This window comes from Nicotiana sylvestris, chromosome 1 (assembly GCF_000393655.2).
Source record: "Nicotiana sylvestris chromosome 1, ASM39365v2, whole genome shotgun sequence".
Lineage (NCBI taxonomy): Eukaryota > Viridiplantae > Streptophyta > Magnoliopsida > Solanales > Solanaceae > Nicotiana > Nicotiana sylvestris.
Genome location: NC_091057.1, coordinates 121,367,829 through 121,429,355, shown reverse-complemented (window position 1 = coordinate 121,429,355; position 61,527 = coordinate 121,367,829). Strand labels below are relative to the sequence as shown.

Sequence of the window (61,527 nt, the reverse complement as noted above, 5' to 3'; positions counted from 1 at the left end):
TTGGGCCTTCATTAGTTGACAAAACAGCTGTAGCATTAGAAAAAGCCAAATTGTCGTATGCTTTCACAATTGGATTCACAGCATTGAAAATCCTTGCCAATGCTGTTTTAGCAGGGACATCACGTGGAGGCTTAGGAGGACCTTTATCAATCATTGAGGCATCAACTACAGTTTGCATTACATTATCATTGTTTTCAGTAACAATGTGTTTTCCTCCTTCAATTTGCAACACCTACTGACCAACTACTGCTTCTTTTGCTGCTTCAACTCCTTGCTTTCCATCTTTTTCTGGTACATCTTTCGTTATTTGCAACACCTGCATTGTTCAAGTGTATTCCATCTCACATTTTATGCCTTTATTTATACTATTACATATGAAGGTTACAAAATGATTGTCTTAAATATGACATAAGCAATTGAGATCATGGGGAGAGGTTATGAAGGTGTGAGAGTTACAATCATAATAGTGATGAGTAGCGGGAGGTTATTCACATCATGTGTGAAAATAGCGAGAATAGTTGACATCCACATTAACTATAGGTTTTACGAGAAAGATTAATTTTTAGAAGCACAAGCATCTTTGCGAGAAAACCTTGGAATTTTGGAAATTTAGACGACCAATTAGCATAATTTAAAAAGTACATGGGGCTCATTGTAATTAATTGGAATATAAATCAACAAAAGGAAGTTTTGGAAATCGTAAAAGCAAAATGCAGGTGGTGTTTCCCCCTTACGTACAGGCGCATATTAGTCGGTTGATATTTAATTTGTAGTAACTGCCGAGATGACAGTCCAACGATCCAATTCTCAGAAAACAAAAATTTCTTTTCACAAAATAAAATAAAATATAAAAAACCGAATATCAAATCATAAAAGCATTCCCATTTTCGCCATTTTCGGTATCTGTTAAATCTCCAACAACTGTCCCCTTCATCGCCGTGAACTTCATGGCAAATTACATCAACCAGCTCTAGTTCAACAAATTTTCGCATTCGCGAATCTTGAGACGATTCTTTGCATTAATTCTTCGCAATTCGCAACTGCATTGTTCTGTACGCTTCGGTGATAATAAATTTTCATAAACGTATTTATGCATGTAATGTGTGATTTCTTTGGCGTACGAATGATCTGATTGTTATTGGTGAAAAAAACGGTGTAGTTTTGGTATTGTTTTTGTATCCGAGATTGTTTGATTTGGTGGTGAAGCGGATCAATGGAAGCGATCGAGGAATTGGAACAGCTCGGCGATGCGATGAGGCAAGCGGCTGCGCTTTTAGCCGACGAGGATGTCGACGACGTTGGGGCGTCGTCTAAACGGCCTTCAACGTTCCTCAACGCAGTGGCGCTTGGCATTACCGTAAGTTTTCCGTGCAATTACCACGTGATTTTTTATTCTTCTGTATGTTCTGTGATATGTGTTATGTTATTCTTCCCTAGATACAATGCAACATATTTTGGAAGTACTACATACCTAATTTTTCTAGAAAGGATAAGTATTTGTCAACTTGATGTGCAAATGCACTTGTTTTGCATACTTGAGAATGGCGACATCCTATAGTTTGGATTTAAGTTATACACACTGACATCATAAATATATACTATCAATGAATTTTAACTGTGACATGGTCGGTTACCATTTTTACCAGATTACCAATTAATGCTTATCAAGTAAGTGACCTGATTGTGTAAATTTTTATGGCGTCAGTGTATAGAACTTAATCTCTTATTGTATTTGCACTCACCTGCTCATGGAACAAGCAGTTACATAATTATCTGACAATGACAAGCTATAATTGTCCAATAAATGTGCGAGCATTTGTCCTTTGGAGCTGGTACCTGTTTAACAGAGATAAACAGACACGCAGAGATTTTTTTCATGATAAGGTGACAGTTAACTTACCTTAAACAAGCAGTTACATAATTAAACAATTGGCTTTAATTGTTTTCATTTTTTTCACTCTATTTAGGTTCCAGACAGAGTTAGAATTTTGTATAAGAACCAAACATTGCAGCATGACTGTTGAATCATTCCCAATATTGTGAAATGAATCTTCAGCTTAATTCTTCATTCACTTCTGGTTCCTGTGTGGATAATACATCTAATCTTTGACTATTTCTCAGGGTGCTGGTAAATCAGCTGTATTGAATAGTCTTATAGGACATCCTGCTTTGGTGAGTTTCTTCTGCTTAAATTTTTCATTTTAGTTTCAGAGAGTACAAATTAGATTCATATGTAAGATATTGCTGCAACTCTTTGTTCATGTTTCCATTTCTTTTATCTTGATTTGGCCAGCCAACTGGGGAAGGAGGTGCTACTCGTGCTCCTATATGCATTGACCTTAAAAAGGATAGCTCCTTAAGCAGCAAGTCAATTATATTGCAAATTGACAGTAAATTCCAACAAGTCTCTGCAAGTGAGGCCTTTCCCCAGTTATTATAGTACAGTTCTCTATGATTCTATTTTCACGAAAAGCTTATAAATAGGGCATACTCTGATCATACTTGTTCACTCTTTGGCCCAACAAAAGGTGCTCTTCGCCATTCTTTACAGGATAGACTAAGCAAAATCTCAGGCAAGAGCCGAGACGAGATATATTTGAAGCTTCGAACTAGTACAGGTGTGTCTTGGGATTGATGTTTACAGCTACTTTTGAAGTGGTATGGATGTTCACTTTGTTGCCGTGTTAACCTAGTAATAATATTTCACACTTTAGTAGGATATTAACCCCAATATTGGTTGACATTATTTTCCTATTTGAGTTTTTCAATCCTAGGATACTTCCGCTGATATTTGTTGTTGGATTTAGTTGAACTTCGCTATAGTACCTGGTCTATATACTAGTTTCTCTCTGCACTTTAATTGTACTGGAGAAAATCTTTTTCTATTTTTTATTTTTTCCTATGTTGTTTATTTATTTGATGTTGGGTCTCTGAAATTTGGATTGTCTTTTACTGATGCTTCTCTGTCCATATTGCATGAGCAGACTGGTTTTCTGCTTTTCATTGTTGTTTCTGTGGGAAAAATTGTCTGTTTCAACTTCTTCTTTTTTCTTTTTTCTTGCCGTACAGCTCCTCCATTGAAGTTGGTTGATCTACCCGGAGTGGATAAGGGACATCTTGATGATCCATTGGTTAGTGCAAAATTAAACATCATGGATTCCAATTATGAAATTCACTTTCTTATAGGAGTTTAAAGGCTGTTCCTTTTTCCTTAGAGTACATATGTTGCACGCAGTGATGCCATATTACTTGTTGTGATTCCTGCTGCCCTAGCACCAGAAATTTCCTCGTATAAAGCACTTAGAATTGCAAAGGAGCATGATGGAGAATGTGAGTTGCACTATCAAATTTTGTTCTTCAATTATTAGTTTCACTTCTCCCTATCTCAAAATCGCTGAAAGCATATTTCACTAATGTTTCAGGGACAAGAACTGTAGGTGTTATTAGCAAGGTAGATCAAGCAGCTTCAGATCCAAAAGTTCTTGCAGCTATCCAGGCCCTTTTGTTAAACCAGGGACCACCAAGCACATCCGATATACCATGGGTTGCTTTGATTGGTCAATCTGTTTCTATAGCCTCAGCACAGTCAGGAAATGTAGGCAATGATAATTCGCTAGAAACAGCTTGGCGTGCTGAGAGTGAAAGTCTTAAATCCATTTTAACAAAGGCTCCTCAAAGCAAGCTTGGTAGGCTAGCACTAGTGGAGACCCTTGCTCAACAGATCCGTAATCGAATGAAAGTCAGACTTCCGAATCTCCTCTCAGGGTGATGTCCTATTCCATTGTTTTAATTTCCCTTTCTTGATTTACATTTGGTCAATTAGTTCCAAAAGCAAATGTTTCTGTTTTGTACCAATTTAGTTTACATTTAAAGCAACACATTTAGATGATTTCTTTTTTTTTACATACTTTAGGCACCACAAATTATGTAAAAGTTGCAGCAAGTTGCTCACTGTTGTATAGGACACGAGTTTCTAGTCACCATCTCCTCCCTTTTAATTAATTTTTTCATCGTCTACTTGTAAAGACTTACATCATTTAATCCTTCCTTTATAACTCCTGCAGGCTCCAGGGAAAATCTCAAGCAGTAAAGGACGAGCTAGTAAAGTATGGCGAACAAATGGTTAATAGTGCTGAAGGTACAAAAGCTTTAGCCCTTGAGCTTTGCCGTGAGTTCGAGGATAAGTTTCTCGAACATCTTACAACTGGAGAGGTGAGTTTTGGAGTAGGAAAGAGAATGAAAGCTAATGACACTCTTATAGTTTATAATCATGATAATGCTAGAGTGTTGCTTGAAGTGTTTCTGTAAAACAATTTGGCCGATTTCAAAGTCAATTATCCTTCAAGAAACAAGTGCTACTATATGTTATTGGAAGTGAATTCCACTATCTTTATTATTCCCTTCCTTCCAATTTATGTTTCGACTGACTATCGAGTTTAAGTAAGAAAGAAAGACTTTTGAAGCTTGTGGTCTAAAACAAGTCATAGACATCTGTGTGGCTACAAGCCATCTCTTTAAGGGTAAAATGAGAAGTTCAAAGTTAAATAGTTTCTTAGGACAGGCTAAATAAGGAAGTATGATACTCTTCTTAGGACAGACTAAAAAAAAAGAAAGTATACCACATAAATTGGGACAGAAGGAGTAATTTTTCCCCTTCTTCTTAGTATATGTTTATCAACAAGCCGGTGGGAAACCTTTCCTTTTCGTTTCTTTGATAAGTCAAAATTATTTTATTGATGGAATACCAAGAGGGTGTCAAAATATGTCCAGATTGAGTGCGGTGCATCCATTTTCATCTGTCAAGTTTGCTCAACTACGTATACAAAGGAGAATTCCTACAGTGCACAGCAACTGAAAAACCTTCTCTCTTGGGTGATTAGCTTTCTAAATATTCTCCTATACACCCCCTCATCTTATTCCCTTTAATAGCTCCAGGTAGTATGACTACATCGTGAATGATTTCCTCCCCCACCCTCCATATATCACCTTGTTTGCCCTCTCCCCCTACTGGGCTGTCATATCTTTTCTAGGAGCTTTTCAACCTCATCCTATTCCTAATACTATATGGTCTAGCCGAAACTTAACATTAACATGGTTTCCTGGTCATCCTCTCTTAAAGAATGCTAACATAGCTATCTAACATTTACCAGAGTGGGGGGTACACACCTCAATATAGTCTCATTGCATCATATACCCTTCTAGAAGCTTATCATGCCTCCACCTCCAGATACCCTTAGTGGATCTGTCCCTCCCGTTCTTATCTCCTTCTACAGGCTCATCACAATAGAGAACTATTAACGGTTTGAAATTCCTTTAACCCTTCTTCATAGAGCCTTTCTCTTGAGCATCTAGAACCATTTCCCCTTTAGCTCCATGCTTGAGGTGGACAAGCTCTGAATCCCAGCCTCCTTTCTGCAATAAGGATCTTTATCCTCTCCACTCTACCAATTGAATTTTCTTTTTCTCCTCCTTAACTTTCCACAAAATTGTCTCTCATCCTCTTTTACAATCCGGGCATACTTAGGGGCATATTAACCAAGGACATGTAATAATGTTAGAGAGGGTAGACTTCATAATGTTATATCCCCTCCCATAGACAAAGACGACCTCCTTTATCCACCTGGTTTTTGCTAAATTTCTTGATTACTGGTTGCCACAGCATTCTATTTTTATCTCCCCAAGAGGCATCCTCGACTGTGAAATCGGAAAATTAGCCACCTTGCAGCCATGAATTCATACGCCAGGCTATGGCTTGAAATCTTAACTTTGTTTAGTTTTTCCAAAGTCTCCGTCCTGTAGTTAACCAGGTCTAAAATTTGGAACAAGTTGTTTTCTGGCTCATGAAGCATACCGTGAATTTCATTATGACATGAGTGCAACTTTCTGTTTCATTCGAGTTTTAAGGTGAAAAAAAGGTAAATGGTTGGTTGGGGTAGGAGATTCACACTCGAACTATTATAGAAATTTCTTAGTTAGAACTTACAAAAAAGGGGATTTCCTTGTTCTATATCTACGAATTGAAAATAATGAATTTTTTGCGATTGAGTCATTACAGGGATGTTTAATGTAATTTACCCTAAAATAAACTTGAAAGGAGGATTCTGAGATTCTGAGGTTCTTTAGTCGGTATTGTAATGGTACGTTTTATGATAATGCATGTGCATTTAGTTGATGTTCATTTCAGGAATTATCTACATTGAACTCGCACAATTCCCCATCTTAGAATTTTGAAGTTCCATCTTTCCTTTCTCAAATTCCCCTACTAAAATTGGACTCCACGCTATATTTCAGTATATTGTTGAAGTCTCAATGAAAGATAGTAGTCCAATAAAAGTATCTACTTCAATTTGTAGTGGCTGACAATTATTAACAAAAGAGGATGTGAATGAGGAAGAAAGTCTTGTTTCTTATCGTTTTCTTACCAAAGAGGGAGCAAAGGCAGTACAGCATCCCATGAAAGAATAACAGCTAATTTAAGCTAGACAGAAATTAAGAGATAGGCAAATACTAAAGAAAAAGCACCTCTATGGGGAACAAACAATTTTGTTTACCCTTGCTTGAAACCGATGAGTGAGCAAGACCGCTTCACTGCTAAAATGTGCCGTACTCCTTTCTTGAGTTTGAGGTGCGTTTATCACTTTAAGCATGTACATTTTTGGTTGCTGGAGAAAATTCATTTTCTGTTTCAGTTCATGTTTTTAGCAAATAAATTCTTCCACCCTATAATTTAAGAACTCATTTTCGTGGATTCTCCCTTACAAAAATCAAAAGCTTCTTTCTGCTTGCTTTTAAGTCCCCCAAACCCTTCACTCAGATTTTGAATATAGCAAAAGGCGTATGTTTAACTCGTAAAATCATTTGGTATAATTCCTAGCTGTTTTGGTATAGGGTTAGTATGTGTAAAAGAGTTTGTCTCTATTTCATTTAAGTGATTTCGTACCTTTGTAGATTCTTTTCACTTTGTTGTTCATCAGAACCTCTTGGGTTTTTATGCCAATATGAGATAATCATGACTAGATCTTTGTGCACAACAGAATTTAGCCACTTCACCTTTTCCCGTTTCATTTTTTCCTTTATCATGTTAACCTAGAGGCCCCTCTGGCAAGTGGGATCTGTGATTGGTATACAGAACTATGTGCTACTTAGTTGTTATTTTGGTTAAAAGTGTATTTTCTTTGGATACATAGTTACTGCTTGTGCACTAATTCTGTAGGGTGGTGGTTGGAAAGTAATTGCAAGTTTTGAAGGCAAATTCCCTGATAGGATTAAGCAGCTTCCTTTGGATAGACACTTTGAGTTAAAAAATGTGAAGAGGGTATATTTCTTACTCCATCATGGCTTCAGTCAAGTGCATATTACCTCTTCAATGAATACATCCTTACTCTTCATCTTTTCAAGTGACCCTTTCATGTTAATTGAAGGTTGTGCTAGAAGCAGATGGCTATCAACCTTACCTTATATCTCCTGAAAAAGGGTTAAGGTCTTTAATAAAGGGTGTATTGGAGCTGGCTAAAGAACCTTCAACACTTTGTGTCGAAGAGGTGATCCCTATCCAATATTTTATGCTTTAATCAAGGGAGTTATTTGTTTTTGCTTGACCTATTCGGTAGTTTTCATTGTATCTCACTTCCCCTCTTCTCCAACTAGTTTCTTATTGAGTCATAGTGGTTGTTATCACTTTCCCCACTTATTGACAATCACCAAAAGGGAAAACATGTAGAAAATCTTTTTGCAACTTTTAAGTCTTTTTCCTGGCTGCATGCAACACCTCAAGTATTTTCCCCTTCCCTTTATGGTCCTTTAGCTTCTTTGCTCGTGGATCTCAATAATTTGGTTAACTGGAAAAAATGAAATTTTTTAATATCATGATGGCACATCATAGCTCCTGTAAACATGATACTATTTAAGGAACAGTTGTGGTTAGTCGGACCTGCTGACAGTCACTGCCTGCAGCTCATTATATCCTTCCATTGTTTCATTAGGTGATTTTTTGGTAATATTAATTTACTCCTGTCAACTTGTTAATCAGAATATATGCAATTTTGGCCCTATACAATTGTCTTACAGAAGCATTTTGATTTTTTTCTTCTCCTTCAAATAGCCTGGCTGGCCTTTGGTAATACACTCGTGCAAAATGAACCCAAGTTAATTGCTACATTATCTGTGACTGAGACAGTTATGTTAATCAGAAATTATGCAATGGCACTATACAATTGTCTTGCAGAAGTATTTTGTTTTTGTTCTTCTCCTTTCAATAGCTTGGCTGGCCTTTGGCAATACTCTCATGCAAAATGAACCCAAGTTAATTGCAACATTTATCTACCACCCGAGACAATTAATGAGAATTATGCTTCCTTGAACTTCCTCTTTCTACATTCTAAGCCGCTTTAAACTTTTGGTAGGTGCACCGAGTACTTGTTGATATTGTCTCAAAAGCTGCTAATTCAACACCAGGTCTTGGAAAGTATCCTCCTTTTAAGCAAGAGGTGACCATCAAGTGGATCTGTTGTTTTACAAGTTGAATCTTGTGATTTTCTTGGCTTCTTATGGAAATAATTCATTTTAGGTAATTGCAATTGCAACTACTGCTTTGGATAATTTTAGAACTGAAGCGAAGAATATGGTTATTGCCCTTGTTGACATGGAGCGGGTGTATGTTCCCCCACAGCACTTTATCCGTTTGGTGCAAAGGCGGTATGCTCATAATCTAGCTCCTTTCATTGGTCTCCTTCCAATGTATTGTTATCACATTTTGGTTTGTATTTTCTTCTGTTAGCCCTGTATGTAAAGTTTGCCAGCAATAATCTGGTTTATGTCAAAATATTTAATAATTGTATTTCCAAAATATTGTATTGTGAAACAAATCAAGCATAGCCTTATCTACAGGTTTTACTAATTGCAACCTGTTATTGTCTGTCAATTTTGTTCTAGTTTATTTGTAAAGGAAGTGGACATTGAGCTTAACTCAACCTCAAAAGGCTCACGAGATGAGAATAGTCCAAGATCATATAAGGAGATAACCACCTATGCTCAATTAATATGAGACTAAACCTATCCCAATTAATATGAGACTCCAACACACTCCCGCACTTCCTGGCTGGACATTTGGAGCGGGAACATAATACGGGATCTAACATCACAACAATAGGGATGTGTCTGACTTTGATACCATGTAAAGAAAATAGATCTAAGGCCTAACTCAACCTCAAAAACTAGCCTATGAGGTGAGTATTGTCCAAGACCATATAAGGAAATAACATATATCCTCAACTAAAGTTGGACTGCAACAATATCTTCGCTGCGAATCTTCCAAGAAAATGATTATTTCAAAGATAATTGTTTTCCTTCTATTTTCCTCAGGTAATTCTTTTTTCCTCTAGGCTGATAACCAAAATACATAGTTGGGCTAGCTTGGTAGATGACTATGGGCGAGCCACACCTTTTATAGATACTTTTGACGCTGTCTTGGTGTGCTATGAAAGAAACAGTTTTTCGATTAGTCCAACAGAAAAAAAAAAATCCAATTGTGAACCATTATTAAATTCATCCCGCGGATTAGGGAACCCTTACCATGCAGTTGAGACAAGGCTACCATAATCTCCTTGTATCATTGATTTTTGGATTCTTATTCATTTTGCTTCTCTTTTTGGTGGATATGGTTGGGGTTCCTTAATCCATGAGATGATACTACTTATTCATGAGATAAGATGACCCAAACCTGCACAGATTTAAGACTTTAAGTTACTTGCTGAGAAGAGAAAAGCAAAATAGTTTATGCAGACCACATAAAGTGGTTAAATAGAACAGCTTGAACAGGAGTTCTCTTGTGCTTCCAAGAGTATTTAATCTCAAGTGCAGTTGACCTTTTTATGTTTATTATCATCATGAGGATACCATCACTTTATCTAATAAAAATAAAACAAAACATCATTGATGTGCCGTTTCACATTGATGTTATCTCATCTTTAAAAATTGCTTTGAGACACAAACTGAATATGAAAGAAAAAGAAATGTGAACCCTCATACTTTCACTGGGAGCTCCCTGTGAATAAACAAAAGAGGAACAAAAATGAGAAATCAAGGACTACTTTTTTGGAAAATACTGGGAGTGAGATGTATGTTCTTTTTATGATGCATTTTCATTTTTCTCTAACGTTTCTGTCCTTTACTTCCTTGTTCTCAATTATTTGCTGTTTGGTGAATGGTACATTTTTGGTTTCTCCAGGATGGATAGGCAGCGGCGAGAGGACGACCTGAAGACCCGACCCTCCAAGAAGGCAGCAGAGGCAGAGCAATCCATATCGAATAAGGTAGGCCAATCTTTCCAATGAATACAGTGTACTGATTGCTCGAGTTCTTTACCTTCTGCTATCCTGAAGCTTTGGAACTTCTTGGATTTTCTCCTTTATTTTTCTTTTTCCTTCCATGGCTATTTTAGTTGAAAACCTCTCCTAATTGCAACTAGTTTCCTATATAGGCATCCAGTTCCCAAACTGGAGGTGAACAAAGTGGTGGAAAGTCAGCGAAGGATAAATCTGTTCAGCAAGATAAGGATTCACAAGAAGGACCAGTCCTGAAGACTGCAGGACCCGATGGGGAAATCACAGCAGGTTTAACTTACTGAGTTTGTCTCCAATTTTTGTTGATCCAATACAAGATAACTAAGCTGAATTTTTTTGGAATCAAAGTGCTAGTTTTGTTTGTGCTCACACATAATTTTCCTGTACATGCAGGGTTTCTACTAAAGAAAAGTGATAAAAAAAGTGGCTGGAGCAAGCGATGGTTTGTTTTAAATGAGAAGACTGGAAAGGTCAGTATTGAAGCTTTTTAAGCCATTGTAACATCAGCTGGTGATAATCCATTGCTTTACTTGATCTAATTTTATGTATCTGATCCTTTTATACCATTTCCTGTCAACATTTAATGTTGTAACTTACCAGTTATTTTTGAGCAATAGTGGAGTCAATTGCTCATAGTAGAAAGGAAAAGTTGAAGTACAATAAGTCCAAGTTTTACTGCAAGTTAATGTCTTATTTGTAGTTGCTTAATTCGGATTAAGCGGTGAAATGATGTTTCTGTTTGTATCCCAAACCAAATGATAAGACGTTTTTGTATTTTGATACTACCAATTCAAGTCCCAAATTAGTTTCTCTTCAGCTGTATTTGGGCCTATTTAAATGGAAAATCTACTTTTTCGAACTTTTTCTTTTCTCTTTCTATATCTTTCCAATTTTCCAATTTAAAAATTCATAAACTGTTTTGTTCGAAACCTTAGAAGAAAAATTATATGTCCAAACTCAGACTTCAATAGGAAGAATTTGGAAGATGAACCATTCCCAAGTAGGGTATTATCTGTGCAGTAAGAGTGTGAACAGAGAAAAGCTGGACGACTTTACCTGGACCGTTTTGTTGGACACTAATGTACATGTGTACTACCAGTTTAAGATCTTCCAATATAAGATGACTCAATATTGTTCTCTTTGTTGGTACCTTTTTATATTTCTTATACATGAGATTTGTCCCCCTAAAAATAAAAAGCTAAAATTGAGCATGCACTAGTAGTTTAAAGACCTGTACAATATTTGTATCCATGTCTGTAAGTAGTGGAAGATAACCAAAAGAAAAAGAAAAAAGAAAGAACAAGTATAATCGAACCCAATGACAAATTATGTGGTAGAAAAAGAAAATGAAAAGTAGCTCCGAGGATTGGAACATTTGAACATTTTTTATTTTTTTTAGAATAGTTAAGAATCATTTTTATTTAGATTAGTGTGTAGTTAACAATAAGCTGATTATAGCTTTTCTTTACTTTTTGGTGAGATGTAGCTTTTCACCCTTCTATTTCATTATAGGATGTATACTAGATGGCCATGTACAAGGCAATATCATCGATTTAAGTAGTATTTATATGCAAGTTAGTATGTCATTTTGGATATTTGTGCCTCATGAAGTAAATCAAAACTAAAACATTCTGTAAAATATATGAGATATCATACTAATTAGTTCGCGCCACTGTCTCATAGCTTTTAGTTATGCTTTTGCAGCTTGGATATACCAAGAAGCAAGAAGAGCGGCATTTCCATGGTGTAATTTCGTTGGAGGTACCAAACTGCCAATTGGTGTTTTTGAGATCTGAGTGCTTTTGATACATAACATTCAATTTTGGACAAGTAATTTGCATTCGTCTCTTTTATAGCTTTATTAGAAAGCCTTTAGTGAGTTCATTTTGTTTATTCAAATTGTTGCTCTGTTAAGCTTTCTGGGTAAGCCTTGACAATTAGGTGGTCGCCTTAATTGGAGGTATTTAAATACCGAAAGTGTTTTCCAGCTGTTTTGACACTTGTGCGCCGCTTCTCGTTTTCATTTGGTACATAGATATGTTTTCTGGCTTCAGTTTGTTTCATCTAGATTGTTTCTTTCCATGTTAAAGTTTATGTAACAAACTACAAACACCTATTACACAGCTCTTCCTATAAACTGTTTGGGCATGTTATGCTTCATGGTTGTGTACATTATTGAAGGATTTTTTCCTTTTTATGCTCTCTTATGGCCCAGAAAGGTTGTCTTTAGTTGTCAGAAGAAAAAAAGGGTAACTTTGCGAAAGTTTTTGTTTATTACATGTAGGGTAGTGTTAGATCTAGGAGCCACAGCATGTGCAATCAAATATTGCTAGAGTCACCTGGCATATCAAAGTCAAGCAAACGAGATGAGCCCTCCTAAGAGATATATGAGTAAAATTTAGGGTCTGCACCTGTTTAAGCATCAAGTCTTATGCACACATTGCTTCTTTGAATAGTAGATTGAGACACCCCTATAGAATTTCCAGAGCAGTAATAAAAATGCACATTAACTTACAAGCTGCAAAAATGGGTTTGATCATAGAGTACAGGTATCTTCTTTGAAGTCAGGTATATGAAAATTCAAGGGCCAAACATTGAAGTTCACAACTCTCAAACTTATGAATTAAAATCGTCGGAACTATTAGCCTAGTGGTGCTGCACTTGTCATAACTTTATAGACATCTCTCTGCTTTTCTTTCTGGAAATTGCATCTATTATTTACTGTCATCTACATTTCAAGATTGAATATTATAGTTGTTTTTTTTGTCTTTTTAATCATGTGCAAGAGAATCCAGAAATATTGATTTGAAACTCATGTCTTCTGGTGCTAGAGTTATCAAGTGATCCCACTCAAAGGAAGAATCTGAAGAGAAAATAGATAGTCGTTTCCTTTTCGTGTATAGATTGCAGGGAATGAGTTCAATTTTTTTATTGTTGACTTGGTTTGTCGTGGTCCTTCGCTTGCTGATATATGGATTATTTACCTCATCCTATTAATGACTTGGTGCTGTTTATCCCTGGGTTTGGTATGTACAATATTCCTTAGTTTGTATGGAGTCTCAACTTAGCTAATTTACTATCAGCAAGACAAAAATCTGTCAATCTAGTATGACCCTTTCGAAGTCCCTTAGGTGATTTTAATATCTCGGTGCTCCAGGTAGAATTACCAAGTCTTTATGGAACTATAGCTAAAAGTGTGATTGATTTGCTTTTCTTTTTTTTCCCTTATATTTTAGTTAGAGAGGTGGGTTGGGTGGTAAAGGAAAAAATAATGAAAGGTCAAATGCAAGCGAGTTAATGAACCGTGTGGCCACCTAACAGCTTAAGTTGTTCGAGAGTGAACACTTTTATATACTACTTATGTTTTATATACATCATGCTCCTCGCGTGGGGGTCTTGGTGCAAGCATGTAAAGATATTTTGTTGACAGTGGGATTTTTGAACCTAGGACTGCTATTTTGGTACTATATTTTGTTGACAGTGAGATTTTTGAACCTAGGACTGCTATTTTGGTACTATGTTGAAGTATACAGCCACCTGTTGTAAAAGTTTAAACTATTAGCAAAGAAACAATTCTATTTTGTTATTTTAGATCTTCGACAAGGGCTAAAAGACAATTCATGTGCCAGTTTTAGCAATCAATAAAGTATATCCATACAGGTCATATGGTCCTTATTGACATGACATGGGGGTGTAATAGTCATTGCTGATGTGGTGTGTTCTTTGATGGGTCACCTATGAATCTTTGATCTCACCTGGCAAATGTAGTTTCATGTATATTTGTGTGGTTTATGTTCTTTGATTCCTAGGGTACCAGTAGTTGAATGCGCTTTCTATCTAATTACCTGCCACAGTGTTGCAACAATTTTCCAAACTGCTTTAAGCATAGTTAAGGGAGAAACGCCCGATAAACGTCGCATTATTATTTTGATTTTTCGATTCCTTAGGATAGTGGAAATACTTGAAGCAAAATTCAATTCTGCTTGAGAAGGATATTTCACAGAAGTAATTCTTGGTACATATTCACCGAGAAATTCTGAACATGATGCACTGGTCACAACATTTCGTGACCTTTCACTCCGGGACATGGAGAGCAGAGAAGAGACGATTTAATTGTGCATGAAAAGGTTAAAATGAAAGGCCATAAAATGACCCAAATCAGTATTTCTTCATGCTAGATATTGAATTCTATCTATTGGTATTCCTTAAAACCTTACAGTGGATGGCTGCATTTTTACATGTGTTTTGGGTCTATTAGAGAAGCTATACCTGTATTTGGCTTCGGTTCTGGTTGTTGTTGTCAAATTTCATGAAGAAATATAAATTGTTGTACTGAGTTTGCGGAGCTTATCAAGTAACATCAATCAATAACTTTACCTCAATATATGAATCTTCTGTATTCATTTCGCTCTATTTGACCTCATTTTATTCCAATACTAAATAACTTGTCTTTTAAGGAAAATTAGAGGTTCTCTAAAGCTAGAAGTATTCTAAATCTCACACTTATCCTCATTAACAACAATTAAGCCTTCATTCCAAGTAGATGGTATCACTTGTATGATCTTTTTGCTTCCATTGTATCTGTTCTTAGCTAAAACCATTTTGAAAGATTGTAGGTCGTCTGAAACAATTTCCCCATTCCCTTAGCACCTTCAATTATCATAATGTTGCACCTACGGACCTACTGATATGGAGATTTATGTGGAAAATGGCCAAAAACTTCATCTTCTGTGTGTGCTGCTTGCGTTCAGTTGAATATGATAATTTGTAATCTTGTCCAATCTTGTACGAGGGCTGCATATCCATCTTAATACTAACATTTCTATTACGTTCATCTTGTGGATATGTTGCGTGTTTAGTTTATCATGTAATCCAAAACTTTCAGGAGTGTAATCTTGAAGAGGTTTCTGAAGAAGATGAAGGATCATCGAAAAGTTTGAAAGACAAAAAGGCAAATGGGCCTGATGGAGGAAAAGGACCAAGTCTCTTGTTCAAATTAACAAGCAGGGTTCAATACAAGACTGTTCTTAAAGGTGGTGCATTCCTACACTCTTTGTAAGGGAATTATATGGTTTCTTCTTTCATTTTTTACAACTAAATTATGCTATATTGCAGCCCAAAGTGCTGTTGTTTTGAAGGCAGAAAGTTTGGCTGAGAAGAATGAATGGATAAACAAATTGAAAAATGTCATAAGTTCTAAAGGAGGTCAGGTTATTGCTGATTCTGGTCCACCTGTGAGGCAAAGTTTATCTGAGGGGTCACTTGTAAGTAGCAAAATATGGTTATACTCGCATAAATTTTTTTGCTGGTTCGGCCTATAATCGGTCCTTCAATTTACTTCAGCAGAAAAAAACTTCTTCACTTCATTACCACCATTGTTTTCAAATGTTTTTACTGCACAACTGATTTTAGTGCCAAAAGTATTCTTCTTGTCTTACCTTTAAGGAATCTCTTCAAATTTTGACTTCTTGGTTTGAGATCATTTAATTTGTACGCCAGCATTTTATGGAATATTTCTCTTTCCACAATCTCTGTTTTCAAATATGTTACATGTCAAATACTTGGATCATTTTCTATTTAGGACACAATGACTAGAAAACCTGCGGATCCAGAAGAAGAACTCCGTTGGATGGCTCAAGAAGTACGTGGTTATGTTGAAGCTGTTCTCAACAGCCTTGCTGCTAATGTACCGAAGGTCAGTTTAATGTCATCGTTATGCCCTTCTTTTTTGCTCTCCATACCCTGTTTAACTTTAACTATTTTTTCAGGCAGTTGTTCTTTGCCAAGTAGAGAAGGCCAGAGAGGATATGCTTAATAAGTTGTACAGTTCTATCAGGTTAGCAGCAGCTGTATTTCCTTTTGAGGAATCATGGATACTAGGAGCTCTGATTTTGAACAAATATGTGTACTGAGGATTTTTAATATAAGAAACTAATCTCACAAATTTTACTTCTACCTTGAAACTGATCAATCCAGAATATCTCTGGCATATGAAAAGTGCCATGCCTACAACCTTGTTTGTCTTAACAAAAGTTTCTTTATTGTTTATCATATTTGCTTCTTTCTTATTGTCTTCTGACTGCACTCCTATCCCCACATATCAAAATTTGGACTGTAGTGCGCAAAGTAGAACAAGGGTCGAAGAGCTACTCCTGGAAGACCAGAATGTGAAGCGTAGGAGGGAGCACTATCAGAAGCAATCCTCTCTTCTTGCTAAGGTCACTCAGCAGCTTAGTGTTCATGATAATCGAGCAGCTGCTGTGTCTAGCTACTCAGATACTGATGGAGCTGGTATTTGGCAAATCCTTTGATAGCTTTTTAGTTGAAGCCTTAATCTTCAATTCTTTTACAGTTTTCCATCATTTTAATGTCGCCGTGTTAAAGTATCAAAACGAACTCCTGCGGAAAAATATACTCCCTCCATAAAATAAAATACAAAATGAATTCCTCTAATGTTTAATTCACCATGAACTAGCACATGTATGCTCCATATGAGTTTAATGACTGCTTTCAAATACGGCAACATAGTATTGCTGATCCAAAATATAAAGAATCAATTAGATTGCAAAGATGTGCCATCTGGTGAACTATGTTGGATATTGATGCCTAGACCATGATTTAGAGTGCATTTACCTAGTAGGATTATTGCTGAAGTGGTTGACCATTGCCCGTAGAAACTTCAGTGAGATAAAAGTAAGGAAGTATATATGATTTAAGATATGCCGTACAAGGCTGATGAAATTTTAATTCCACGGGATCACAATTCAGTAAAAGATAGGTCTAGTGAACCTGGGAAGCTGATGTAGCTGACTTCTAATCTTGCGGGCTTTTAAATAACAACTGCAGAAGTAAATGCAGTGAAGTATTTAGATTTTGGACTTTTTACAGTGTGAAAGATAACGTGGTTGAAGCATCACTCTACACCATTGCCCTTAATTTGCGAACTTGTCAATGAATTACCTGCACAAGAGAAATAGCTGAAACAGTACTTAGAGAGCCTTGAACTATTGTTAATGATCCTTGTATTAATCAACTGGTGCAAATTGGACGTTGTAGACCATCGTGCTTCGATTTTCGACTCGTTCTCTCTCTCCAAGTTTATTTATATATATTAAGGGTTTTCTACAAATTTTGTTTATCGACATAATTCTATTTAACCTTGATGCTTTGTGCTCCTTTTTAAATTATAATTGGGCAATTATATTAACATCTGCAGAAAGCACCCCAAGATCTGGAGGACAGTCATCAGGAGATGACTGGAGATCCGCATTTGATGCTGCTTCGAGTGGCGCCCAAAATGGTGATGCAGGGTCTAGAAGTCGGCGTACACCTAGCCGGCTGCCACCTGCACCTCCTGGTTCTGGATATAGATCCTAGGCATTTGATTCATACTCTTTTGCAGCTGCGGAAGTTTTGGTTCCTGCTCTCTTCTTGGGCTCTTGATGTGCTCGGATTTTGTCATAAGATCTTTGTAACAATAGCTTCCACATTTTAGGTAATAGTTTAGTGGTCCAGTGGCCTCCCTTCCCAACAAAGAAAAAGTTTTCCAGTTGCTGCTTGATTCTAACCCTTACTCTACATATAGGTTCAAAGTCAGGAATTTCAGGACAATCTTCATGCATAATTTTGTCGGGGTGGGTGGCTGTCTCTATTGTTGGTTGAGCTTTAGCTGGGCTTAAATTTTGACAAGGTTGCTTATTGAAATTGGTGAAACAATTCTGCCGTAGATAATACCTTGATTTATAATCTAATTTGATGCTTTCAGATTGCAGTTGCATTCTTAGGTTTGTCCATTAGCTTAAAACTTTCCACACCTTTCTCCAGCAATGTTGATCAAACTTCAAGGAAAAAAGTTTTGAGGAATCATTATATTCTTCTCCATCATAGTTTTCTATCATCTGCCAGACTTCTGAGCGGTTATAACTTGTTCCTGCTGTGCTCTATCATCTCGTCTCTTTGCCTCGGGTTCAGTAGCTGCTACCCTTTTAACGTAAACTAAAGAGGAACTCTCTTTTATTTGAGGCGTACACTACCTACACTGGATCTGTTGTTGTTTAAATTATATACGACTAAAGAAAGTGTTTAATACTCGAAAACATGGCCGTGCTTTTGAAATGGTGATTGTACTGAAGCACGGCTAATCAACGAGGACCGAAAAACTCAAAACATTTTAACTACGCGCAGGCAGATTAACCTCAAAATGCACTGTCATCTCTCTAATATTGATCTTTTCATAAATAAATACGGTAATAATTCATCTCTTAACGCCCAAACAAGATACATAGCAAGTAGAACTTATGATATGACTAGGGTTTTGAAGAACTATTCTATACAGGATGAACATTGATCATTTTTCTGTACATGGCTAAGATTCTTACTGCATTCTGATTGGATATTTACAGTTTCTCCAAATTTAGTCTTTGAATATTGGTGAATACGCTGCAGAACAGCTTGAAATGATTTTATCAGTCCTTCGAAGATGAATATGCCACTCTGGTTGGTGAATTATAATTTTTAAGAACCTTTCAACAGGGAACTGCTGGCGATTTATAAACTTAGAATGTTAAACACCTTAATCAACTCCATACATTCTCTTTGAAGGGACCATCATCCTGTAATAATTTCATAACAAGTTTAACCTGTAGGAAAATGCAAGCAGACAGATTAGTGAAAACTCCCCAAAGTTGCAGTATCCATATTGAAGAGGTTCCATCTTCAAAAATTTGGAGAAAATCTTGAAAAGCAACTTAACATCTTTATTTCATCAGCACATAAAGATAGTGTTTAACCGATTATGTAGAGATTTTTGTATAACAATCTAAACTAGGCTACGGGTGGAGGACTTTTAGAGGGGAAGAAACACAACAAAAACAAACTTGTTCAGACTGATGGGGAGAGTCCATTAAAGAGTACCCACAGGGATCTGCTGTCAGACTCGTTCATCTGATATATTCCCAGGATTATATGACCAATGGAAGAGAAAAAATAATTATAGGAAATCCCCAGAGAAACGCATGTTGACCACTACATTGTTACCCATTAACCACGATAAAGTAGTGTTTCGTAATTGATTTATGGACTCATATCCTGATGGAGAGCTTCACTGCCTTGGGAATGTCAGCAGAGCTCTTTACGCAGTCCTTCAAATCCAACCTTGGCAGATTTATCTGGACGATACCTTCTCCGTGAAAGATGACCCAAAATGGTCAGTAGCATAATATGAGGCTACAAACTGGTCGGAATATCTAGCACCTATTGGCTTAAAAGGACAGGAAATTTTATTGGCACTAAGAATGTCTTCCAAGCTTGCTGGATTTCGGTTGGGGAAAGAAGTCTTATAAAGCTATGCAATTTCATTTTTCTAAGTTCAAGACAACCTTGTGACCTTGTCGTTTAGGTGCTTCTGCTCATAAAATATGTTCTTACCTATTATGCGAAATAAGTTTTTATTTTCTAATTTTCCTTTGAGGAGAAAAAAAATCCTTCGAGAAAAGGTAACTGTCATCTGAAAGGAGTTTTATTGGGAAGAATAGTTACCTGAGCAGATTCTCGTACCAAGAAATCATCAAAGGCTCGCCTAAAATCCTCATCTAGAACATAGTGACAGCTATAAGTAGTCACTGGCATATATCCCCTCTGAATTTTGTGTTCACCCTGAGCACCAGCCTCTACTGTGCCTAGATTAAGTTCAATCGCCGCTTCTATGGCCTGAGAAGCAGATCAAGAGAAATTAGATATCAATTTTCAAGCAGGAAACATTTAAGACTTAGAGGAGCCTGATTTACTTCTGAACCACTACAAGTTAATTCTTAAAACATACGAGTTTCTGCAATCAATACTGCAATCAAACTGATATTCTACACTATGAAAAACACAACTAGCTATCTCTGTGGACAATGTTGTCATAAGTTAAGAAAACCTGCACACAGCAAGACACATTCTTTTCTTTCTTCCAATTGATGGTTCAAAATACCTGGTAATAACATGCTTCAAAATGCAAATTCGCATAGTAGGCTCCTGGAAGACATCCCCATAGTCGTCCATACAAGGTATCTCCTCCAATAAGATTAAGGGCTGCAGCTACAAGCTCATCACCTTCTTCAGCAACAACAAGCAGTACATTGTCACCCATCCTTGCACCCATTTGATGAAAAAAATCTCTCGTTAAATAAGCAGTACCCCACCTAAAGAGACAGCGAATGCAGATTAGATAATGCACGTACTAAAAGACAGCTGTAAAGTACACCAAGTAGAATAATTTAGCTGACTAAAGTTTAGTTAAGATAGTACTTATGGTCCAAAGAAAGAACTCTTACTTGTTGTCGGTTGTATTTCTGTAGAACTTATAAAACGTGTCCCAATGGCTAGCCTGTCAGTACAATAGACAAACATGAAATGAGAATTTCAATCTTATCCACAGACATAATTGTAGCTGCACGTGACAGGGGGTTCATGTGCCTTAAAACAAGAAATCAGCCGGTGACATAAAAAAACATAATTATTTTTTTATTTTTATTTTTTTTTTGGGGGGGGGGAGTTGGGGTGGAGGGGAGTCCAGCTGTAAAGGGCCTCACTTGTTCACAATGTGATTTAAGAGTGCCGAGCAGATTACACCAGGCCATCACAGAAAGATAGAGATAAATGATATGCACACTATATTTAATCCTTTAGGTTAAGGATAATTGTAGATGACATGATCACAATCAGGTAATTTATCCCAATGAAAAGAATAAGCAAAAACATTAACATATGAACAGATCAGGTTAGTAAAGGTACTGATCCTTTATTTCTTTTGAGTATTTGCACAACTAGTCTATTTATGTTTAGAAAATAAAATTTAAACACCACATACTGTAAAGAGAAGCTACAAAAAACAAATAGCTGTTCCAACAAAGTCACCTAAGCTCAAATAACTAATAAAATGGGAAGTCAAAAGCTTCAAAACCACACCTTGATTTCATATCCTCTTAAGCGTTTCATGGTCACGTTTTGAGCCGCTATCTGAAATAAGAAAAGATCTTATAGTATTTTGCAATTTTGAAGACATTGAGAAGCGAGAGGAGGTAGAAGCACTATTTAGCTAATTACGAAACTAAAAGGAAATATTATACTCCTCTAAGAAAAATCTTGATGTAATAGATAGAAATAAGTAAGAACACAGGAAGAAGAAAAGAGAGCACTGCAGCAATATGCAACATGCCAATAGCCATACAGCCATGGCAATAAAGTGACAGTGCAGATGCGGAACAACTAAATAAACAATAGTAAAGCCTTGTTTATACAACAGTAATTGATTTGTTCTTGATTTTAAGAGAGTCAATATAAACATGTTCCCAGTAGGATTAAATTAATTTAGATTTAAGACCAAAGTGCTCCAGTCATTTGGTTTTCTCAAGCAGGAAACTTTAAATGTTCGTTTACCACAGACAGGTTCTCTGCAATATATTCTAACGAACTGCTCTATGATACGAGTTTCAGGATGGGCATGTGTGACTAAAAGGTATGTCTAATTGTTATTATACACCACGTTCATTTTTAAATTAGATCTTTTAGATTCAAATTCTTTTCTTTTTACAGCCTCTTTTAGAGAATCTTCTAGAGGTATTGACTGGCCAAGCAATTTTCAAGGAAAAGGAACAACTACTTCTACAAACCTTCTTGCGTTCTTGACGAATGTTCTTCCTCTTACTCTGCTTCATGTCCATCAAAAACTCATCAAAGCTGAACATTGCAAGAACAAACTTATAACAATCAAGAAGAAACAAAAACTCATTAACATGATGTAGTGGTAAATACAAACACATAAAACTGCAGACAAAATTCAAAGGTCTATCTGATGTTCTTCAGATGAAGCAGTTTCAATTATTTTGATGGCTTTTTCTTTTCTGAAGATTAATGGTGGTGTTCCAGCCAACTTGCACATACCTCAACTAATCCACTGGGTAACTTCTACCTCCCAATCAACACAAAAACAAGGTATCCCTACCTATCAAGGTTTAGATAGATGAAAATAATTCACCTAGTGTCGCCTGTGGGAGATTCAAACCTTGGTTCCCAAGGATGTTACTCCAACTCTGAGATAGCAGTCACCCCCTTCCATTACGCTTTAGATAGAGGTATTACCAGCTCTAAAAGTAAACCCATTTTACCCAATTATCAATAAGGCTTTGCTTATCTCCAATTCTCCATAAGCATCAAGCTCCTTCATTCCACACATCAACCACGAGATGAGGCATTCGGAATCTATAGTTCGATAGGATGTAATATGACCAAGTAAAATAACACCACCTACTAAGAAGAAGAAAAAGAATAAACTACAAGCTACAGCTATGTGAAATCCATACCTCTAAATCTCCGAGCAACTTATCTCAAGTAAGAAGCAGATCTACATACTCACCTTTTATAATTACGATTTTTCCAATGATACTGCATTCCAATCCTTTGTAGGAAACCTTTCTCCTCCAGCTTGTGCCACTCATTTGCAGTGGGAAAAGTAATATGTAGAGATGAAACGTTGAACTGTCAAGGTAAATGTCATCACAATACAGAAAAATGGAGTACTTTTATGCATAAAAGTTATAGTGCATCCCAAACTATGATTCTTATAACTCAAAAATCTTTATCAAGTCAGACTAGTAGAAATCACATCTTCCATTGAATAAGGATAACAGAAAAGTTGGCGTTATATGCAGGATCTTCCATAATGAGCAACAATTAATAAAAAACCAGATAGAGTTTACAACTGGACAGTTTAAAAAAAGTATTTACGAAATTCAAAGTATTATGAAGTATGTTGAACATAAAGAAAAGCATACCTTGACGGCCAAAGCTTTCATTGCAGAGACCAGAATGTCAAAAACTTGATCTCTATTTGACGTGTTACGGACCAAGATCCTTGGGCCAGTAACAGGAGTGAAAGGTACAGAGCACTGCAACTTCGGATAATAGCTCAAACCATAATTGTAGTAGGCATTTGCCCAAGAATGATCGAACACATATTCACCATAAGAATGGCTGCAGATTTGGATCAGAAGGAGTTAGCCAAACATGTCATCAGAAAAACGTCGAGATATTATCCAATAAAGGAAACAAAATAAAAGCAAGGTCCACGAATAGCATGGCAGATGTTGAACCTTTTGAGATAGAGGGGAACAACACCTAAGATATTATTATTTTCATCCTTAGCAATGATGTGTTGTGGCATCCAGCCAGTTCCCTGAGAAAGAATATAAGCTTTTCTTCCATCAAAAAAGGTCATAACAATGACAAAGGCAGAACTAAATTGATGATCATGAAGAAAGAAAAGACACTTAACTAGTTACTTTCAAGAATTGGTGAACTGAGTTAGTAGCTGTCCCAACAATAGTATTGGCAGATATTGAAAGAATGGTATTCAATATATATAATTACCCCCAAAACATTTGCGGATACCAAGAGAGAATAAACAAGCAAAATCAGGAACATTCATTGTAATAGATAATAGGATGAAAAAAACAAAAACAACTGTTAAATTAATAAAAACTAGCACGCAAAGACAGCAAGAGAAGAGAAATAATGGCAGGCGTACTTCTTTTAACCATGCAACAAATAAACAAGCAAGCAAAGGATTCTAAGCAGAAGTCATCAAAGTGATATAGTTTTTAACCTCCACCGCAGAGCCAGAGTCCTCTAAGCTCGAAAGGAAACCGTGTGACAGAAAGGGATTAAACTGTTGAGTTCCAGTGGAATCCAGACTGCAGGAATCCCACTCTTCTGGTGAAACTGCTGAAATTGAGGAAACCACAGAAATGGATATCTTTTCAGACGTTCCCGAGTCCCCCTGCGATAAAATACTAACCCAATTACATTTGAATTAACATCACAAGAAATTGTCACTATAACGATCCAATGCGATTCATCCAGAACATAAACAGGATAAAAAACAATTTTTCCGTATATATATAAATTGTTGAATCCCCTATACTTAAGTGCATTCAAATTTGTATTTTTTTAAATCCCCGCTGCTGATTAACTACCATAACTTTCAAAAGGAACACGACTTAAATACTATAGTATATCTGTACGTTGTATACTTGATATGTTTGATAATTTTTATACTAACAGGTTTTATCTTAAAAAGGGAAAAGAAGAAAAAAACCAAAGAAATACAACCTGTGAATCTGCAGCACCTGATAAAGTGAATTGCCCAAGTGAAAGAACATTGTCAGCAGCAGGCTGGACAGTTTTTTTAGAACCCCAAAACAATGCTTTGACTTTAAAAAAGCAAACTGAATTGCTGTGGGTAAACGAGGATTTCCCCTACAAATACAAAGATTGAAGCTTGAATGTAGATACTTCATTTAGCTGATTTGAATGAATAAAGCAATTTTAATTTCTAAAAACGAAGTGGAAATAACTAGTAATTTCCAGAGAGAGAAGATTACAAGTTGAAAAGGAAGAATATTTCCTAAAAATGGTGAGGAAGGAGCTGTCGCTGCAATGGCCATAGCTTCCCCCGAAGTAGGTTCAGGGACTGACTGACCACTGTTACCTAAGGAAAAAAGAAAAAGACTTTATCAACTTGTGGGTAAAAAGTAAAAGCTTTTAATTAAAGGTAAATGGGAGTTTAAAGTTAAATTATTTTTAAATTTAAAAATATATTATTTATTTTGGAACAGACTACAAAGAAAAATACTAACTTATTTAATATGAGAGGGAGGGAGTATTATTTTTGCCCAAAAAAAATATACTTATAAGAAATAAATTTATTGCGTGAAATTGTAGCCACTAAAGTAGCCAACGTCAATTACAAAGGAAGATGATAGAGGACAAGTGAATATTGCCCGTGTATCATTAAATAGAGTTTTATTGTGTATTTTTACTTTACTTTATGATCTTCTAAATCTTTTTAATTTTTTATTTTATTTTTAGTAGTGAATAAGCAAGATAAAAGTAGACCTTTATTTTATTGAACTTATAAATGAAAACAAGATTCTATTCTTGAAGAATTTTCATTCTTCACATTTTGTGTTAAAAACAATTTTGTTACAACCTTTTTACAAAATTAAATAAGTGTTGCCCAGTCTTGTTTTGTTGCTGATTAAACAAATAAAAAATAAAAATTTCAAAACAAACAACTATGTTTTTTCTTTAAACACAAGCGAGGTTCATATCGAGATACCAAAAACTCTGTCGATAAAAGCTTTTACCTATTAATCCCCGTTATACTTTTTATCTGTTGAAAAAGAATTAATTTTATTTCCAGAAAGAATATCTGCAAAATATGACAGTTTTCCAGTATTATACTTAATATTTGTCAAACAGAACTCTTGTGGTAAACTATACTGCTTCCATAAAAATAAGAACAACAAAAATGAATTCCCCTAATGTGCAATTCACCGCGACCTATCACATTATATTCAAATGAGTTGAATGACTGCTTTCAGACATAGTATAGATGACGCAAAATAGCAAGAATGATAAGACCCTCATGGTCCGGCCCTCCCCGAACCCCGCGCATAGCGGGAGCTTAGTGCACCGGGCTGCCCTAAAATAACAAGAATGAATGAAATCCCAAGATGTTGTGCCTTCTGGTGAATTATTTTGGATATCAATGCCTAGACCATGATTTATAATACATTCACCTACTAGTAGGATATTTACTTAAGTTGTACAAAATTGAAGTGGTTGAGTTTGCCTTTAGAAACTTCAGTAAGCCATTAATCTTATATAGGAAGTGTATGATTAAGATTTCCAAGAATAGAAGACAGTTAATATTACTTCCCCAATTCAGTAAAAGAAAGGTCGACTGAACCTAGGACACAGACCTAATATTTGGACTTCTAAATAACAAATGCAAGGTATTAAGACTCTTTGTAGTGTGAAATATAACATGATTGAAGCATCACTCTACACCAGGAAATAGCTGAAACAGTACTTAGGGAGCCTTGAACTTTTGTTTATGATCCTTGTATAAATCAACTCTTGTAAGCATATATTTTGCACAAAAGAAATATGATGCACAATGGAACAGTTGCCCAGATCTGTTTACTTCTACTTCCAATTCACTGGCCTTGCCAACTTAACAGCAAACTCGTCGTATTTTGAGGCTTAACCAAGCGGACACTCAAAAAGAGCATCCAAGTCTGCCACACATAGTAACAATGCAATAAAAGATGTTTGCTAGATTCCTGAGATCTTTCACAAAAGACATCTGCTGCATAAGGAGAGGCACCTTCTCTGCAAAGCTTCCTGCACAAGATGATAGTAGCAATTTTTCACTGAGAAAATTCAATCCTTGCTAGGAAGCCAGACTTGTAAGTCTACTTTGCTTTCATCTAGGCTTACTAATTCTAAGGTACTTAATAGCTGGGAGAATTTCCCAATCATTAACAATTACCTGCCACCCTGAATTTGAATTGCAATCAGCAAATAAATAATTCCTAGTTGTAGTCAAGCTAGTAGGAAATCTATCCTTCAACCTGCCACCATCTAACCACATGTCACACCTCCTTTTTCACTACACCCGTAAGGGCGTAAAGGAGTTTTTCCATTTAAAGGACGATCGGAACGGGATTTAATTATTAATTATTCAGAGTCGCCACTTGGGAGATTAATGGTGTCCCAAGTCACCGGTTGAATCCCGAACCGAGGAAAAATATGACTCTGTTACAGTCTGCGAACCAGAAATTCAAGTAAGGAATTCTGTTAACCCGGGAGAAGGGGTTAGGCATTCTCGAGTTCCGTGGTTCTAGCACGGTCGCTTAACTCTTGTATTAAATTTTATCTAATCTTAATACATGCTAGCTTATGTGCTTTTTATAATTATTTTTTTTAAAAGAATTGCAACGTCGTGAAAATGCGTTTCGAACCGCACCGCAATCAATGCGCCTGTGGTTGTCAACACACTTCAACTTCGTTGAGATTGGGATTTGGGTCACATCAATGCGCACCCGAATTTTAAGAAAGTGATTTAATTAAATCGTGCCTAAAGATTCTAACGTATTATTTTGGAAAAGGCGGTGGAATGTACTAAACAACCTTTCCAAACTTAGTCATTTAAATAATTCTACTGTTATCTACTTAATTTGTCCCTAAAAATCCTGATTGGTTAAGGCCATACTTTTCAAATCCGAGTTCAAATATGCAGAAAAAAAACAGAGAAAATGGGTCTTGAGCCCATAAGGCCCAAATCAGGTAATTGCACATGCTGTGAGCTCAAACGCCTACAGCTCCGGGCATTGGGCCTAACGCAGGCCAAATTTTAAACCCAATGATAGGCATCTGTAAAGCCCAGGGATCGAGCCCTTGGGGGCACACTTTGGGTTAACTAATTGCTTCAGGCTTTTAATGCACCTAGGCCCAATTCAAATCATCACCTAACCAAGACAGATCTGGGCTGCCTATTAACACGCCTAGGCCCAAATGAAAATTGGCCCAGTACGAAGCTATTGAATATGCAATTCAGATTAAAACCAAAATTGAAACCAATCACGTGTATTGAACTCGAAATCAATTGTAACTTTGCAAATTTAACTTCAACAGACTGCTAAGCTTAAACAAAACTGAAAGCTACAACTACATAAACATGGAATGCAACAGTCTGAACAGTCTAGAAATGGTTTGAATTAACCATCCTTAATACAGTTCAATCCAAACGAATCAAATATATATAATCATTTATCAATCAACTGATTACAGCTATATACATCCAACGAGCACAGGTTGACCAAGGTGATTGCATTTCATCCCAAATTGTGATTACATCGAAGTGATTTTGAAAGTGTACCTGGAAATTGGAATGTAAATAGAGAAGGGGAGGTTAGCAGCAGTAACAGCTCAGCAGCTCAGAAACTAAGGTAATAACCCAGTCACAGTCAGTGAAGGAACATTTCAGTCCACCCAGATTCAACAGTTTAGCAGAAATGAGTTGAAATGCAGAGCAAACTCAAATAATCAACCCAAAACACACTCAGGCATACCAACCATTAAAATCCTAGATAAATGATTCCAAATTTTACTTGTTTGATCTTAGAAACCACTCGAAATTAAACCAGGAAAAGTGTTGTAATTCAGCTAATAGAATTTCAGATCTGGGAACTGAAGAACATGTTTAGTGGAATTCTTTAGGGCTGAAAAATTCTCCTCTTCCTCAAGGCACTTCCCCCCTTTTATAGGTGATCCAAGAGGGTTAATCAGATTTTTGGTTTTCTTTTTAGTCCTTCATTTCTTGACTTGTTTCCCAAGCTAATATCCTAAGCTGGCTGAAATCTACACTAAAATACCTTTCTAGAAGGCCCTGGGATGCTCTTCTACCCCTAAACTGCCTATACTACCCTTACCCCTCTTTTGAAATTACTATTCCCAAAGAAACTGCCATTTTCCATGCCTAAGCTACCCCTGAAAGCTTCTCCAAATCACTGATTCTACCTATATTCTCAACAGCTATAACCAATCCCCTGAATTAATTCAAAACTAACTAGGACTGCTTAATTAGAAGTCAGAAATTAACCAATTGAACTAACCAATCCAATTGTTCAATCACCCAAACCCAAACAACTTTAAAAAAAAAAAAAGGATCAGTCAATATTAATGGGAAAAAATGGTACTGAATCCAAACTAATTAATTATGCCGATTCTACAATTGAAATTGTGATTAACTAATAAACGACACATGCCTCAATCTAAATTACAAATGCGAAGATACTTTACTAATCAAGGAGCAAGGAACAAAGAAGATTTAAACTATACTAATACACACAAAACAAAATTGTAAAATTAACAGAACACCTTAATGAAATCAAAACTTATAACTAAAACTGTAACTATGCAAGTAAAAAGGAAACAAGAAAGCTCACTGAAGCACGAGAAATTCCGGTCGATTGCTATCATCCGAATCTTTCCAGATTTTTGACTCGTAACATCCCTAACCATGTGTTTTCACAATAAACACATGGTTAAGGATAGTACAGTCCAAAATCACAAGATTTTGTGTTAGGGTTTTGACTGAAAATTTTCAGATTTGAAGCCCGAGCTACTTTAACAGGATTCGAAAGAAAACAGTCATGGATTTGGGTTGAGGGAAGTCTGGGGATTGTGTGGTATGATTTTGGACGGGTTTGGACAAACTTGCGAACTGGCCGGAAAATTAAAATCGATATTCGACGAGTTCTGGCCGGATTCGAGGAAAAGCAAATACAGGACTGGAAAGAGGTGGAAGAGGGGAGTTGATGGTGTTAATTGGGTGACCGTTGGTGTAGTTGACGTTCACCGCCGGCGAAGGATTTGGGGCGGCGTGGATTAGGGTTTGGGAGGGTGAAGGAGACGATACAAATGGGGTAGGGGGCATTTCAGACACTTATATACAAAACATCCTAGTTAGATCCGGACCGTTGGATTGATGAGATCCAACGGTCGTGATTGAGGGCTGGGGAAACGATGTCGTTTCATCGACTGGGAGGAGGACCGGGTAAGGGATTGGGCCTGGGTCGTGGGAAAGGAGGGGTGATTTGCGCTGGTCCGAATTGGGCACTAGCTGGGTATAGGATTTGGGTTAAATTGAGATGAGCCCAATTTTGTTCTTGCTTGTTTTCTTCTTTTCTTTTATTTCTTTTATCTATTCTTGTATTTTATCTTCCACTTTGTAATTTTGTATTTATTTTTTCTGATTTTATAAAATTGTAACAATTAAAGTAAAGTCCTAATATATTTCAAAACCAGACTAATTAAATTCTAAAACTATTTAAAACCTATTTTACGCCAAATTTACGATTAAAACAATTAAAATGCGGAAGTGAGCTATTTTGTATTCTAAATGCAAATGCATTTTTTTTTGTATTTTATATGAATTAATATGCATAAATAAAAGGCAACCATTATCAGAAAATGATATCAAAATGCACAAAAAATTATAAAAAATAAAAAAAAATTATTTTGTTGGAATTTTTGGGTATTATTCATATATAAGGCAAAAATCACGTGCTCACAGCTGCCCCTCTTTGCTCGGAAACATGAAAGGTTTTCGGGCAAAGACAAGTGAGCAACTACGAGCGATTTTTGCCCGTTCAAATATTTCGTTGTGAAGCACTTTAAGAGAGTTTTGACCGCACCCTGCTTGAGAGGCTGCCTACATATCCTTGGCTAAACAGGAATCAGGTCGGTGTAGTATAGGAATGTCCGGTAGCTGGGACTACCGGGAGCTATGATTTCACCACGACTGCTGCTGCTGCTATTGCTCGCTGACCTTCCTTATTACACTGTTGGCAAAATAAAAGAAGCTAGACTACGCTATAAACTATGAATTACAAAACGTCCTGTCTACAGTCTTTAAACTTGCTCGTGTACTTCCTTATTGCCTTGTTGTCTTGTGTTTTCTTGGTGAAATCCATTGTTGTTTCTTCGACTTGCTAACCGAGATGTTGTTGCTACTCCCCAAATTGCCGGACTTGAATAAACTTGAACTTGAATGTATTCCTCTGTTATCCAGGCGGGCTCCTGATTGCTGGATTTTGAACTTGAATATCTCTATTCTCCAAGCGGACTCATTTGCATTGTATCACCCTCTGTTCTCCAGGCGGGCTCCTGACTGCTCAAACTTGAGTTGTATGTCTCCATTCTCCAGGCGGACTCCTGATTTCTGAGATTTGAATTTTGTACCTCTGTTCTCCAAGCTGGTTCCTGACTTCAACATGGACAAAGAGATTGATTGAAAACTAAACTGAATTGTATCACCTCTGTTCTTCAGGCAGGCTCCTGACTTCTGAATTTTGAAATTGTATGCCTCTGTTCTCCAGGCGGGCTCCTAATTTAAAGAACTAGAAATTGTATACCTCTATTTTCTAGGCGGGCTCCTGCTTTCCGAAACTTGAATTGTATACCTCTGTTCTCCAGGCGGGCTCCTGACTTCGACTACTTAAAAAAAATTAATACCTCCATTCTCCAGGCGGGCTCCTGACTGCGACTACTTAAAAATTTAACACCTCCATTCTTCAGGCGGGCTCCTGACTTCAACTACTTAAAAAATTAACACCTCCATTCTTCAGGCGGGCTCCTGACTTCAACTACTTAAAAATTTAACACCTTCATTCTTCAGGCGGGCTCCTGACTTCGCATATAAATTGATTGAAAACTAAAATCTGAATTGTGTCACCTCTGTTCTTCAGGCGGGCTCCTGATTTCTGAATTTTGAAATTGTATGCCTCTGTTCTCCAGGCGGGCTCCTGATTTCAAAAATAGACGAACCAAGAAAACTTCCTGCCCCAGTTTGGGAAAACTGGGGCTCGTTATCATATAATAATAGGGGTTGAAAACTAAAACTTATATGCTTTGAAATTTACAGACTGAAACATATTCCTCCGTTATGGGGCGGATTCCCTACTTCAACACTTTACCACTACTCTAACATGCAGACCTGGAACAACTTACGTCTCCCTATGCTACTCTTCATTTTCTTGTATTTTAACCATGCCATACGTGTGATTAAACTAGGTTAATACCTGCTCTTCCCTCACGGAGATCTCTTCCGCCAAATAATTTTCTGCCCCTGTTTTAATCAAAGAAAATTCCGTTAGTTTAAAAAATGGTGGTTAGCTGATGGCACTCTTGCTGCATCGTCCTTCCCTTGCTTTGCTTTGTGTTGACTAACTTCCTCTGAACTGCCTGACTTTCCAACCGACTTCCACATTCCCCAATTTCTGACCACCTGAATGCTTTTGTACCCATACTGTTGTCTCATCTTTCCGACCCTTTTTTGCCTGGACCTTCACACTTCTCACAATATTTCCCAAATATTCTGCCGGTGCAACTTCCGGCGACCTCCCCTATTACATTATGCTTTACCATTTTCTGAAGTTGGTAGTGGTCTTTGAGATCCTTTCCCCTTTGCTTTAAACACAACTGACACTGGAACATTTAGACAAACAAACCCCCCAAAAGAGAATGAAATGCAATGGTTTTACGGGTTAAGGATAAGAAGAATCCAAAACCGGATGACTAAAAAAATGAAGTAAAGGAAAGAAATTTATCTGACCGGAACAGCTGGTACCAATGGTCTTGACATGCATTTTGGGTTAATCGGCCCAATCTGTCCATCTAACCAACTTTCAATTGCCATACTTTATTCCCATAATTTTTATTGCTTGATTACTTTACCCAAACCTTAACTTTGTTCATCCTGCGGTGTCTCGAGACAGTTTTCCGACCACAGACCTTTTGCCAATTAATCATTTTTCAACTCCCTTTCGCCTCAAGGTGCCCGCGAGGGTTTTCACCAGTAAGACTCTCTCATTTATTTTCTCTCAGCTCCCGTCGCCTTATGGTGCCTGTGAAGGTTTTCACCAATAAGACTCTCTCATTTTTACTTTATTTTTTCTTGTTTGAACCAGAGTATTGCCCCTATCATGAATTACTTCTATCTACTCGACTTGGCATTTCTCAAAACTGATCAGAAGGTCTTTCTTTGGACTGTAATGTAGGCTTTTGGATTGGGTTAGAAAGGAAGGCATAAACGGCTCAAAACAATTCAAATGGGTTTAAATTACAACTTTCGGAATCCAATTTTTCACAACAATCACAACTTCTTTTCCAATTTCTTGCTTGGAGATTTTTGGATTTTTATTTTGGTATGACTGAACCTCGGAGTAAGGCTGCCTATGTACCCTTTCGGGATTAAGTCTGTAAGCACGTGATTTTTGCCCTATATGAGAATTACTCCAAAAAAAAAATTCAAAAATAAAATGATTTTTCTTTGGTGTGCAATTTTGTGATATTTTGTGATATTTTAAATAATTATTTGTATTTGTCTGTGCGTGTTTATTTGCTAAATTAATAAAAAAAATACAAAAATATGTCACATTTTGCATGTAGGATTTGATTCTACAATTGATAATAATTAAATTTGTTTTACAAAAATTAAAAATTACAAAAATAGGCATCGTTTGCATTTTTAGCATTTAATGTCCAAATATACAATTTTATGCTTAATTAATACTTAATTGTGCGTTAATTGTTATTGGGAGTTAATTTGCGCTTTTATAACTTAATTTAGTTCTTAATAATAGTTTAAGTATTTTTATAATTTAGTTTTAGAAAAATAAAAGAAGAAAAGAGAGCGAAAATATAAAGAAAGTCGGAATTGGGCCTTTTCTTCAATTTCAAGCCACAGGCCCAAAAAATGGCCCAATCTTCCCTACGACCCAGTCCATTTCGAACTGGGTCAACCCGGTCCATAACCCAACACCCTATTATCTTGCATTTCAAAAAATAAAACAAAGAAAAACAAAAAAAAAATAGTAAGAAAACCCTAAAAAATGCCTAAGCATCCGCCCCGCCCCCCATTTCTCCTTCTTCTTCCTCAAAACTCCAAAGCACAACCATGGCTGCCCTCACCAACGTCGACCACCCTCCACCACGAACACCCCCTCACGTCGTCACACTCACACACACATACACAACCAAACGACACAACAGTCCATCGCCCCAGCGTTGTTTCTCCATTGACGAGCTCAAGCTCGACCATGGACTACCCGTTGCTTCTGCTTCAGCGTCCTCCTAGCTGCTGCCTCACTTCGTCTTCTTCAGCTCGAACAGCCATAGCCACTGCTTCGTCGTCCTCCACACCGTCGCCGCTGCTCCTCCTCGTGTCCGAGCTGCTGCTGCGTCCATTTCAAGCTCCGATGTCCAGCAGTAGCGGATGCTACTGCTTCAGTCCATGTCGAGCTCGCGAACCTCGATGGCTATGGCTTCTTCATTAAGCTGCGCTGCGTCCATTTCTCTTCATCATCAGCTGCTTCTGTTTCGTCTTCATCATTCAGTCCAGTCGAGTTCGCGTACATGGAGTAGTTTTGGTCGATGCCGTCGATCACTGTCCGAGTTCGTCGTTGGTTGGTCGTTGTTCGTCGTTTCATTTCCGGTTAGTGGTTTTTTTGGATCTCATTTATCGTCCATATTTTTGTTTGGTATTTTTCGGATCCAAAATCGATAAATGATTCAATTCTTGTTTGGTTTGTTCTTCGTTGAAATAATTTTCTATTTTGTTCATTATTTGGTGAATTTTTCATGTTTGTTTTATTGTTTAGGTAAATATTGTTAGTTTAATGTTAGTTAAATACAAATTGAGGTTTAATTAATTGTTTCCTCAATTTGTTTTATGTATTTGATGTATTTTCCGGAAATTGTTAATATTGTTAAAGTTCAAGTTTAAATTCATAATTGTTTCTTTTTAGTTTTGTTTTGTCATTTGCCTAAAAGAATTTAGTTGCAATAAGGGAAGTATGTTGGTTTTTAGTCATTTGAATCCGTCGTTTTTATTTTTAGATTTAATTCATGTTCATATTATGTTTGTTTGATTTTGAATCCGAAATGTGTATAGTTTGATTTCTTGTTTACCATTTGTGATTATTTCTTGAATTAGTCTCATAATCTTGTTTAAAGTTTAATATAAGAATTGTTTGTTATAATGTTGTTAGAGTTGATTTTAAGTTCAATATTATTGAATTTAAGAATCTAAATATACTTGTTTGATTGTTGTTGTTGTTTAAATCCGAAAAATAGGTTTGTTGTTGCCAAAAATATTGTTCAATCAAATTTTGGTTGTTCTTGGTTGTTCAATTTGTGTTCATGTGATTTGTTGTTGAAATGTTGTTAAAATCATGTTCATGTGATATTGTTGTTATGATGTTCATCCGTGTTCATATTGTTGTTTGAACATTGTTAGAAATTGATCATATTGTCTATATTTTGGTTAAGTTTGATTAATTGATGTGTTATAGCTGATGGGTAGTTTGGTAAATTTGTAATACGTTCAGGGGTAGTTTGGTAATTTCAGTAAGGTCGGAAGGGGTAGTTTAGGAATTGTACATTTTTGTAATTGTTTATTTGAAGCATGGGGGACAAAATGAAATGGGGTGGGTTGTGATATGATTATTTAATATAAAGGGGGACAAGATTTAATTTAAAGGGGAATCTTGCATTATTTTATTTGAAGCATGGGGGACAAAATATAATGGGGTGGTGTGATATATTTATTTAATGTAATGAGGATGAGTGGGAAGATAATGAGTTTGGTAGAGAAAGGGATTGATTTTAATTGATTAAAGGGTGGGGATTATATATAGAGAGGTCTGAAAAATCAGAAGAGAGACAGAGGAAAAAAAAAGAGCTGAACATTTATTCCGAAAAAACATTGAAACTCTCAAGAAAAGAAAAACATACAAAGAAAAAAAAGTTGAAAATTAGAAGAGAAAGTAGTACACACCTGATAAATATTCTGGTATACAGGTGTAGAAATTAAGGGTTGAAGATTAACTAGCCTTTCAAAAATCTGAAAATTTCCCTTGGTTTCTGTCCGTTATTTTCGGCATTCCTGGATTTTATTTTGAATTTTTCAAAGCTGTCACTGGGATTTTCGTTGACTGGTTATTGCTGGTTATTGTTGCTGTTGCTGTGTTACGTATTACGTTGCTGACTTTCTTCTTCTTATATTGACAATATCAGGTACACAACTGTAATTTTGGCATTTTGTAAGCTGAAATGAAGAATGGAGTGTTAAATTTTTAATTTAGTTTAATTTAATTTTTTGTATTGTATTTAGGTTATTCATGTATTATTATTCTGTAAATCACTGTCATTTGGCATAACTAGGCATATTATAGCGACATATTAAATAACGCCTTAACCAGATTATTAGGAAATATATTTAAGCCTGATTATTAATTAAAACTGTTTAATAAAAAAAAATAGAAGAAATAACGTAAAAAATGGCGTTATTGAATCAGTTTGGCAAAAATTAACTAAGTTCCTTATTCATAAGGTTTTTCGTCAACGATAAGTTAATCGGAATCATGTAGTCAATTTCAGTTAAAACATGAATTAGTTTGCGAACAAGTATTAGGACATGATGTGAATTAAAACAAAGTTAGTTAAGGTTAAATTGTTTAAATTTTTTAGAAATATGGTTTAGTAATCAAGTTTTTTTTTCTTTCTTTCAATTTTCAGTATTTGTAAATAATTAGTTTCAATAAGCTTAAGTCTTACTAACAATTTAAATTTTAATCCAACTATGGGATAATTAGTTTTTTTATTTTTTTATTTTATTTTTCGATAATTCCATGTTGTATTTATGATTATAATTTTTATTACTTTCTGTTAATATTTGTTTTTCTCTTCTATTTAATATGTTATTTTCAAGAGTGTAGATATTGATTTTATATTTATAGACAAACTTAGTAATAATAAAAAGGTAGTCATTAAAGGATGTTCTTAAAATAAGGAAGGATTTCGCTAAAAATAAATAGATGTAAATAATACAAATTTACAGGATTCTCCAATCTCATTTATTTATTTAATTATTTTAAAAAAAATTTACTTAGAATTTGGGATAGATTGTTTAGTGAATTTCACTTCCTTCCCCAAAGATAATGACGCGCTAGACTCTTTAGGCGCGATTTAATCAATTTTACCTTCTTAAACTCGGATGCGCATTTCATGCGACCCAAATCTAAATCCTAAAACATTGAATAAAAATGTGTTCCGGATTGCGGGTGCATTTCATGTGACGTAATCCAAAGACATGTTTTAAACGATGTTCACAATTTTTTTTAAAATAATAATAATAATAATAAAGTGGTAAAAAGTTAAATTTGCACATTGGTTCATAATTGTATTTAAAATCAGATAAATAAGCCGAATATGACAGTTGAGCGACCGTGCTAGAACCACGGAACTCGGGAATGCCTAACACCTTCTCCCGGGTTAACAGAATTCCTTATCCGGATTTCTGGTACGCAGATTGTAATATGGAGTCATTCTTTTCCTCGATCCGGGATTAAAATTGGTGACTTGGGACACCCTAAATCTCCCAAGTGGCGACTCTGAAATAAATAAATAAATCCCGTTTTGATTGTCCTTTAATTGGAAAAACTCCCTACGCCCTTCGCGGGGTTGGAAAAAGGAGGTGTGACAGCTCTGGCGACTCTGCTGGGGACTTCTAGGACCCAGAATCTCTGGTTCAGGGTTCAGAATTCGAGCTTGGAATAATTGTTGTATTTGGCTTCGTTTGATTTTGTTACATGATCTGTGCTTAATGTGCTAATTAACTGCTTTTACCGCTTTGATCTTATGTGAACTGTATATAAGCTGTGCCGAAACCCATCTCCTCTCTGAGTCTTCTAAATCATGAAGAAGGGTGCACTTCGTGTGACTTCTTTTCTGTATAGTGTCTAAATTCCCAATTTAGAACGAGGTTGGATAAGTTGCAAAGCCGGTGAAACTTCTGTATTCCCGGTACGCTACCTCCCCCTCGGCTCGAGCTGTCCGCTCGGGTAAGCCAGGTCTAGAACAAACACCCAAGTTCTGAACCTAGAATAACTCAGCTTCATGTCGGATCCCTAATAGGAACGCTTATTTGCATCATGTGCATTTTGACTTAGGGGACTCAACACAGGGGTTGAGTCCGTCTAGGGCTAGCAACCTGAAAAAAAGAAAAAAAAACCATCCTGATGCATCTTATTTGTTTTATGTGCATTTATCTGCTCGGTCTTGCATGTTGACCGGCTTCTGAGTCTCTGGAGTATAAAAATAAAATAAAATAAAAATAGCAAGTGGAAAGTTAGATGATTAATTTAGAAAAATCAGTGTCCAAGTACTGTCGAAATGCTGCCGAAATTTTTTTTAAAAAAAAACATATATATTTTTACTTTTAGAATTGTTTGTTTGCCTAGAAAGCAGAAAGTGTGTAGGAATGAGTCTTTTATTTTAATTTGCTTTATTTTCAAAAAAAATGAAAAATGAAAATAGTTTTTTTGCTATAAAAGAAAAAGGAAAAAATTTGTTTGTTTTCAAAAATTAGTTAGTTTATAGCCTGAACTACGCGGGTCTGATTCTCACCGGATGTGAGATTAGAGGCAAACCTCTTTGGTTTCGGCTCACCGTATTCAAAAAAAAAAAATCCAAAAATATTTAACATTACTCACTTCTTTAGAAAGTTTTTCTTTTAGACCTCAATTTTTTTAAAAAAAATATATTTCCTTTTAATCTCAAAATCCCAATTATTTGTTTAAAAGATATTCAAAATAAAATTCAAAAATATTTTTTTCTGTAGTATTTCTTTCATAAATTCAGAATATTGGTTCAAAAATATTTCCTTTCTCCTTAAAAGTTTTTTTCAAAAAAAAAATAAAAAAAAAATAAAAAAAAATAAAATCCAAAAAATATTTCTTTAGAATATAGATAGTTTTTAAGTCAAATAAAAGTTTTTCCTTCTTTAATCACTATAATAAATGTGCAGGATGAGCACAAGTCAAAATGAACCATTCTCAGTGTGTAGCGAGGTCCCTTTGCAACTCCACATGTGGTGGAATGATATGGGAAAGGATAGTATAAAGATAGTGGAAAGAGTTTTGGGAGGTTTTGTCGATCTGTTGAATATCAAGCCAAGGACAGATATCATCGAGGCTCTAATACCGTTCTGGGACCCAACACGCAACGTGTTTCGTTTTGCTGACTTTGAACTTTCACCTACACTAGAGGAAGTCGCCGGATATGCGGGGTTGAATGGGAAACTAAGAGGGCAGTATTTACTTTCACCAAGACCAGTATCTCCGCACGCGTTCTTGGATTTGCTAAGCATTAGTCGGAAGATGCAGAATGATGATTTGTCGAAGGGATGTTGTACTCTCCAATTCTTGTATCAACGGTACGGAATTCCTCAGGGTTTGGAAGAACCAAACCTCGGATTAATTCACACTGGGAACAGAATCAAGTGGGAAGCAAGACGTACTTTGGCATTTATCACAGCATTTCTGGGAGTTGTGGTCTGTCCCCGCAAAGATAAAAAAATAGAGATAGGCCTTGTAGGGATGGCCGATGTTGCAATCAAAAGAACCGACAGTACTGTGGTTCCTTTGATTTTGTCTGAAATCTACCGAGCTTTAACTATATGCCGAGAAGGAGGCAAGTTCTTTCAGGGATGCAATCTGTTACTCCAGCTGTGGATGCAAGAACACCTCCATCACCGAGTGGGATACATGAACCACGGGTTGACTGAGAGAAACTGCATTAGCGGCTTTGAGAAACGAATGACAGGCGTCATATTTCCCGAAGGCGTCGAAGCATGGCTTGCACAATTGAGGTCAACAACAGCCGACCAAGTTGAATGGGCATTTGGGTGGTTGAATGATACTGAGGTAATATACATGGCGGCCGAGGAATGTCATGTTCTTTTGATGGGACTTCGTAGCATCCAGCCATATGCTCCTCATCGGGTACTGCGCCAACTAGGAAGATTTCAGGTAATTCCCACTGATGAGGATCTAAGCAAGCACGCCATTGAGTTGAGTCCAGGGGCGCGTGGGGAGTTTTCTCCAATTAAAGGACAGTCGAAACGGGATTTGTTTATTTGTTTCAGAGTCGCCACCTGGGAATTTTGAGGCGTCCCAAGTCACCAATTATAATCCCTGAATCGAGGAGAATATGACTCTGTTTATTTTTCTGCGAACCAAAAATCCTGAGTAAGGAATTCTGTTAATCCGGAAGAAGGTGTTAGGCATTTCCGAATTCCGTGGTTCTAGCACGGTCGCTTAACTGTTTTTATTATTGGCTTAATCATCTTGATTTTATTAAATATATTGATGTTATCTGATTTTACTACCGCTTATACTTATCGTGATTAAGGACCCTTCTTCGAATCGAATTACGCGTACGTATATTCGTGTTACAAATTTAAAAATGCGGAATTGTGTCACGCGTACGTGTACACAATAATTTTTTGATAATATTTTAAGCAATCATTTTTCCGAGATTGTGTTGAATCAAGAATATTTATTTTTCTTGAATAGTGAACCGTACATCTCGGGTTTTTATGAAATTGATTTAACGTCTTTGGATAAATCCTTTTACTAAATATTTGTTCGAAATTGCGCGTACGCATAATCCGAATTTTTGCTTCTAAAATATAATCAAGGTACGCGAACGTATCCCTAATTGCGCAAAAATATTTGCAATGATATTAAGGATTTTTCCACAAATTATTCATACATTTTTATATGAAACTCATGACAAATTCCCATTTAAGGTTTCAAAGAACTTACAATATTAAATGTTGACCGTTGATTATATTTTCCGAATATAAATAATTTATTCCAACTGTTCAAATTCAAAGGACATAATAAAAATATGATTAATACTATCTTTTTAAAAAAATATATGACATATATATATATATATATATATATATATACATGCCGAAGAATAAATGGCATATGGAACTAAAAATAAATAATTCATAAAGGGAAGGAAATATTTTCGAGAATTTTCATTGTTTACTTAATACAAATTCTATTTCTAATTATCAATGATGTAAAATGTGGCAATCTATGCTTGTACATCTCTTTTCATTCTCATACACTCACTTTTAATCTAATAGGCCTAATTACTTGTTCACTTTGTTTTATGAAAGTAGATAAGCATCGAATTTGTAGAAAGAGAATTATTATGCAAGTTAATTTAACAAAGTTACATTACATGCAACCCGACTATTTGGCGTAAGCATTCATAACGTTCTGTCATCATGACGAGCTATACCAACTTACTTTACTCATATGATTATACCTGTCATCATACCATATAATAACTTATACCAATCTAAACAAAATCATACTCATTACAAAATATTCTACTAATGTAACTTCTTTATCTTTGCATTTAGCTAATAGTATTAAGGGATGCAATCAATGGTCCATTTTTATGCCTTATTCCCTGTCTTGACAATTTATTAAACTAATGAGATAATGAACTAATATTATTACAAACCTTTATACAAACTTTTAAAATAAGACAAATAGCCCATAGCTATCAAATTGAATGTACTACTAATTAACTAACATGAAACAAAAAATGAAATTTAAATTGATGAACTTGGACAAATAAAAATAGACTTTCAGTTCAAGCTTTATCGACAAGTCATGTTGAATCTCTTTTCAACTTAAAATTTAAAAGACATATACCTGAAAATGGAGGTAGAAGAAGTAAGTTTCAGCAGTTACAGCAGTAACAAATTCAGTAGAATATACTGATAACACAGTAAATCTTATCAAGAATAGGATTCGAAGAGCCCAGATGCACAGTAAGATACTTTGAAAGACTTCAGATTTTAACTGAACAGTGGAATCACACAAAATTGAACATATTCAACACAAGAACAATATTTCAGATTTCAGCCTTTCTTCAGTTACAAATTCAGTTTGTTTCTGATTTTCTGTTTCTGCTGCTGTATCTGTGTGTGAGTGTATATGTGAGTGTGCTATTTTCTGTTTTCTTTCTTTAAAATCTCAGCCCTCAAAATCTCTTAAAGATTCTCTCTTAAAAATTCTCTCTGCCTTTCTTTTTCTTTATTAAAATCTTCCCTCTGAAAATTTCTGCCCTTAGAAATTCTCTTCTGAAAATTCTGTTTTTCTTCAGAATTCTGTTTTTTCTCTCTTAAAATTCTCTCTTTCTCACTCAAAAATTCTCTTTTTTTTTCTGTCTGTCCAGCTCCTGTATTTATACAGGGCTGGTCTTAGGCAATTTAAGTGTTTCTTGGACCCCCTTCTTCTTTTTAAAAAACAGAAAATCTCATTATGTAAAACCTTTTCCCTGATTTTCAGCAGCCCATTATTCCTTGTTCCCCATTAGTATCATTAACTAATAGCCACTAACATTACATTATAATATACTAGTACTAACACCCTGTTTTTTACTGCTCATTCCCAGAAATGCCCCTGAAATCTTGATGTTATTACTGAAAAATCAGAACCTATAGCAAAACAGTTTCTAAAATCTGTACAAACTTAGTTATCTCCTGATTTACAGCTATAACCAATCCTATGATTTTGAAACAGTATTACATCTCTAATAGCTGACTGACAAAAACTGAATTAAAACAGGGAATTATCAACTGAATAAAAACAAACTTAACATTATACAGAACATGCAGGATTCTTTCAACTGGAATTCAAAACTGAATTAAAAGCAAACAAATACAGGAGCATTGTCAATATACTGACAATGTCCCGTTTAGAAAACAACAATACAGCATACATTTGAATTCACTAATTCATAAACAAACATGATTTAATTGACGAATACTAATCAATTGACTATTTACAACATTTGTCAATAATTAGTCCAAACAATAGAATCAGACTGTTTCAGTCAACATTTTCAGAAATGAAAAATTCGTAATATAACTAATCGACGAACTTAATCGAGTCGATTACACACATTGTAAACAATCACAAACAATAGAAACTATTCACATTCGGATCAAGTAAATAGGTAGGAGACAGAAATGACAGAATTGATCAAAACGAATATGAAAAATTAAAAAGCTATTAAAACAGACAACAATACACGTAGAATACACAAAAGAAATAGAAAAAATACCTCTGAATCTTCACTCGAACTCAACTTGGATTTGGACCTTTTTGTTTGAAATCAAACTGACCTTAGTCGAAGTATTTTCCACTGAAAATACTTCGACTAAGGTCGATTAAACCTCAATCTTCATTTAATAGGCACAGAATCCGGAAGTTTGGTATTTTTAGGGTTCTTAAAAACACGATTTGGAATTTAACCATTTCTGGTCAGATTCGAGAAGAACCAAACATGACACAATGGTGAGGGTAGCCTAGGGGTTATTTGGTGTTAGTTTGAAACGGATCTGAGTCTGTTCTTGTTTGGTCCGAATCTTCAAAAGAAGATTCGAGAAGTTCCGCACTGATTCGAACCAAACAAACGATAGATCCATATTCAGGGTGACTAGGGGAAGCTGTGGTGTCGATTTGGGACTGTTAGGTCTAGATCTGAACTTGGCTCGAATCTTCAAATGAAGATTCGAGAACCTCCAGGGAGATTCGAACCAAGCTGGTAACATATTCGGATAGAGGGTGTTCAGGGGGTCATAGGGTGTTAAGGTGGTGACCGGCGGCGTTGATGCCGCCGGGTTTCAGGCGAAGGAATCCTAGGGCGGCTAGGGTTAGGATTGGGGATTTGGGAAGACGATGAACAGGAGAGGATGGGGGGGTGTTTAGTTAGGGGCCGGGGTAAGGGTTTGGGATTTATATAGGGGTGGGGTGGACTGATGTTATCCGTTGGATCAGGTAGAATGGAGGGTTGAGATCTACACACTTAACCAAACGGTGTCGTTTGGTTTAAGTTAGGGGGACGGGTTGAACCGGGGCAGTGGGTCGGGTAAGGGTCTTGGGTTAGGGTGATGAGATCTTGGCCGTTGGTTGTATTTAATCCAACGGCCCTTGATAAGGGGTGACCAAACGACGTCGTTTGATTCTGCTTGAATTGGACCGGACATGGGGCTGTTGGGATTGGGCTTGTGAAGGGAATTAATTGATTTGGGCCTGGATTTTAATCCAGGTCCAATCTTTTACTAGTATGTTTTTTTTTATTATTATTTTTTTTCAATTCATTTTCTAATTTAAAAAAAAAATTATAAAACCATTTTAAATTCACAAAAATATATTAATTACTCTATAACCATTATTTAACACATAGACAAAAACATCAATCACACAGTGAAACATTTAAAATAGAACCAATGCGTATTTTTTGCGATTTTATTTAAATTATCTCTTAAATGCATAATTAAATCCTATATGCATGCAATATGTATTTTACTTTATTTTTTGATTTATTTTGACAAAAATAAACATTTACGGACATAACACAAACATTTAACACCACGCCAAATTCAAAAATTACACAGTAAAAGAAATTTATTTTATTTTTTGATTTATTTTGGAGTAGTTTTTCGTAAGGCAAAAATTACGTGCTCACAATGAGGATCTAAGCAAGCACGCCATTGAGTTGAGTCCAGGAGTCGTGTTCCCCGAAGGAAAAATTAGAAAGTTGTGGCACGAATGTAGATTCCTTGAACCCAAGACTATGGTTCGAGAGCTGGCTAAGGGTGAGGTAGACCCAAAATACGATGTTTGGTTCGGGAAAAGGTTCCAGATTCGTCAGAGGCCTGCCAAAAGAGCTCACGTCCAACAATTTACGGATGATTCGCAGGAACAGTGGGGCTGGTTAGTGAGAGAGGAAGGCTACCGGGTTGAAATCGGGAAGCTGAAGCGACAAATTGAAAGGCTTATGTTTGAAAACAACGTTCAAGTAGCCTCAGAGCAGGGTGAGAAGAACAAATTAGCCAAAGAAAACCAGGCACTGAAAGCCCGAATTCGCCAAGTCAGTAAGAGTGATAGCGACCGACAGAAACGTCGCTCTGATGAAAGGTTGATAGCGGAATTGAGAAATCAAGTCAGCCAAAGCCGAGAAGACTTGGAGAGATCCCAGGCTTGTATAACAAGAATGCGGGTCAGGTGGGCCACAGTTACAACATCACGGAGAGAGGCAAGTAAAAAGGGACTACGAAATGAGTGTTGCGACATTGAGAGAGATAAACTCCATTCTCAATAATCGGGTCCTCAAACAAGCCCAGGATGCTAGAACAGATAGAGAACGCTGCTATGAGTCGATAGCCCGGATGGAAGAACAAATGGAGAGGTTCCAAGAGCAGCTCATTGACAATACTCGAATATTGGGACTAAAGAATCAACGGATAGAACAGCTGTGCATAGAGAGGGATAGAATTAGGGGTAGGATCAATGATATAGGGCGCTATATCACCACAAAGTGCCTAACATGTGAAGAGATGCCTCGTGATGTCCTATTTGCCTCAATCATGGGTTATGTCCATCAGATCATGGAGGAACTAAAAAGCTTGCAAAGAAGCCTGGCCCCCAAGCCCGCGGAAAGGCCGAATGATGCCTCGCGGGCACCAAAATTCAAAGCTTTAATGTATCCCTAGTTCAATCTTGCACTTGTTTGTTTTTCGAGTCTGTTGTCTACCCATATGTTTTTTTTTCAAACATTCTCAAAAAAAAAATATATATATATATATATATATGAAGTCTGTATTTTTTTTGTGATGGCTTGTAATAGCATTATTTTGAGTAATAAAAAAAATTTGTCTTATAGCACGAACTACGCTTGGTCTGATTCGTGCGGGGTCAAGATACGTAGGCAATCTCTATAGGATTCGACCGTAATTATAAAAAAAGAAAAAAAAGAAGAATATATATTTGTCAGAGCAAAAATAAGCCGGGATGATGCATGCGGTCAGAGCAAAAGCATGTTAGAAATGATTAACTGCCTAGGAGCATTGCATCCCCCTAACGTGCAATTACAATATCTGTTAAGACTCTAACACTGACAAGTTTGTTGTTTTTCCAATCAATATCAGTTAGTTGTTAGAGCGTACTGGCACCGTACCATTATCAAACAAGATCAAAAGGTCCTATACCAGAAAGCATGACTGGGTCAGACAACAGCGTTGAGTCAGAAAAAACGGCCAATCAGATGCTGAAGGAAGCCCTGGAGAAAATGGAAAAAATGAGGCTAGAAATGAATGAAATGCAGATAGCCTTAGCTAGAGCCCAGAAGGGGCAAGAACTACCCGTTACTCCTACCCTCCAACCAGTACACACGCCGGAATACCCCTCTCCCGGTCCTTCAACAAGTTTCCCAAGCCATCACTATTATCAGGGAAGAGAGGCTTATGATTCCCAAGCTCCACCACCCACTCAAAACCCTCCTCCACCAAATGTTCCCGTCTTTGTGGCACCTCCCCCAGCCCCATTGCACAGATCATCTAGTGAGCCACTGTTTCAGGCTCACGATACACAATATTACCCCCCTGAACTCACATTCAAAGCACCCGAGCCACATACCTATAATCCCCACTTTGAGGTCCCGGCGGAGATTGAAAAGCCGGCTAAGAGCCCAGAGCAGGACGAGGTGATGCGGAAATTTAAAAGCCTGGAGCAATCCTTCAGGAACATACACGGGTTAGGTAACCAGGTCAGCGTGGCTTACAAGGATCTATGCCCTTTCCCTGACGTTCAATTACCAGCAGGGTTCAAGATGCCCAAGTTCGATTTATACGAAGGGCATGGCGATCCTATGGCACATCTACGGGGTTTTTGTAGCAAAATGAGGGGAGCAGGGGGCAAAGATGAGCTATTGATAGCTTACTTTGGCCAGAGTTTGAGCGGGTCGGCATTAGAGTGGTATACAAGACAAGATCCGAGCAGGTGGTACACCTGGGATGACTTGGCACAGGCTTTCGCAGGACATTTCCAATACAACCTTGAGATAGTCCCAGACCGTCTCACATTGCTAAAGCTCGAGAAGAAACCCGGAGAGAGCTTCCGGGAATTTGGGTTCCGATGGAGAGAACAGGCAGCCAGAGTTGATCCCCCAATGAGAGAAGGAGAAATGGTGGATTACTTCTTACAAACTCTCGAGCCAACTTACTTTGGTCACTTGGTGACGTCAGTTGGCAAATCATTTAATGAAGTGGTGAAAATGGGAGGTATGATAGAAGAGGGACTTAAGTCCAATAAGATCCTGAGTTATTCGGCAATTAAGGCAACAACTCAGGCCATTCAGAGCGGCACGGGAGGTGCGCTAGGGAAGAAAAGGAGAGAGGAGGTCACGACATTAGAGGCCGACAATTGGTCCAGATCTAGAGGTCCTTCCCCTCATTACCAACCCAGACCCCATCGTCTAAACTACCCACACATTCCAAATTACCCTCCACAACCCTACTACCAACCACAAGAACAACATTTCACCGTCCATCAAGCCCAGACATACACCCAACCTCCGGTTCGCCCACAATGGCGCGCGCCGGTTCCCCACAATACATACCCACCTCCACATAACACATACCCACCACCACAAAACACCTATCCACCACCAAGAGCCTACAGGAACCCTCCAGGGATGGGTTTCAGGGGAAATCCGGCCGCCAGAAATGAAAGATTGCAGAGGCAAAGAACTTTTACTGAGTTGGGGGAAACTTATATTGCCTTGTTCCACAAATTGAGGCAGTTGGGTTTATTAAATCCTGTTGAGCCTAGATTACCAAATCCCTTACCCCAAAATATGGATCACTCGGTAAGATGTGAATATTGTTCGGGAGCTCCCGGACATGATACCGAGAAATGTTGGAGGCTGAAACATGCAATACAAGATCTTATTGATACCAACAAGATCGAGGTACAGGCACCGGAGGCACCCAACATTAACCAGAACCCATTGCCAAAGCACCCTGAAGCCCACATGATCGAACTTGTGCACGAAGGAGGGGAGCCGAAGAAACCCTCACAGACAGTGATGATGATCCGTGCCACTCCGAAAGAAAAATCGATCAATGAGGAAGCAGGGGTACAGTTGAAGGGGGAAGATGTCAAGCCAGTGGTGATATTGGGGAAGAATCCATCTGCCGCTACAAGGAAACCAGAACCAGCCAAGTTGGTAATAACGGGAGCATCATCTGCACCCGTGGTTGTTGTGAAGGGGGTCTGCAGGGAACCGGTCATCATAAAACCAGTAGTCCAAACACCAGTGATTGATAGCAAGGCTGTGCCTTGGAAGTATGAGAAGGCAGTGGTGATGTACAAGGGACAACAAGTGGAGGAGAATAGTTGTGAGGCGCAGGGACTGACTCGATCAGGACGGTGTTTTGCTCCGGCGGAGTTGAGAAGACCCAATCCAGCTGCAATAAAGAAACCTGTGTCAGAAGAAGAAGCTGAGGATTTCTTAAAGAAGATGAAAGTGCAGGATTACTCCGTGGTCGAACAGTTGAAGAAAACACCGGCCCAGATCTCACTGCTATCATTATTAATCCATTCGGATGAACATCGTCGGGCCCTGATGAAGATATTGAATGAAGCTCATGTGCCCAATGAGATTTCTGTAAATCACCTGGAAACAATTGCCAACAAAATTTTCGAGGTGAACAGGGTAACATTTTCAGATGATGATCTGCCAGTGGAGGGCACGGAGCATAATAAAGCTCTCTACCTAACTGTCAAATGTGAAGATTCGGCAGTTACTCGGGCATTGGTGGATAACGGCTCAAGTGCCAATATTTGTCCATTATCCACCCTGAACCAATTGAAGATCGACCACGGAAGAATCCACAAGAATAGCATTTGCGTCCGAGGATTTGACGGAAATGGAACAGCCACCGTGGGGGATATTGTACTTGAGTTGACCATCGGTCCAGTCCAGTTTACCATGGAATTCCAGGTATTAGATGCTACGGTATCTTATAACCTTCTGTTGGGACGACCGTGGATCCATGCAGCCAAAGCAGTGCCATCCACCTTGCATCAGATGGTCAAGTTCGAGTGGGATAGACAAGAGGTCGTGTTGCACGGCGAGGACACTGCGTGCACCGTAGGAGGCGCCATTGTACCCTTCATAGAGACTAATGATGACAAAGGTCCCTGGGTCTACCAGATTTTTGATGCAGTGTCGGCAAACAAGATCCCTGAGGGTGAAATCATTCAGCATCCTAGGATAGCTTCCGCAACGGTTATGATGGTTTCAGAAATGCTGGGTAATGGGTTTATGCCAGGAAAAGGCTTGGGAGTTGAACTTCAGGGAATTGTTCAACCTGTTTCCTTGCCCAAGAATTTGGAGACCTTTGGGTTGGGGTTCAAACCGACTGCGGCAGATGTAAAACGAGCGCGGAAAATGAAGAAGAAAGTTTGGTTTCTTCCCAAACCTGTGCCACGTCTCTCAAGATCTTTTGTTAGAGCAAGCGCCAAGGGGTCACCGGTCCCGAAAGTTCTCGGGCCATTGATTGGGATTGACGGGGATCTGAATCAGAGCTTCGAAAGATTGTTCACTGATGTCAATATGGTAGAAGTCGGAGAGGGTTCCAGCGGAACAGACATACAGTTTATGGGGCCTGAGGCCAAAACCAACAATTGGACGGTTACTCCTCTTCCTACTCGGGGAGAGTCCTGGTAGTAGGCTTTGATTTTTGCTTTCTTATTTTTCGGATTATTCAGGGTGTAATCCAAATCTTATTTTGTCTTGTAAAAGTGTGAACCCTGTTACCCCGCATTTTAATAAAATTCTTTTCTTGTCTCATTTTAATTTTGTTTTATTCTTTTCTCTTTCTGAACAGTTCTCTTTTTACTGGTTCTAATGACATGGCATGCACGACGGATCTTCGACCTAGTCTAATAAATCAATCTGACTCTGATTTAATGATACAAGAGATCGATTATGACGATGAGTCTGAATATGATGAGGATAAAGCCTTCGAAGAAATAAACCGAGAACTATGCCAATTTGAAGAGAAACCCAAGCCTAATCTGAATGACACCGAGGCTGTAAATCTAGGGGATGCGGATAATGTCCGAGAAACCAAAATCAGCATCCACATTGAGCCTAGCATCAGGGAAGAATTAATCAAAGCACTCATTGAGTTTAAAGATATTTTTGCATGGTCGTATGACGACATGCCGGGTTTAAGCACCAAGCTAGTGGTTCACAAATTGCCCATTGACCCGGCATGCCTTCCCGTCAAGCAGAAACTGAGGAAGTTCAAGACAGATATGAGTGTGAAGATTAAAGAAGAAGTAACCAAGCAGCTGCAAGCAAAGGTTATTCGGGTCTCTCGATATCCTGATTGGTTGGCTAATGTGGTGCCAGTACCAAAGAAAGATGGGAAGATCAGGGTATGCGTCGACTACCGTAATCTGAACAGGGCAAGCCCAAAGGATAACTTTCCATTGCCCAATATCCATATCTTGATCGACAATTGCGCCGGGCGAGAAATCGGCTCCTTTGTGGATTGCTACGCTGGGTATCATCAGATTTTGATGGATGAAGAAGATGCAGAGAAAACAGCTTTCATTACGCCATGGGGGACTTATTGTTATCGGGTAATGCCATTCGGTTTGAAGAACGCTGGGGCAACGTACATGAGAGCAATGACTACTGTGTTCCATGATATGATACACAAAGAGATCGAAGTGTACGTAGATGATGTGATCATCAAATCCAAGCGTCAGGAAGACCACGTAGCAGACCTTAGGAAGTTTTTCCAAAGACTTCGAAGGTACGACATTAAGCTCAACCCAGCCAAATGTGCATTTGGTGTTCCATCTGGAAAGCTGTTAGGATTTATCGTCAGTCGGCGAGGCATTGAGTTGGATCCGTCAAAGATCAAATCCATCCAGGAATTGCCGCCACCGAGGAACAAAACAGAAGTAATGAGTCTGTTGGGAAGGTTGAACTATATCAGCAGATTCATCGCTCAGCTCACAACAACTTGTGAACCCATCTTTCGATTGCTGAGGAAAGATGCCGCGATAGAATGGACGGCAGAATGTCAGGAGGCATTTGACCAGATCAAAGGTTATTTATCCAATCCACCTGTATTGGTTCCACCTGAGTCGGGGAGGCCATTAATCCTTTATCTAACGGTCCTGGATCATTCGTTTGGTTGCGTGTTGGGTCAACACGACATCACAGGAAGAAAAGAGCAAGCCATCTATTATCTCAGCAAGAAGTTTACAGTCTATGAGAATAAGTACACTCAACTTGAGAAGACATGTTGTGCTCTAACTTGGGTAGCACAGAAGTTTAAGCATTATCTGTCGTCACATACTACTTACCTTATTTCACGTCTGGATCCATTAAAGTATATTTTCCAGAAGCCTATGCCCACAGGAAGATTGGCAAAATGGCAGATATTACTCACAGAGTTCGACATTGTCTATGTGACGAGGACGGCCATGAAAGCTCAAGCATTGGCCGATCACTTGGCTGAGAATCCTATTGATGAAGAATACGAGCCTTTGAGGACGTATTTTCCTGATGAAGAAGTGATACATATAGAGGAGTTAGAACTGAATGAGGAGCCAGGGTGGAAGCTTTTCTTTGACGGGGCTGCTAATGCAAAAGGAGTTGGAGTAGGAGCAGTACTTATTTCAGAAACAGGACATCACTATCCTGTTACAGCTCAGCTACGTTTCTATTGTACCAACAACATGGCTGAATATGAGGCATGTATTTTGGGCCTACGATTGGCTGCAGACATGGATGTTCAGGACGTCTTGGTCTTGGGAGACTCGGACCTCCTAGTACATCAGATCCAGGGTGAATGGGAAACACGGGATTTGAAGCTTATACCATATCGACAATGTTTGCACGATCTGAGCAAGCGATTTCGATCAGTGGAGTTCAGACACATCCCGAGAGTTCACAATGAGGTTGCCGATGCTTTGGCCACTTTAGCATCGATGTTGCACCATCCAGACAAAATCCATGTTGACCCATTGTATATTCAGGTTCGTAATCAGCATGCCTACTGCAACATAATAGAAGAAGAAATGGATGGCGAGCCATGGTTTTATGATATCAAGGAATACCTCAGGATGGGAATATACCCGGAGCAGGCAACCGGAGATCAAAAGAGAGCCATTCGACGACTGGCAAATGGATTTTTCCTCAGTGGAGGAATGTTGTACAAAAGAACCCCAGATCTGGGATTGCTGAGATGTATTGATGCAGGTCAAGCCACGATAGTGATGACAGAGGTACATGCTGGAGTCTGTGGGCCCCATATGAGCGGATATGTGTTGGCAAAGAAGATTCTGCGAGCGGGATATTATTGGCTCACTATGGAGCATGATTGTATCAGTTTCGTACGAAAATGCCATCAGTGTCAGATACACGGAGATCTGATTCATTCTCCACCAACGGAATTGCACACAATGTCCGCACCATGGCCATTTGTAGCATGGGGCATGGATGTCATTGGGCCTATCGAGCCGGCAGCTTCGAACGGTCACAGGTTCATTCTGGTAGCCATCGATTATTTCACTAAGTGGGTTGAAGCCAAAACTTTCAAGTCTGTAACCAAGAAGGCAGTGGTGGATTTCGTCCATTCCCATATCATTTGTAGATTTGGGATCCCAAAAATAATAATCACGGACAATGGTGCTAATCTTAACAGCAACTTGATGAGAGAAGTATGTGAACAGTTTAAGATTACACACCGTAATTCCACCCCGTATCGGCCCAAGGCGAATGGAGCAGTTGAGGCAGCCAACAAAAATATAAAGAAGATATTGAGGAAAATGATTGAAGGATCCAGACAATGGCATGAAAAGCTACCATTTGCGTTGTTAGGATACCGCACTACTGTTCGTACTTCAATAGGTGCGACTCCTTATTTGTTGGTATACGGAACCGAAGCAGTAATACCAGCAGAAGTTGAAATTCCTTCCCTTCGAATTATCGCTGAGGCCGGGATTGACGATGATGAATGGGTCAAAGCCCGACTAGAGCAGCTGAGTTTAATGGATGAAAAAAGATTGGCAGCAGTATGTCATGGCCAGTTGTATCAAAAGAGAATGGCAAGAGCATACAATAAGAAGGTGCGCCCCAGAAAATTTGAAGTAGGGCAACAAGTATTGAAACGGATCCTCCCACATCAGATTGAGGCAAAAGGCAAGTTCGCCCCGAATTGGCAAGGGCCGTATATTGTGACCAGAGTATTATCCAATGGCGCTTTACGTCTGACAGATGTTGAAGGAAGATGCGTCGACATGGCTATCAATTCTGATGCAGTCAAAAGATATTATGTGTAATTTCTTTTGTTGTTTATTTGTTTGTTTGTACTTAGTGCTTATCGGATAATGAAATGACGGAGGCAATTCTTTCTTCTATCCAAACACTTTTAACCTTTGCTTTACCCCTTTGAGCCATACTTATCTTTTATACCCCTCTCTTGGAATCATTAATGAAAAATGTATGAAAAAAAACTTTTTGAAGGTCGCAAGAAAACAAAGGAGTCAGTGAACTACGTTCGACCTGATTCCTCAAAGAGGATACGTAGGCGCCTCACGGCTCGGTCATAAGGTAACAAAAAAAAATCAAAAGAAAAATCCCCAAGTAAGAAAACTGGGGCAGAAATTATGTTTCTAAATTTTGAAAAAAAAAAGTTTGATTCCAAGAGTTGTAATACTTTACCCATCAAAGTTATTTTGAATTTTATATCCTTTTCTTCTAAAACCTATATTGATATCCAAAAAAGACCTCCCGATCAGTATCCGAGAGGTGTTAAGATAGGCAAATGAAAACCAAGAATAAAACATCGGTCCCTGACTGAATGAGGATCATGAATTGAAAGAATTTATAGCCAAAAGAATTCCCGGCAGAGATAAATCTTATCGGCAACACTCCAATCCCAAGCTGAGAAAATAAGATGAGAGAGTCTTATCGGCGAAAACCTTCACAGGCGCCATAAGGCGACGTAAGCTGAGAAATACAAAATGAGAGAGTCTTATCGGTGAAAACCTTCACAGGCACCATAAGGCGACGGGAGTTGTGAGAAATGAGAGAGCCTTGTTAGTGAAAACCCCGCGAAGGGCACTATAAGGCGACAAGATAGATTGACGGAAAAGATCCGTATTTTGCGAAGAATTGGGCACCTATTTATCCCCAGCAAGTGAAGACATCAGAAAGTTTGATCGACACAAATAGACTGGGTTGATTAATCTGGAATGCACAACATGATCATTGGAATCGGTTATATCACCCAGATAAGTTCATTTTTTTCCATCATTTGTTCAGAAAGATTTTCTCATTTTTCTATCTTTTCATTTCTTTGTTTAAAAGAATTTTTCTAGAAATTTATGTTTTAAGGAAGGTCTTTCAGAGCTTACTACCAGTTGCCAAAATGGTACAACATAAAATGTGAAAAGGGCAATCCAGAGACAAGGCAATAAGACAAAAGACGTTGATTGCCAGGCCGAATAATACTATCCTAAAATGGCAAGGAAAGTACGGGGAAGAGCCGGGAAAAAAAACATGTTGAGGAAATTGTGCGCCAAGTTCCAAGACGATCCCCAGAGGACTCCGACCGAATATCGACCAAGCTCCGAGGTGGTCGGACAACACAAAATGGGAAGGGAAGAAAGGAAAATCCATCTTCGGCAAAATAACCTCCAGAAATTTTTGAGATACAAAATGGTGAAGGGATAAATGGAAAAACCATCCCCAGCAGAATGTTATCCCCAGCAAATAACATCATCCCCAACAAGTTTTGAGAACGCCGAACAAGAATAAGGGAAAGGGAACAATCATCCCCATCAGGAGTGACATGACCACTCGCCATATTTCAAAAAAAAAAAAAAACTAACTAAATTTTCTTTGATTTTGAACAGGAAAATAAAGTGTTGATGATGGCCTAAAGATACGCCATAAGAAAGATCGCCAGAATTGGGGCAGAAAATTTTCTGCCACAAGTGGAAATTTTCTCGGAGAATCGAGGAAACAAATTCAAATTATTCTTTACCAATTAGGCGCCCACCAGTATAATGCGGGAATACATTTAAGTTCTAGGTCGCCCACCAGTAAAATGCGGGAATACATTTCAGTTCTAGGTCGCCCACCAGTAAAATGCGGGAATACTTTTAAGTTCTAGGTCGCCCACCAGTATAATGCGGGAATACATTTAAGTTCTAGGTCGCCCACCAGTAAAATGCGGGAATACATTTCAGTTCTAGGTTGCCCACCAGTATAATGCGGGAATACATTTCAGTTCTAGGTCGCCCACCAGTATAATGCGGGTATGCATTTATGTTTTCATTTCATGTTCTAGGTCGCCCACCAGTATAATGAGGGAATACATTTTGTCTGTTCATTCCATATTTTTAGGTCGCCCACCAGTATAATGCGGGAATACTTTTAAGTTCTAGGTCGCCTACCAGTATAATGCGGGTATGAATTTCTCTTTTCATTTCATGTTCTAGGTCGCCCACCAGTATAATGCGGGTATGAATTTATGTTTTCATTTCATGTTCTAGGTCGCCCACCAGTATAATGCGGGAATACATTTCTGTCTTTTCATTTCTGTTCTAGGTCGCCCACCAGTATAATGCGGGCATACATTTCAGTTTTTCATTTCCAGGTCGCCCACCAGTATAATGCGGGTATACATTTTCATTTCATGTCCAGGCGCCCACCTGTATAATGAGAGGAATACTTTTCAGTCTTATACTGCAGATTTTGAAGTCAGTAACCCCACCGGAAGGCAAAGGTTACAACAAGAATCCCCAGCAGGAAACAATAAAAATCCCAACACCGGAAGGCAGAAAGTGGCAACAAGAAGTCCCAGCGCAAATTCAAGCGCATGAGTCAAAAGAAAGAAAAGACGCGTCTTGATGAATCTGATGAAAATAATCGTGTCCCCAGAGGAACCGCCAAAAAGCTTAATGAAGAAAGCCATGTCCCCAGCGGACCGAACAAAATGACGAAAACTGGTATTAAAAGGCACCAGAGGAAACACAAACCGACAAAAAGCAAGGCAACCGGAGCAAGGGGAAAACAGATAAGATTCTGTAATTTCTAGCTTAGTCTAGCTTCTTATTTTTTAAGCATGGTGTAATAAGGAGGTCAGCAAACAGTAAAAGTAGCATGCAACAGCAGTAACATTGCAGTCCCATGGTAGTCCCAGCTACCAAGACTTCCCGAACTACATTGACCTGATTCCTGTTTAGCCCAGGATATGTAGGAAACCTTTGAAGCAAAGGTTCGGTCAAATCTTTTTCAAAAAATGCTTCAACAGAGTACTCGGATGGGCAAAAATCGCTCGCTTTATCTTTGCACGAAAACCCTTCGTGTCTCCGGGCAAAGAGGGGCAGCTGTAAGCACGTGATTTTTGCCCTATATGAGAATTACTCCCAAAAAATTCAAAAATAAAATGATTTTTCTTTGGTGTGCAATTTTGTGATATTTTGTGATATTTTGAATAATTATTTGTATTTGTCTGTGCGTGTTTATTTGCTAAATTAATAAAAAAATACAAAAATATGTCGCATTTTGCATGTAGGATTTAATTCTATAATTGATAATAATTAAATTTGTTTTACAAAAATTAAAAATTACAAAAATAGGCATCGTTTGCATTTTTAGCATTTAATGTCCAAATATACAATTTTATGCTTAATTAATACTTAATTGTGCGTTAATTGTTATTGGGAGTTAATTTGCGCTTTTATAACTTAATTTAGTTCTTAATAATAGTTTAAGTATTTTTATAATTTAGTTTTAGAAAAATAAAAGAAGAAAAGAGAGCGAAAATATAAAGAAAGTCGGAATTGGGCCTTTTCTTCAATTTCAAGCCACAGGCCCAAAAAATGGCCCAATCTTCCCTACGACCCAGTCCATTTCGAACTGGGTCAACCCGGTCCATAACCCAACACCCTATTATCTTGCATTTCAAAAAATAAAACAAAGAAAAACAAAAAAAAATAGTAAGAAAACCCTAAAAATGCCTAAGCATCCCCCCCCCCCCCCCATTTCTCCTTCTTCTTCCTCAAAACTCCAAAGCACAACCATGGCTGCCCTCACCAACGTCGACCACCCTCCACCACGAACACCCCCTCACGTCGTCACACTCACACACACATACACAACCAAACGGCATAACAGTCCATCGCCCCAGCGTTGTTTCTCCATTGACGAGCTCAAGCTCGACCATGGACTACCCGTTGCTTCTGCTTCAGCGTCCTCCTAGCTGCTGCCTCACTTCGTCTTCTTCAGCTCGAACAGCCATAGCCACTGCTTCGTCGTCCTCCACACCGTCGCCGCTGCTCCTCCACACCGTCGCCGCTGCTCCTCCTCGTGTCCGAGCTGCTGCTGCGTCCATTTCAAGCTCCGATGTCCAGTGTAAGCACGTGATTTTTGACCCTTCCAGGGAATTTTTACATTCTTAGCTTAAATATTTAATTTAGGACTAATATAGCCATTTTGACTATTTTTACTTTATTTTTCTCGTAAAAGAAAAAATTACAAAAAATATATATATAAATTTTAGTTTATGTATCTCTCATAAACTTGAAAAAATACAAAAATTGTACTTTATTTTGGTACTTTATATAAATTCAATTACAAAAAAATATAATTCTATTAATGTTTTGTAATCGTTTTAATTTTGGAAAAATACAAAAAAATATTACTTCATATTTTATCTTTATTAAAAACGAAAATTACAGAAAAATAGTTTTATTAATATTTTATAGTCATTTTAATTTGGAAAAAATACAAAAAATATTACCTCATATTTTATCTTAATATTTAAAAAAAAACAAAAATTACACAAAATAGTTTTATTAATATTTTGTAGCTATTTTAAATCTTGAAAATATTTTAAAAAAAGGATATAGTTTTGTTTAAATACTAGTCTTATTTTTGGTAGTTATTTTGTTTACATAGGACTAGTTAAGCAACGTTTTCCTATTTCTCGGGTCCGGGCAAAAGAATAATATTCGGGTTCAAACTACCCGGTTTTAGGCCTAATTTTCGGACCTAGCCCATAATAAACCGTGTCCAGGACACATGGGGAACCCCACCACGCGTGGGGGACATAAACCTTGAACCCCACCACGCGTGGGGCTCATTTTTCTTGGCAAAACATTACAAAACACGGACAAACAAGCCAAAAAGGGGGACTTCCGTTTTTTTTGAGAGATAGCTACTGTAGACCTTCTTCTTAAAAAGAAGAAGGAGAAAACCTACTGAAAGGACCACTGTTCACGCTTCTTCTTCAAGAAGAAGAAGAAGCAATATCCTAGCGGAACCCTACGTAAAACCACCCACGAAAACCAGCGAAAACCCTTCCAAACTTCCCTATCTTCTTCCAAGCAAAACCCTAACGAACACTGTTCATCTTCTTCTTCAAAAAGAAGAAGAAGCAAAACCCTACGGTGAAAGAAAGGGACCCCGTCACCTTCCCCGGCAGCCCCTCCCCAGCGTCGAAAGCCCACCGGCAACCTCCTCCTCCTGTCCAAACAACCATCCTCCGACGCCGTCCAAACAGCCCCACCCCGTCACCTTCACCAACGCCCAGAATACCACCAAACGACCATAACCCCGTCAACTCCCCATCGCCCATAACCACCACCCCAAACAGCTCCCTCCGTCCCTTCTGTCCCCGTCAACCTCCCAGCTAAAACCACCACCAAACAGGACCAACTCCTCCATTACCAAGCATACCACTCCATTTCCAGCTTCCCTGTCGCGACCAGCCCTCATCCTCTTAGGTTCATCTTGCACCCCGTCGTCAACCTCCAGAACCAGTCCGCTATTTTCAGCCCAACGTCGTCAACCTCCAGAACCAGTCCGCCATTTTCAGTCCAACGTCGTCAACCTCCAAGCAGTCGTAGCTGCGTTTCCGAGCAACGGTGGGTTGCTTCGATCCTGCTTGGCCGAGTTTTCTGTTTTCCGTAGAGGTCGACTTTGGTTCGTCGAGGTCCGGTACGTCGAGGTGTTGTCCGAGGTTCCGTTGTTGTTCTTCGGTCAGAGAGGTCCGGCTTGAGTTCCGTCGGAATCGTGTTTGTCGTTCTGAGTTTGTCGAGGTGCAAAGGTTAGTAAACCTCGATGTATTAGATAAATAAACTTTACGTTGAATGTTTGAGATGCAATATAAAAATTGGTATGGAAATTTTTTGCCTATGTTTCATTGTCTGCGTTTTGGTTCATTTTCATGTTATGTTATTCTTGTTTATTTGATGTCGTTTAATTAAGTTGGACTAGTCGTTCTAGGACACAAGTTTGACGTTAATCTGTTCGTCCTTTCCTTCGGTTAGGTCATTCGAAAAAAATAATATTAGTGCATGCTGTTACTACTACCGAAACACTCATTTACTAAACTCCTTTTATTAAACTTCTAACAAGTCATGGGATTTTAGTTGTAAAGAGGCCGTAAGTTTTATTATTGTTAAAGACATAAAAATGGCATCCAAAAGAATAATAATAATAATAATAATAATAATAATAATAATAATAATAATAAAGAATAAAATGAGACGAGTCTCGCCAAATAAAAGGGACAAATTGCGGGGCCCTCTAAGTGTATATATTACATACTTAGATTCCGGGACGGGTCGTTTAGCAAATTTCACGGCCCTCCCCAAAAAATAATAGTGCGCTAGTTGCTTTAGGCGCGCCTTTAATAACGTTATCTCCCTAAACTCGGGTGCACATTTATGTGACCCAAATCCAAATCTCAACGAAATCGAAATGTGCCTCTAATCACGGGTACATTGACTGTGACGTGGTATGAGATGCATTTCCATGACGTTGCAAATTCCTTTTAAAAAATAAGCATGAGATGAGCCTCGCCGAATACCAACACAAATCGTGGGGCCCTCAATAAATACTTGTTTAAAATTACTTAGAATTCAGGAGGGTCGTTTAGCGAATTTCACGGCCTCCGCAAAATAATAATGCGCTAGTTGCTTTAGGCGCGTCTTTAATAATTTAATTTTCTTAAACTCGGGTGTGCATTTCATGCGACCCAAATCCAAATCCTAAAACATCAAATAAAATATGTTTCGGATTGTGGGTGCATTTCATGTGACACAGTCCAAAGATATATTTTAAGCGATGTTCACATTCTTGTAAAAACAATAATAATAAAGCGGTTAAAAGTTAGAATTTGCACATAAGTTCATACTTGTATAAAATCAGATAATCAAGCCGAATATAACAATTGAGCGACCGTGCTAGAACCACGGAACTCGGGAATGCCTAACACCTTCTCCCGGGTTAACAGAATTCCTTATCCGGATTTCTGGTACGCAGACTGTAATATAGAGTCATTATTTTCCTCGATTCGGGATTAAAATTGGTGACTTGGGACACCCTAAATCTCCCAAGTGGCGACTCTGAAATAAATAAACAAATCCCGTTTCGATTGTCCTTTAATTGGAAAAACTCCCTTGCGCCCTCTCGGGTGCGTAAAAAGGAGGTGTGACAGCTCTGGCGACTCTGCTGGGGATTTTACCCAGAACCACTGGTTCAGGGTTAAGAATTCGAGCTTAGATAAATTGTTATATTTGGCTTTATCTGATTTTCACATGTTTTGAGCCTATTGTGCTAAATGCTGCTTTTACCGCTTTGATATTACTTGAACTGTACATATAAATTGTGCTGAAACCTTTCTCTCCTTACCTCCGGGGAGAAGCTCGCTGGACGAGACTCCCTATTCTGTTAGTGTCAATACCTGAAATAAGAAAGAGGTCGGACAAGTTACAAAGCCGGACGATCTCGCGGGTCCCCGGTACGTAGCCCCCTCCTCGGCTCGAGTTGTCCGCTCGGGTACACAGTCTAGAACGTATACCCAGGTTATAAACCCAGTATGACAAAACCGTTGCCGGAAATTAAACCCAGAACCACTGGTTCAGGGCTCAAGGATTCAAGCTCAGAGTAATTGTTATATTTGGCTTTATTATCCGATATATATTGCATGTTTTGACATAACATACTAAATGTTGTCTTTTACCGCTTTGATATTATCTGAATTGTATATAAACTGTGCCGAAACCCTTCTCTTCTTACCTCCGGGGATGTGCTTACTGGTTGAGACTCCCTATTCTGTTAGTGTCATACCCTAAATAAAAGAGGCTCGGAAAGTTTCTAAGCCGGCTGGCCTTTTGGTTCCCGGAAAGGAGCTCCTTCCTCAGCTCGAGTTGTCCGCTCGGGTACACTGTCTAGAACACCGACCCAGGTTTTTGAACCTAGTATAACAAAGCCACATGCCGGATCCCTAGTAGGAACGTTTATTTGCATCATGTGCATTTGACTTAGGGGACTCAACATAGGGGTTGGGTCCGTCTAGGACAAGCAACCTGAAAATAATAGACAATCTTTCGGCATCCTATGTGCTACATGTTGTATTTAATCAAGGGCGTATGAGTCATTTGGTCATTTCCAGCATGATGTTATTTTAATCAAAGCATGGGGAACATTTGTGGAATCCAAGAAGCCTTGGAGTTCCCTATGTCCCCCACGCTTGCTTTTTGGGAAAGCATATGGGGAACACTTGTGGAATCCAAGAAGTCTTGGATTCCCATATGTCCCCCACGCTTCATATGTTGGGAAAAGCGCATGGGGAGCATTTGCGGAATCCAAGAAGTCTTGGAAATCATTATGTCTCCCATGCCACGTTTTTGAAAGAAATAATAAATATAAAAAATAAAAATGCAAATAAAAACAAAGCATGAAAATTCAAAAAGATTTTGTATGTTGTCATCATTTTCCACATATAAGAAAATCGTGAAAAAAGGAGAAAATAACAGTATAGAAATCCGAGTAGAGTTGAAACTCGGTCGAAATTTTGAAAATGAAAAAATGTCTTGTTAGTTTGTTATAGTAAAAGCAAAGGAAAAATAAAAAAAATCATCATTGTTCTGTCTGGTTTTTTTAAAATATTAAAGAAAATAGTTTGTTTTGCCATTAAATGAAAATGAAAAAGAGTTTGTTTTTTTTAAAAAAAATGTTTTAT

The 61,527-nt window shown here is 37.8% G+C and overlaps 2 protein-coding genes across 3 annotated transcripts; one reads left to right on the top strand and one right to left on the bottom strand.

The window, feature by feature from the left end:
- The first annotated feature begins 798 nt into the window (after positions 1-798).
- On the top strand, positions 799-18,117 carry LOC104239126 (dynamin-2A-like). Of its 2 annotated transcripts, XM_009793668.2 has the most exons (22): positions 799-1,357; positions 2,122-2,172; positions 2,294-2,414; positions 2,529-2,618; positions 3,070-3,131; positions 3,216-3,330; positions 3,423-3,765; positions 4,065-4,212; positions 7,214-7,315; positions 7,422-7,541; positions 8,403-8,486; positions 8,567-8,694; positions 10,226-10,310; positions 10,478-10,610; positions 10,734-10,810; positions 12,045-12,101; positions 15,226-15,373; positions 15,456-15,604; positions 15,922-16,035; positions 16,109-16,176; positions 16,459-16,631; positions 17,557-18,117. In XM_009793668.2, exons 1-22 carry the CDS (start codon positions 1,214-1,216, stop codon positions 17,715-17,717), a joined length of 2,673 nt encoding a protein of 890 aa, XP_009791970.1. In that variant the 5' UTR covers positions 799-1,213; the 3' UTR covers positions 17,718-18,117. The 2 variants fall into 2 exon arrangements, with proteins under 2 accessions (XP_009791970.1, XP_070023575.1); XM_070167474.1 differs by lacking the exons at positions 799-1,357; positions 2,122-2,172; positions 2,294-2,414; positions 2,529-2,618 and having other exon boundaries at positions 3,064-3,131; positions 3,236-3,330.
- Positions 18,118-18,551: 434 nt separating this feature from the next.
- LOC104239125 (uncharacterized) lies at positions 18,552-24,874 on the bottom strand. Its single transcript, XM_009793666.2, has 12 exons — positions 24,764-24,874; positions 24,492-24,638; positions 23,986-24,159; positions 23,474-23,556; positions 23,156-23,354; positions 22,738-22,859; positions 21,995-22,061; positions 21,291-21,341; positions 20,657-20,709; positions 20,314-20,524; positions 19,878-20,048; positions 18,552-18,979 (listed from the first exon to the last, which is right to left on the bottom strand). The coding sequence occupies exons 1-12, from the start codon at positions 24,824-24,826 to the stop codon at positions 18,917-18,919; spliced, it is 1,404 nt and encodes a 467-aa protein (XP_009791968.1). The 5' UTR covers positions 24,827-24,874; the 3' UTR covers positions 18,552-18,916.
- Positions 24,875-61,527: the final 36,653 nt, after the last annotated feature.

Excerpts from the sequence above, each read along its gene's own strand:
- LOC104239126 (XM_009793668.2), top strand. The coding sequence starts at position 1,214 with ATGGAAGCGATCGAGGAATTGGAACAGCTCGGCGATGCGATGAGGCAA. Across the intron at positions 4,213-7,213 it reads AACATCTTACAACTGGAGAG|GGTGGTGGTTGGAAAGTAAT; the intron begins GTGAGTTTTGGA and ends CTAATTCTGTAG. Across the intron at positions 16,036-16,108 it reads TTGCTGCTAATGTACCGAAG|GCAGTTGTTCTTTGCCAAGT; the intron begins GTCAGTTTAATG and ends CTATTTTTTCAG.
- LOC104239125 (XM_009793666.2), bottom strand. The coding sequence starts at position 24,826 with ATGGCCATTGCAGCGACAGCTCCTTCCTCACCATTTTTAGGAAATATT. Across the intron at positions 20,525-20,656 it reads AGAAATACAACCGACAACAA|GTGGGGTACTGCTTATTTAA; the intron begins GTAAGAGTTCTT and ends CTGTCTCTTTAG. Across the intron at positions 18,980-19,877 it reads TGGTACGAGAATCTGCTCAG|GTTAAACTTGTTATGAAATT; the intron begins GTAACTATTCTT and ends ATTTTCCTACAG.